General features: G+C 32.9%; 2 long non-coding RNA genes across 2 annotated transcripts in view; both read right to left on the reverse strand.

Annotated features, from left to right (window-relative positions):
• Nucleotides 1-19,576: 19,576 nt before the first annotated feature.
• Nucleotides 19,577-48,135, reverse strand: LOC145269343 (uncharacterized). Its single transcript, XR_013864994.1, has 2 exons — nucleotides 48,015-48,135; nucleotides 19,577-23,585 (listed from the first exon to the last, which is right to left on the reverse strand). It is a non-coding gene; the product is annotated as an uncharacterized LOC145269343 (long non-coding RNA).
• Nucleotides 48,136-69,789: 21,654 nt separating this feature from the next.
• LOC145269344 (uncharacterized) overlaps nucleotides 69,790-72,089 on the reverse strand; it is an 8,388-nt gene continuing 6,088 nt past the window's right edge. Inside the window, exon 2 of the long non-coding RNA XR_013864995.1 lies at nucleotides 69,790-72,089. This exon is cut by the window's right edge and continues 269 nt beyond it. This is a non-coding gene — a long non-coding RNA (uncharacterized LOC145269344).

Genomic DNA, 72,089 nt, shown 5'->3' on the forward strand with positions numbered 1-72,089 from the left:
AAATTTTACTCTTGCATAAAAATTATTATATTTGCAACTTGTGCACATATCCATGGTCGTGCTATCCATTTTTAAAACTTAATTTTTATTATTTTATCAATTAGTTTCGATTTCGGGGGCCATCATGCGCGAAAAAAAAAAAAAAAAGAGTAAAATTTAAATTTCCATTCCATTTTTAAAACAACCGTAAAACAGCGTTCTCTCGAATTTTACCCAATTTATGATTAATTTATTAAAAAAAATAATTAAATGAATGCATATTTTTTTTTTTACTACTGAAAAACATAACTTTAGTACGATTTTTTTTTGTTTTAATAAAATCATAAATTTACACAACGATTCAAATAAAAACAATGGTGCTAATGCATTTACTGGTCCGCGCTATTTTTTAAAATCGTATTTCCAAGTTTAATTAAAGTTTTATTATATGCTGTTTTATTCAATTGTAAGGTTAAAGTACAGAATAGGTACAACACTACAACACCCTCCCTTCCTCATGTTAAGAATGACTTTTTAAATAATAATGTTATTATTTCAGCACGGATCACTCTCTGCATGAGTACCAAAATAATGAGTTCAATATATTTTGTGATCATTATTTGATAAATAGTGAAAATTTCATTAAAACTGATTATTTTTTCATTAAAATTGATTAATTTTAATGTTCACGATACTCTTCTGTCGCGAAGACAAAAAATCGAAGAAGGCGGTGATTGAATGAAAATCGTTACCATGCTTAAAAGTTCCGACTTGTTTCTTTTCATGTAATATTTACGTTTATTGATGATATATTGAAAACAAATATGAGATAATTTTTTCCCTGAATTGTTTCTTTTTAGCGACTTCTTCTTTATCTACTTTATGTATATTGAAAATGCATACACTAGATCATTTTATTATTATATTTTTTTAATATTAATTTGTTCAGCATAATTTCCTGTGTGCACATGATTATTGCAAAGATGTTTATAGGCACCGCCGAAACTGCGGGGGGGGGGTAAGTATTTTTTGACGGACCGTCTTTTTAAAAATCTACCAAAAATCAGGTAATTATCCGATCAATACGAAATTTTCAGCGATTATTAAGAGAAGAATGAACTTTATAACAGTGTACTTATTTTTCATAAACGATATTTATATATATATATATATTTTTGCTTAACCCTCCCTTGTTTTGAGGGGGAACAATTATGCTTAAAATAATCATCTGAAACTGAACACAACATATTGTGTTGTTGTAAGGGACAGAATTATAGATTTAAAAAAAAAAAATTGTTTGCATACCTTATTTTGACGTCTGAATATCAGAACTTAAATTGTGTTTAATTATCCCGCTTTTGAGTTTTGAAGTGTGAAATTCGGTGAATATGTTAAGTAAAATAATTAATTTAAGTTAAACAAAACAAAAAAAAAATGTAATATTTATACGAAAAAAAGCCATTTTAAAATCTTTGATAAATAAATTAACAATTTTTTTTCAGCGAGCCGAATAATGCATGACCATTATTAAACAGGGCATGCTTTGAAGAATCGATACAAAAAAAAATTCGATAAATATTGTGGCCTTTGTGTTAAAAATAGCATCATTTTTTCGATCACGTTTGAAAACGTTTGCCGCCTTTCGACTACGGTGGACCAAACGCGCTGAAATATTTTTTCTTTTAGTCTACTTTAAATTGCCCCCCCCCATTTTGGGGAGCCTGGCCCCCACACACATACACATTAAAAACCAAACTCATACAAATGGTCACCCATCTGGTACTGGCCAGCCTCAGCGCTAATAATACATTGAAATTTTCGTCACTGAAAAATAAGTTTTTTGGACTGTTTGTTCTTCCATAGTTTCCTTTTTATCAAATACAAACGTAAACATTGTCGATCTAGAGTCTAGACTCTAGATCGACGGGAAGTAACTGGTTGCCTATATGAATAAGTGGAATTATTTGAAATCCAGGTACTTATATTATAATATTTTTGCATATTCTCATAGAAAATCATCCTAAATCAGAGTTAGACAACAAATAAATAAATTAATTATTTCAAAACCCTTTTTTTTTGTTTAACTATTTAAGTACGTTTTTTGTGCAAGACAAAAAATGTCAATTGTTAACTTTTTGGGAAAATTTAACATTTAAAATTAAATTAAAAATAGTAGAAAAAGTTTTACATTATTTTGTTTTCTATATGATAAAATTCAGGGTTTTATCTTTCTGGAAAAAGAAAAGTTACTCAGAAATAATGGATTTTAATAAATGTAATTTCGTTTTAAAAAACAACAACAACTTGATTTTTCGGCCATTTTTGACGGTGCCTATATTCATCAAATTGCGCACGTGTGTGTGTGTGTGTGTGTGTGTGTGTGTGTGTGTGTGTGTGTGTGTGTGTGCGTAAACATAAAATATAATAGGAAATTTTATCAATTGTGTGCTTCCATACCTAAATTGAGAGAGGTGGGTGCCAACTTCCTGTGTGTTTAAAAGTTAGTGTCTCCTTCCATGCACGATTTCCACCAAATAGCGTAGTGTTAAATATATTCTCCGACTCATGCCCGTTGTTGTGAATATGGATTATCTCCCTTGATAATCCAAGACTATAAAGCCTGTGCATTTCCGCTTTTTGAGTAGATAAGTAGTCGAATTGTTAATTGAATAATAAAGGTTACTAGACGGAAACTTCTGTTTTCATTACGATTTATTCAATTAAAGAATGGAACATTTTATACGACCGAAGCAATTTACAACAGATTCAGAAAGCAATTCAGCCGACAAGAAGTGCTGGAAACATTGGCGGGAGACCTTTACAAATTTTATCAAGGTTCTACATTCAGAAAGACTGGGACTTCCCATCAATAAGTGTGCCCTCCTAACCAACTCCTTGCCTCACACAGTCAACAAAATTATCTCGGATTGCATTACCTGCTGTTATGGAGTACGTAGCCGCGGCTACAACAAAGTATGTGGCTGTGACTACAACCTCCTGCGAAACTGAATATGAAAACACGACTAGCTTCACGAGCGAGGATTGATTCGGGCAATAAAGCTGCGGCATATTCTTAACTCAATATCGGCTTTGTGTTCTCTCTGCTTCTCACTACTTAACATGGTGTCAGAGGGATTTCTCTCTTCGGAATAACCCATATACACTCAGTGAACACTTCCAACACATGATCGGCAAACCCCACGCAGTATAATACTCTAAACTCTAGTCTTACATACACCCTCGTCTCTGTACAAAAGAGACATCTATCGAACCACGTGGATTCAAACAAGCTCGGAATTTTGACAAAGCCTATTCATCAATAAACATGGCGTATGCAATTCCACCACCAGAAAAAATGGAAATGGATGGCGATTTGTGAGAAAACTGGGCGCTTTTCAAACTAACACGGGAGAACTATGCAGCCGCAATGGAAATTGGGAAAAAAGCAGAAAATGTACAGGTAGGCACACTTCTTTCACTAATCAGCAAGGAATGTCTGCAAATATATAAAAACCTGCCAAAGTCGGCAGAGGAACAAGCAGATACAAAAAATTTTTTGGAAAGACTGACAAATTACTTTGAACCCAAACAGAACATTATATATCAACGGCATACATTTAATTCCTGTACACAGGAACAGGGCGAAAAATTTGACGTGAATTTGATCAAACTAAGACACTTAATCAAAACGTGCGACTACGGTACCCTTGAGGATGAGCTACTGCGTGACCGAATAGTAACAGGCACCAGTAATAATTATGTTCAGGCCAGGCTCCTCAGTGAATCTGGACTCACCCTAGACAGGGCGATAGATATTTACAGGAGCACTGAACAGGCTAAACAACAGCTCAGCAAACTGAACAACCCAACAGAAACTATCCACTACACCAAGGGAGATAAGAGAAAGCCACGAGAATTCATAAAGGACTGCAAATTCTGTGGACAGAGCCACGACAAAGAAAGTGTCAGGCTTATGGACTCACATGTGCTATCTGCTTAAAGCGCAACCGTATTGCCAGAGTATGCCAATCACAGGTGCAACCCACCCCATCACAATAGCAAAATAAATCCTCAACACAGCGAACTGCAAAGGTGCGCTTCATGGAAACAGAGGCAGTCAGCAGTGATGAAAGCATTTATGCCCTGAGAAGTCTCACAGATCGCAAACATTATCAGGCACACGTTTGCATATTCACCCCAGGAGACAGCACAAAAACCTTATGCAAATTCCAAATTGACACTGAGGCCAACTGCAGTACCTTGGCCTTTACTGACTACAAACGCATTACTACAACCGTCTCTCACAAAGTTGAAGCTGTATGACAACTCTATACTTCAACCTTTAGGCTCAATAACATTCCACTGTGAAGTGAAGGGAATAAAAGAAAAGGGTCACCTCCAAGTCGTGGATAGCAGCTCACCATGAAAATGAAGAACGCCAGACTCTTCTCAGTTGTAGATGCCAAAGACGGCTTCCTTCAGGTCGTTCTAGACGAGCCATCCTCATATTTAATGACATGCTGGACCCCCTTTGGCATAATATGGTGGCTTCGAATGCCATTTGGAATCAGCTCAGCCCCCGAAGAATGACAGTGACAACTTGACTCCTGTTTCGAAGGACTCCATAACATACAAGTGATGGCAGACGATACTATACTCTACGGGTCCGGTGATAGCGATGCAGAAGTTGAAAAAAACCATGATGCTGCCCTTGTGGCACTTCTAGAAAGGTGCCGCAAACAAGGAGTAAAACTCAACCCTAATAAGTTCAACTTCAAAAAAACCTCTGTTAGCTACATGGGACATACTTTCAGTGCACAAGGGTTGGCACCAGATTCGGATAAAGTCAAAGCAATATCAAAGATGCAATGCCCTACGGTTATCCAAGGCATTCAGCGATTACGAGGAGTCGTAAACTACCTCGCCAAGTTTGCACCCAAACTCAGTACAGAATGTGAACCACTGAGACGCTTACTGAACAAGGAATCTGTCTTTGACTGGCTGCCGCAACACGAAACAGCATTTATTCAGATTAAAAAGCTCATCACTGAAGCCCCTATTCTTCATTATTATGACCTCAATAAGGAGGTCTCACTTGAATGTGACAGCTTGGAAGTCGGTCTAGGGGCAGTCCTAACACAGGAAGGACATCCCATTACATATGCATCCCGAGCACTCAGAAAAACGGAGCGAAACTATGCCCAGATTGAGAAAGAGTGTCTTGCCATCGTATTCGTCACAGAACGTTTTGAACAATACATTCTCGGTAAAGAGAAAATCAAAGTATTCTCCGATCATAAACCACCGGAGACAATACTCGCAAAACCCATTCATGTGAGCCCAAAGAGACTCGAGCGGATGCGGCTAAGGCTTCACAAATACTCCTTAGATGTGAGATACAAGCCAGGACCCCAAATGTACATAAGCGATACCCTGTCTTGTGCCTCACTACCTACTCATGAAGTCACGACAGAAGATAACTGCACCATATTCCAACTGCAAGAACAGGGAACTCACAAGAGACTTGGAAAACATCAATATGGAAAACAGCCTCTTTGTTACAGACCATCGCATCTTACAGATTCGAGAAGAGACCAGTCATGACACAACACTCAAAAAAGGCCTGAAGAAAAAACGACACCCCACTAAACATTAGAGAATACTGGTCATACCACGACAAACTGTGTTCTGAAAATGGTCTAGCATACCGAGGCACATGGCTTATCATTCCAACCAGCAGCAATGATAACTGACAACACAACCAACTACACGAGCAGTGATTTCCGTAGATGTCTGGAATCATGGGACATTGAACACATAACTTCTAGTCCTCACCACCATCAACTGAATGGACGGGGCCGAAGCAGCAGTGAAATTGATGAAAGGCATTATAAAGAAATCGACAAAAGAAGGCACGGACATGTGGAAAGCTATACTAGAATGGCGCAATGCTACCCTGCAAAACCACAGATTACACACTGCAAGTGCAAGCAGAGGTACAAAATACCCTCATAAAAAAACGACAAACGGCAAAAACATATTATGACCGTCATACTAAGCCACTACCCAATCTCATCATAGGACAGCCTGTAAGGGTGAAATGCCACCCACATATCCCTAACAGCAACTGGGAATTGGGCACAGTCAGTTATGGAGTCGAAGTAAACGGAAGATGTGATAGAAGAAACAGAATCCACATCCGCCAACCAACCACTCTCCCAACGGATGTAGACTCCATACACAACATGCCTCCACACCACAGCATCTGAAACAAAGATTATCAGGCAAACCCAGGACTACAACGATCCCCAACACATGAGAAACAACTTTGTAGGTCTAAGCGGGTGATCAAACCCCCAGCACGATTGAGAAACTACACACTCTAACACACACACACGCACACACACTCTAACACACACACGCACACACACACACACACACACCAACTATAATACACCACACATCTCGTTCAGTCAAACCAAAACCAATGAGGAAGAAGAGTGATATCATGGAGTACGTAGCTGCGACTACAACCTCCTGCGAAACTGTGCATATGAAAACACAACTAGCTCCGCGCGTCACCATTGATTCGGGCAATAAGTCTGCGGCATATTCATAACTCAATATCGGCTTTGTGCTTTCTGCTTTTCGCTACTTAACACCTACGAAGAAGCAATCGATGTACTGGATGTTACATATATAAAACTCAAAAATAAAATATTTTCTAGATACCTACTTGCAACTCACTGACAAGAATCAGGCGAAACACTGGAGCCTAAAGAGCCTTCGGATACTGGGCAAAGATTGCAACTTCTACCCAATGACAGCATTAAAAACCCAAGAGTAACACATTTTGGACGCCTTCATTAATGGCTTACATAATGCTCAAGTAATGCAACATCTTTTTGAAAATAAAACTCTTACACTTAGAACAGCTTATGAGCAAGCCTATACCGTCAAATGTGCCATACAGCAGTCTACTTCTTATTTAAAGCCAGACACAATGGGCACTGCGCTAAACCCACCTGTTCCTACTGCCCCCCTCATGATGATAATCTGACAAAGTTTCAAGAACAGTCAGTCACTGTCACTTTAATAAAGGACATCTGCTGTTTTTGTGGCTTATCTAAACATCTACAAGTTTCATGCCCTGCTAGAAATACTCGTTGTCATAAATGTAAAAAAACGTGGCCATTGTTCAAAGATATACAAATCTTCTAAAATTTGATACAAAGTCACGATCAAAATATATCTACAACTTAAGCCACCACTCCAGACTGCCTTTAGAAACTTATTGTAAAAGTAAAAATTAACACAAGATCTGTGAATGCTTTGCTTGATACTGGAAGGTCGGAAAATTTTATTAAAGAAAGCTTGGTAAAAAACAAAAAATTGTATCTCGGCTCCAACTCCAGCAAAGTAACAATGACAAACGCTTCATTGTCTGCACAAGTAAGTAGTTATTGTTTAGTGGACTTATTATTTAATGACGTCTCCTGTAAAACCAGTAAATTATCTGTAATGAAATACCTTTGTTGCGATATAATACTGGGACACAATTTTTGAAACAACACTCACAAATTGAAATTCCATTTGGCAGTTCAATGCCCGTATTAAAAATTTGTGGATTGGTGACAGCAAAAATCCAGTACCTGTCACTTTTTGAAAACTGTAAACACATAGCAGTGAGAAGTAGACGTTTTTCTTATAATGATAAAAAAAATTATTAACATGGAGGGACTGAAAAAGATATTGCAAAATCAGCAATTACAACAATTACGGACACTTGGCCTTCGGGAAAAGATCAAAGTGTAGTATCTGTTCTTCAGATGCTGCACTTAAGATAATTTGTACCAGTCAATGGAGGGGAAACCCTCTATACTGGGACAATTATTATTTTTGGTAACCAGAGTGCCCCCTTTTTGCCTACTTTTAGGGGAGCTGGTTTTTACCTCACATTAAAAACGGCCTTGTGCCTAATTTGCTCGGTGGGGGAGCAAATAAATACCATCTGTTCTTCAGATGCTGCACTTCTATTTCTTGTTCTCTTTCGGTGGAGGAGAAATCCTTCACGACTGAGACAATTTTTATTTTTGTACGTTTTCTCCACGTTAAAAAACGACCCTGGTGTCTAACTCTGTCCCGTGGGGAGGCATTGTAAATAGGTACAACAATAGACCAGAATATTCCTCTTGTTGTTGAAATGGATGTGTCAGACTGTGATATTGCTGCTTCTTTGAGACAAGCTAATTGCCCTGTGGCTTTTTTTTTCAAGGACCCTCCCACGGGCTGAACCACAACATCCCGCAATTGAAAAGGAAGCCTACACCATAGTCGATGCATTAAGAAAAACTTATTACTGACCAAAAATCAGTTACTTTTATGTTTAACTCTAAGACTACAAACAAAATAAAAAATGAGAAAATAGCGAGGTGGAGAATTGAACATATTTCTCTTTCGACGTCAGCTACCGACCCGGCAGAGAGAACTTAACAGCTGATACACTGTTCAGAGTATGCTGTATGGCATCAAGTGAGGACGAACTCCACACACTACATAACAATCTCTGTAACCCGGGAATTACTCAAATGATTCATGCTGTGAGGAATAGAAACTCTCTTTTCTCAGTGAAGGAGGTGAAAGGAATTACAAATTCATGTCGAACGTATGCTGAAATAAAGCCTCGATTTTATAAACCCAAAACTGGCGTTTTAATAAAAGCAACACAACCGTTCAAAAGACTAAATCTTGATTTTAAAGGACCACTACCAAGTAAAACAAGGAACCGATATACGAGGGGCGTGCAATAAGTAATACCCCTGACCCATTTCCCATAGCAGTAGAGTAACGAAACTTGGCACAGTTATTAGTCTTTCTCTACATAGGAACCACCCAGAGTTATGCATTTCTCCCATCGTTTGAACGCAGCTCTGGAGATCGTTTTTGTAGAACATCCCAGGTTGGTCCTCCAACCACGACGTGACTTCAGAAATCAAGACTGCATCATCTGGGAAACGCTTTCCTTTCAAAAACAACTTCATGACTGAGAAGAGGTGAAAATCAGAGGTTGCAAGGTCAGGAGAGTAAGGAGGATTGGGTAGGATTTCATAACCACACGCCCATGCTTCTGATCTGGCGACATGCGAGTTGTGAACCGAAGTGTTGTCTTGCAGGAGGAGAGTAGCTTTGCTGATCTTGCCCCGCCTCTTGATTTTGATAACTTCCCTTAATTTCCTCAAAAGTGAAGCATAATAGGCTCCTGTAATTGTGGTACCCTTTGCCAGGAAATCTGTCATCACTACTCCGTCCTGGTCCCAGAAGACTGTGAGCATGACCTTGCCAACGGAGGGCTGCACCCTTGCCTTCTTTGGAGGTGGTGAGTCCAAGTGCTTCCACTGCATTGACTGGGCTTTGGTCTTTGGATCATAGTGATGGACCCAGGTTTCATCCTGTATAATCAGTCTTTTGAAAAACTTTGACTCATCTTCTTGGCACATCTCCAAATTCATCCTCGAGCACTCAACGCGTTCTCACTTCTGGAATGGGGTGAGCAACCTGGGAATCCATCTGGCAGACACCTTATGCATATGCAAATGGTCATGAATGATAGTTTCTACAGGCCCTGTACTAATCTTGACATCTTGGGCTATTTGGCGAATAGTAATGCGTCGATCTTCCAAAATGGCAGCCTCAACTTGACGGACAGGTGCCTAATCAATGGCAGAAGAGAGGGGGCGATCAGGTCTGGGAGCTGTTTCCACAGACTTCCGGCCATGTTTGAATTCATGATGCCAGCATTTTACAAGGTCATATGATGGGGCATTATCACTATAAGTTTCTTTCATTTCATCAAGTCTCCTGTGGTGTGCGTCCTTTCAAATACAAAAACCGGATCACTGCTCAACATTCAACAGGCTCCATTTCACACCTGACTCAGTTCAAACATCTGTAAAACAGAAACCAGAATTAGTTCAGAACTGTAATGTGCCACATACCCCGTAGAGATATAAATCATTGCACAGGCAAAATTTCAGCTAGATCAGACAACTGGAAGTGGGTCAGGGACATTACTTATTGCACGCCCCTGGTATATTAATTGTGGTCGAAGTTTCCTTATGCCTTCCCTTGTTCAGACATATCGGCTACTGCAATTATACAATGCGCCTGTTCATTATTCGCTGTCTTTGGAGTCTCTGCCTATATACGTTCAAACCGAGGGGCTTCTTTCATGTCAAAGCAGCTTCAACAATTTTTGCAGGAATGAGGAGTAGCTTTACTGTGGAGGCTGGGGTGATGGACTGGCCAAGCATATCTACAGACGTGAACTCAGTAGAACATATTTGGAGGATCCTCACACAGTAGATGGAGGCGTGCAAAGTCTCAAATATCCACCAGCTCCGCACCATGAAGAAGTAAAAAAGCATTCCAGGTTTAACCAATCACAAACCAGCTCTCAATCACGTGACCGAGTACATAAAAGGTGAAATCTCTCTAACTCCCTGGCTTCAGCTGACAGCAGACATTAGCTTGGGGCTTTGGCCTCAGGGCGAATGTAAATACAACAAGCTTACATGGTGACCTTCTAACTCCCATTTGTTTCCACATTCGGTTCCCAAACAAATTTGTTTATCATGCTAAAGAACTGCTTTCATCAATATACCGACACACGCACACGCATACTACAACACATAAACACACTGAATACCTTTTCCTTTCTTTCTTCTTTAACCAGCCTTCTTCGTCCTAACAACTACTGGATACGAACACGTGTAAACGGAACTATTCTCTCCTCCAACCAGCTAGCATGATATTAAATCTATCTTAACACTTCCACCTACTAATCTTTTTCTTTCTTGTATGCGCTACTAACGAAGATAACAAATAAAGTTGTTTATTAATATAGAATGAAAATCCATTTTGTTGTTTCTTATTCCATAGTTTCTTTTTCCTTTTTTTCTCTTTCAATTCGTTACCTAGGAAAACGGATTTTGATAACGACCCAAAATGCCATTATTTTAAGAAAAGGTAATTCAAACCATTCCAACGGTAAAGTTTTTGCAACAAATGTCCATCAGACAATCTTTGTTAATGAGTGTCGAGAAGAAAAGGCAAAACGTTTATGGTTATAGATTTTCATGTTGAGAGGGAACACATGTGGTTTCTGGAGGGAAAATTAAATCATTACTCACTTAAGTGACATGTGTGATGTGTGCGTGTTTGTGTTTGTGTGTGTGTGTATGCGTGTGTGTGTGCGTGTGTGTTTGTGTGTTTGCGTATGTGTGTGTTTGTGTGTGTGTGTTTGCGTATGTGTGTTTGTGTGTTTGCGTATGTGTGTGTGTTTGCATATGTGTGTGTGTGTGTGTGTTTGCGTATGTGTGTGTGTGTTTGTGTGTGTGTTTGCGTATGTGTGTGTGTGTGTGTGTGTTTGCGTATGTTCAATACATATGCAAACAGCAGTTCAAAATAACTTGTTGAAAAGAATTAATTCTAGTTCAATATGGTACTTTCTATGCTGAGAATTTAGCTGCATGATGCGTGCAAAGTCATGTTGATGATTTTATGCCCCACAAGACAGAGTCGAGCAGTTGTTGTTCGCAGAACTGTATCATACTGAACTGATTTGATTTACACACACAAGATCTTGTAACAGAGTTCTAGAATCTTCTGGACTATTTAGTGTATTATGGTGCACAAAGCGTAACAAATTATGACAATGTGTTTTTATGCATAGATGTGGGTTGAAAACCAGTGATTGCTATTAGAATGCCTCTACCAAAGATTTGTTCTGGCCATATATAGTGGTTGCTACAAATATATTGATTCGCTAAAAAAAATAGAATTCGAAATCTTACTGTCTAAATTACACTTATATGGAAAAAATTACAAAAAAAAAAATTATAATGTAATCTAAAAATTATAACGTATTCTAAAAATTACAAAAAAATTTGTTAACGTATTCTAAAAATTACAAAAAATTTATAACGTATTATAAAAATTATATAAATTGATCAATTAACTTAGTTTTTATAAAAATAAAAAAAAAATTAAAGCAAATTTCAATTTTTCCGATACCCATTCCCCATTTTTCTGTTTTTTTCTAAAATTCAATATTTTGGAGTTACTCCCTTGTCTCTACAAACTGTTTTCAAAATGGTGTCGCAAAATTGTTTTTCGACGTTTAGCCATAAGTTTTGATTTTCTTATTTAAAAATAAATTATTTAATCAATTTAGATGGTTTTCATGTACGATATCTAGAAGTGTAAGCCATGTTTAGTTTCAGAACAGTTTCCGATGGTTCGTTGTTCTACACAAGTCCTGGAGGTGACTGGTTTGCAGTAGACAGTTCTCGAGTTGGAAGTCACAGAACCAAAAGATTTGGTATTATTTTACTTTAAGGCCCATTTCACGTTCGTATATAACAAAATATATTTTATAGCCTAGCCTTCGTTTATGCTGCACGCGGGCATAAACGAAGGCTGTTAAATGTGCACTCATGTACCAAACTTCCTTGTCACAGTGTAGTATTGGCAAAAAATAAATATTACACAAAAACAAGTAGTTTTCCAAATATTAAACCATGTAATTCTATGTTATGACGGGTGGCCATTTTGTATGTGCTGATCAAAAATTTAAAACCACTTAAAAATTTTTTTAAAAGAAAGTTTTTTTTAAGGATAGATTTTAAACTCTTCCGATTTAAGGTTACCAATGCTACAATCGAAACGATTATGGAAACAAAAAGCTACATTTCAAAGATTTATTTTTAAAATTTACATTTTTATTAAAGTAGGCTTTTTACACATGATCAAAATTATAAAACCAGAGACAAAAATTCTATTAAATTGTACAAAAAGTGTAAAAAAGTGTATGAAAACATTCAACAATCAAACTTAATAATGAGTTCTACCTCCACTGCTTTTGATAACTTCAAAAATTCTTTGGGGCATGCTAGAAATAAGGGTTTCCATTAAGGTGCGGAGGATCCTACTCCAGTTTCCGAAGATGGCTTCATGAAGTTAATTTTTTGTTGAATATTGTTTGTCATTTCGATAAATCGCTCTTGTCATCCATCCTCAAACATTTTCAGTTGGTTTCAAGTCCGGTGAGCATGCAGAATGTCCCAAGAGATAGACTCCATTTTCTTGTAGAAAGCTCAAGGTCCGTCTTGCAGTGTGGATTGCAGCATTACTCTGTTGGAATAACCATCCATCCCCACACAAACGATTACCCTCCATCATCAAATATGCTTTTTGTAGCATGCTAACATAACCAGCACTGATGACCCTACACCACCTGGAGCGCCATCGTCCCTCTGTGAGAAAAGGCATCCCATACCATTACGGACCCTCCACCACTATGATGTGTGGAAAAACTCAAGGGGCATGTTATTGTCATGCCAATATCGCTGAAAGTCATCAGGACCATCTAAATTGAATTTTTTCTCATCAGAAAACAGGACTTTCTCCCAATTCTCAACGTCCAAGGTTTGGTATTCATGACCAAATCTTAAGCAGTCCACTTTGTGACATAGAAGCAATTAAGGAATTTGTTTACACTTTGTATTTACCATGCTTTTTTTGTTGTGTCGTCTGATGGTTATTGGACTGCAATTAGCATCTGTAACCGCCTTAATTTGACTAGAAGAAAGTCCTCTGTCATTCATAACAACACGTCTGATTCTCCTACTCAATGAAGAATAAATTGGGGGGGGGCTACCAAAGGATTTTGCTTTTCCATAATTCTCAGTGTCCTTTAGAAAGTTGCAAATAATAGTTTTACTGTGATTTACCTTAGCTGCTATCGCTCACTGTGACAAACCTTGCTTATGGAATCCTAGAATGCGAGAGCGCTCAACTTCGGTTAGTTTTCTTACTTTAGGCATGGTAACATCTTTGCACAGTGATTGCTAGAATTACCATAAATCTAACAATTTATACCCTTGGTCATAATAAGAAAGGAATTCTAAAGAAATGTTAAATGTATTCTACCATTTGTAAACGCATAAGGCAGGAAAAAATAAAAGCAAAATGTAGGGAAATTAATAGAAATGTCTTATGCCATTTGTAAACGCATAAGGTATGGACGAATAAAGGCAAAATGACGGAATTTTGGATTCGTCAACAAAATCCGTTTTTTAAGAGTAACAAATTTAAAACAAAAAAAATTTAAAAAAGAAAGCAAAAAGAAACAAGTAAAGCAAATTTTCCGGGAATGGGAAAGTAAAAAAAGAGCAAATGAAATACCGACCCGAAACGAGATTAAAATGATCCGAATTTATTTAAAAGAAAATAAAATGTTATGATTGCTTTCAATTTTCAAAGCTAAGGTTTTAAAAAGCCTTTAAGGTAACAAGAAAAAAAAACAAATATAAGAAAACAAATTTTACTTGAAATAAAGGTTGAAATAAAAAGCACATACAAAAAAAAAAAGAAAATACTTCTTTCAAGTCTTTAAATATTCAACAAAAAGGTTCTTTTTCAGGAAAGAAAACATGCAAGGCTGAGTTGCAAAGTTTCTAAGTTTCTTCTCCCGTCCTTTTTTTTGACAAATAAAACCTTCAAAAGTTTTTTTTTAAGATTTGTCTCTCTCTCTCTCTCTCTCTCTCTCTCTCTCTTTGTAGCATGGAGTGTCCAAATGGAAATCCTTTTCTCTGAAAAGGATTGACTTCTTCAATAAATAGTGTATTTTAAAACACCAATTTCAACCACTCAAAAAAAGGCTCTTTACCCGTAGTGAAGTCGTTGAATGTTTTTATGTCGGTCTCCACGACGGAGCCCGGAAATCAAGATTTTTTCTCTCAATAAATCTTTTCCGGAACTAATTTGAAAAAGTCGCAAGAAAAAGTGATTTTTGGGATTGTTCTCAGAACAGCCAATCATCATCAAGCAATGATGATGGAATACTACTAAGAAAATGGAAAGAGAGAGAGAGAAAGAAATGTCCACGAGGACTATATGATAAAAAAGGGCGGAAGAGAGAGAAAGAGAGAGAGAGAGAGAGAGAGTGACACTTGCACACACACATTCACCAGCTGCAAAGGCCTCTTTTTCCATATGACTACTTGACAGCGAGGTTCAAGATGAGAAGGGAAGGGGCTAAGATGAATGCTACAGGCTAACTGAAATGGCTGACCCCCTCACTTTCCTTTGCACTGTTGAAGGCGACGTCGATAAAAAAATAAAATTCTGACATCTTTTAATTCTATCATTCCATGCGCAACGTTTCTCAGGAAAAAGTAATGTTTTCTGGGTTGGAATCTGCAGAAATGATGACAAGGATTCACGTTGTAGCATTAAATAACAACCTTATTTGTTATCTTCATTAGTATGACTTGTATAGAGAAAAAGTTACTAGTGGAAAAAGTTCCTGTGTAGACGTTGACGAATGATTATACAGGCCTGTTGAAAGAGAAAGTGTTCATGTATGTGTGTGTCTAAGTTTGTAGTAGTGTCATGGAGGAGAATTGGTTCTTTTTCTCTGCCGGAATCATTTCACCCGGAATCATTTCACCCGGAAGCAAGAAGCTGTGATGGACGAGACCTGCTGCAGACGTCCAAATAGTCATCATAACCCTTTTTTTGGTGCATTTTTGGCTTTGGGAAGTGTTGTAGATCTTCTCCAGTATTCAACCAGTGCAACCACTGTACCAAACATCGCCAGTTGTCATAGAGGACCAACTTCTCATTATACGTCACAATCCGCTCGAGATATGGGCCGATTTTGTAACGCAGAAGGAGCATAGAAGACACATCAGAACAACAATGATTATCGTTCAATTTATATATCACCCATTTATCCAACTTTTTTGACTCCCCTATTTGCTTTATATGGCGAACAACTGTTAAGAGGTGGACCTCGAGTTTAACAACTTCACATGTGGTTTTGCAAGATTAAGGTTTTCAAATGTTTATCAACCGCAGTCAGCCAGTCGCCACTGTCTTTATCTTCACGGCTCTCATCGCCATTGCGGAATTTCTTTAACCACAGTTGTGCCACACGTTCATTATTGGTTTGTGGGCCAAATGCATCATTGATATCACGAGCTGTCTCAGTAGCTTTTCGGCCTAGTTTCAAGAAAATTGTGCAGATTTGAATTTTGCCCATGCTTTCAAAAAGCCTGCAAAAATGGATGGAGAGATAGAGAATGGTAACGAATAACACGATTCGATAGAGCGAAAAACGTGCTTCAAAATTATGTATAACATTACTATGTATGATTTCTGAATTAATTCATTGATATATATCAATGAATTAATTCAGAAATCATACATAAAAGTAACATATGTGAGAAAACGATATTGCTTTTGCAATAACCTAAAAGAAACGTGTGTCCATGTTTATGGACAGGTACAAAAGATTAGAGGCAGCGCTGTTGGATGAGAATTCATTTATGTATTGAAATTTAATTGCAATGCTGGATTATTTGTATCTCGTCTTAGTTGAACCCCAGGCCTGAGTTCCGTTGAATCCCAAGAGAGAAGTTGAGGACAAGTCCGTGAAACATTGACATGTGACTGAGAGCTGGCTTCTGATTTGATCAAAAAGGAAGTATATTCGAAACCTCGAACCCCAATAATTTGAACCTGCTTGTGTTCCTTGCAATCCCATTTCTTACAAATATGTCCATGTACCTTTTATCATTGGATAGTTTTCCCGTGCCTTGAAATTGCCTTTTTATTAGCTCATTATATCAAATGGCTTCATGCTTTGTCTGGTCGATTTCCATTAAAAATAAGTCTGTGCGAGACTAGCATGAGTATATAAGCGCTAAATCTAACATTAACATGATATGCAAACATGTTTCATTCGAACAAAATAGAATTACCGTTTTTATCGATAGTAAATTTGTTCATGTGTTTAAACCAATAGTAATCTTGTTTGTAAGTTGATATGGATAGATTTTACGCATATTAATATTGCCTATTTATGTCTCTCATATCTTTACTGCTTACTAATGGCCTACACTTCTCAAATAAAAAAAAAGTCACATAAATTATTTGTTTCCTATGATTTAATTCTAATCCCTCTCATATCGTCCCTATTTTCTAAGTACGTGCAAAATGAATAGCCAATGCTCAAAATGTATTTTGACCCCTCATTTTATTTAAAAAATCACCAAAAATCAGGAAATTAACCCATTTAACGAAATTATCAAATAATGATAATGCAATAAAATAAGCTCATCATTTTTAATTAAATCTTAGTGGAAATGTTTTATTTTGGTTAAATAAAAATACCTTTACTAAAGTTATCGTTTTCAATAGTAAAACAAATGAATTTATTTGGGTTTTTATGATAATAAATCATTATAAATTGTAACAATAAAAAAGGGAAAATTTATTTTTTCAGGAAAATTACGAAAAATAAAGCCCTTAAACTCTGTATTAATGAATTCGATATAACTCGAAGTAAAATTAATGTCTCAAACTACCAATATTGTTACCATACATTTTCATAAAAAAGGGGTGGAGGAATGTAAAAGAGCATCTCTCCCCCCCCTCTCTGGCTTTCTTACTCTTTCTATTTTCTCTCTCTGTGTCTCTATTAGAGAATAGAGAAAGAGAGAGGGAGGGAAAGAGAGAGAGGTGAATAACGTGGACAGTGGACACGTTTGCAGAAGAAGGGTCAGCTGACCAGATGACGTGGTGTCATGTGATGAGGTTAGCTGATTCTTTCTTGGCAGTTTGGTTTCGAGTGTTCAAGACAGACAGACGGCTTTTCAGCTGCCCCCCCCCTGGGCTGGGGAGGACGCTGACGTGTACCAAGCAAGCAAGCAAGGTTCACCTCTATTCTGTGTCGACCTCTGGAAGGTGAATAAAAACATAAAACCTTAATCTTGGAGTGAATTCTTCATCCAACAGGCCAACTCCCCTCCAAGAGACGATGAACACCAGAGGAACAACCGACGACACATGAATAAAGGTATGTTAAAAAATGCATGTACACAAACACACACCCACGAAGACATGAACAATAAGATTAGAAACTAGACGATCACGTACACGAATCTCCTTCTTGACACTATTCCCTTTATGATATAATCTCCTTTATGACACCCCACGATATAACAATATTATTATTAAATTAAGCATTGTTTATTTAATATATTCACAAAAAATATAATTGCAAAACAAAATATTTCTACTTTTTTTTAGTTTACATGTTATTTACATTCGTAAGATTGTAATATTTTCCTTGCTTGAATGAATGTTTAACTTTGTGCGTAACATAAATTTATTTTATCTTGAAAAATAATTAAAAAGCAGAAACACAGAAAAATTATTAAAGTAAAAACTGGTAAAGATTATATAAACGTTCACGATAGGAATGTACGGATGCACAGCCAGAAAAAAAAAAAAAAAAAGAAAACCAGCACTCCATACCTGCATCTAATTACCTGACAAAGAAATGTATTTTTCATAATTTCATAATGTAGATATGTTGTTTACTCTGCTTATTCAAATGTATTGATTGCATACAATTTATTTTATCAACACTCCTTTGTATATGGGGGATTGATTATTTAATTTATATGGTGAATATTGTTCTAGGAATAAAATTTGTCAATGATTGTGACTAGAACATGTAGTAGCCATACACTTTCCTTATTAGCCCTGTGTTTTATTTGTTAATAAGTATATATTTAATTATAATGTATTGTATATGCTAATAAATATATATTTAACTATAATATATTGTATATGCTAATAAATATGTATTTAACTATAATATATTTTATACGGTAATAAATATATATTTAACTATATTTTATATGCTAATAAAAATATATTTAACTATAATATATTTTATATGCTAATAAATATATATTTAACATATGCTAAATTTACATGCTAGTATATAAAATACTGATATGATTGTTTAACTAAATACAACATAGGTTTCTTATGCGGAGACTAACCCAGAGATTAAGAAAATATGTTATCCGTACTTGAAATTCAAACTGGACCATGGTAAAAGTGTTAAGGATCACGATAATGTCCATCTTTAAGCAAGTAATGGAGTCTCTATGTGAAAATCTATATTAAGGCAGACAAGTCTATTAAACTCATTTTCAAAATAAGTTCATAAATAAATTCAGAAACCTCTAAATTGACTGGATATACTCAAGAAAACTACACATATTTCCAACTTTTCATAATTGTAGTTTCTAAAATTATGCCGACGAAAAAAAATGCAAGAATTAACTTTTGTTTAAAGTGTTCATTACACCATCTGTAACAGAATGTTTATTACAGATTATGAGAAAGCTGACACTTAATACAGCAGATGCCATCAACTATGCCATTCATGTCATGGTTACATTTTTATATTGTATATTGTGAGTATTGGCCTATACAGCAACTGCGATAAAATTATTGTTGCATAAAGGCATTTATCACACTTATATCACTGCAGTAGATACAATTCAGGAAATTAACTAGTATGTCTAGAATGCGTTTAACAATATAAAATTTATCCATTGTTAAGTCAAGAGTGCACCAACCAAAGAAGCATCAGTAAGTTGTTTTAAAAACCCTTCAAATATGAAAAATGAGAAATCAGCTGTTATGTTTTGTAATACAGAAAACTCATATAGACATTTTTATTATATTTTATTTAAAGGATAATTACATGGGCTGAAAAAAACATTCTTACAAAAGTCGGATTAAGACGAGTTAAAAATATCTGTCGAACAAAAAAAAAAACAGTAGAGTGGCGTATTCCATGACAAAATATATCCTAAGACACCATATATTAAAAATGTACAACCTCATCCATTCGAACAATATTAAGACCAAGGAAGGCTTTATATTGACATGTCGAATTTAGTTTCCTATTGACTTGTGGTGCGGAAAAACACCACCAAATCTGCTACATCTGATAAAAGATTCATGAGGTTTAATTCAGCAAGGCAAATTGCATGTAAATTACCATAAAACGGTGTCATTTCAGCAAAACTATTGAATTGAAGTCAACTCATTGAAATGAGGTCAACTCAATGATATACATGTGATATGTTTAGGTCATAACCAAAGCATTTTTAAAATTATTCTTCAATTATTAGAACAATCTATATTAATCATTTACACAGACGCAAACCTAAGAAAGCTGTATCATGATACATATCCAGTATTCGAGCACGCAATGATTAACATTGATAACAATGCTTACATTATGATCAACAGTCAATCATGATTAACAATGATATTTTAATAAAAATACATGTATGAGGTTTTATCAGATGTTTCTGCATTACAGAAGAAAACGATGTATCGTTCACAGTACACTAAAGTTTTGATAAATAGGTTGGAGATTTCCTTCTAAATTTCGTCCATTGAATTTGTATTCTACATGTGTGACAATATAATACAATTACAATCCTGATGTGGTTTTATCAAGTATTGATGCATGTTTTTTTGGTTTTATCAAGTATTGATGCATGTTTTTTTTAAAATAAAATCTTTTTGCAAATGATGATTCACTAATCATGTTTTACTTTTTTTTTGCAACCGGATACAAAAAACATTCACTTGTCATTTCAGAGACTCAACTTTAAAATTTTTTGTAGGATTTTAATCCCATAATCAGTGCGTATCTGAATGGGTAGTTTTCTTGTGACTTTACTGAACATCATAAGTTTGTCCCTTTTTTTAGTTTTGCTCAGTAGGTTTTATGAAACCATGAGGACCATTTAAGATTTTATGTCTTCGTGATATTTACATCCGACTGTTCATGTAAGCATTGATTTCCCATGTAATAAAACTCAGATCAGCTTGTTTGTGCATTTAAATCGTCTATCAGCTTTGTGACTTCTGATTAAAAAAAAAATTCATCTGCTTACCAAGATATGACTGTATTTACATAAAAATTTTTTGGGTATCTTCCTATCGGAAAGAAATATATATGTTCGTGTGTGTGTGAGTGTACTTTGCTAAAACTGGCTTTTTTATCTACATATGTGCGTTTATGTTTATTTTTAATGTATTCACTTAGTTAGAGAATTTTAAATCGGATTTTCCTCTTTTCAGCCGAATAAAGTTTTGCTTGATCCTTGTATGAAACAAATAGGCATATCCTTCGATTATGAGCTTTTTGCCTGTCAAACATTTAATAAAGAAATCATGTCTTATGTCCGATATTAAGTCACTGCTTCTATTCAAAGCATACACAAAGGTCAAAAATATTTCATGTAAGCATTGTTTTCCCATATATATATATATATATATATATATATATATATATTTTCTTTATGTAAACAGTTATATTTTGCTATGATGAGCAGCCCATTTCGATCATATTAGATATCATATCAGGCAAGAAAAATTAAGGTGCAAAAACTGAAAAGTTCCAGACCTTTACAAATTTTTCAATTGCCTGATATCTAACATGATTGAAACAGTCTGCACATTGTAGCAAGATATGACTGTATTTATATAAAAAATAAAAATATATAATTTGCTCTCTTCGATTGAGCACTATCAACGACCCTTGTTGAAATTTAATTATTTTCAATTTTTGGGTATCTTCCTATCGGAAAGAAATATATATGTTCGTGTGTGTGTGTGTGAGTGTACTTTGCTAAAAACTGGCTTTTTTATCTACATCTGTGCGTTTATGTTTATTTTTAATGTATTCACTTGGGGAATTTTCAATCAGATTTTCCTCTTTTCAGCCGAATAAAGTTTTGCTTGATCCTTGTATGAAACAAATAGGCATATCCTTCGATTATGAGCTTTTTTGGCTGTCAAACATTTAAGAAAGAAATGAAAGCAAAAATTTTCCTCTCCAAAATTGATCAGGTAAATGTGACAGTATATATTTCTTGTCGTCTCATAGTCATACCAAATTTTAGAATAAAAATCTATCTTGAAGAAGCCATTCCTTATATAAAACAGTTCTATTTAAGTTACTTTAAATATTTCAAGGTTTGTATACAACAGAAATATTCTTATGTCTAAAAATATTTCTGTTGTATACAAACCTTGAAAGTTACAAAGAATACTTCAAAAGAATATTTCAAAATTTGAATATATCCTGATGTCTAAGAGCACTTACAATGTAGCCTTAAACACTCCCTTGTTTTTTTCTAGTGTGAGTCAACATGTGTTTCTTAACATCGGACTTGGCTGAAAATGTTGAGTCGCAAACTTCACAACCAAAAGGTTTTTCTCCAGTATGAGTACGTATATGTTTCGTTAACGTTGATCTCTCTGCAAAGGATGAGCCACATACTTGACAAGAATGAGGCTTTTCACCCGTGTGCATTCGCAGATGTCTTTTCAAATTGGATTTGCCTGAAAAGCTGGCGGCACACACTCCACAAGAGAAGGGTTTTTCACCAGTGTGTATTCGAACATGCTCTTGTAAATGAGATGTTCCTGAAAACGCTGATCCACACACATCGCAAGCATAAGGCTTTTCACCTGTGTGTGTTCGCCTGTGTTTTTTTAACGTGTATCTTTCTGTAAATGCTGCACCACACAAGTCACAATTATAAGGTTTTTCACCCGTGTGAATTCGCACGTGTTTCGTTAATTTTGATTTTGTTGAAAATGCTGAGCCACACACATCACAAACGCAAGGTTTTTCGCCAGTGTGTGTATATCTGTGTATTTTTAGTGTTGAGTTTAGTGAAAATGCTGAGCCACACACGTCACAAACATAAGGTTTCTCCCCTGTGTGGGTTCGCATATGTATTTTTAGTGTTGCCTTTTCTGCAAATGCTGAACCACACACATCACAAGTGTGTGGTTTTTCTCCAGTGTGTGTTCGCATGTGTAACTTTAAAGAAGATTTCAATGCAAATGCAGAATCACACACATCACAACCAAAAGGTTTCTCCCCCGTGTGTGTTCGCATGTGTCTTTTTAGATCAATTTTACCTGTAAATGCCGCACCACAAACTTCACAACAATGTGATCTTTCAATTTTTGGACCTATATGTGTTCGAATGTGTCTAGTTAGATTGGATTTTTTTGAAAATGTTGAGCCACAAAATCCACAAAAAATGGGGGTTTTTTCAGTGTGTATATACTTGTCCTCTGCTAAAAGTGAATTTGCTGAATATCTTGAGCCACACGACTTAGAAACATAAGATACTTCTGTAGTGTGTGCAGAGATATGTATTTTTGAATCTGATATTTTTGGAAATACTGAACTAGACATTTCAAAATTATTCAGGTCTTGTTTTCTAATGCTATTAAATTAAATTAAATTAAATTTAAAGTAAATTTATATCCATTAAAATGTAAAAACAATTCAATTTTTTACCAGTATATTAATATGTACATTTTTGTAATTATGAGTCAAATAAAATGTTTTTCTCAAGTATATGTTTGCATAAATAAAGATTTTTATGAAAATGCTTTGCTACACACTTCATAAGAAAAAGCATTCAGTAAAGTGTGTTTGCATACTGTTTCTTGAATTTCATTTCTGTGTCCGGATTTTGAAATAAAAATAATGAATCACTTCCACTGTGCTTTGTCGTGATTATGTTTATCATTTGTTCATATTTGTGTTCATTTTATTTCTCATTGTCTTCGAAAGAACAAACTTTGTATTCCATATATATATTTACAAAATTTATTTTGATCCACTGTCCCTGTGAATAATAAAATTATTTCAATTAATTATGAATAAAAAATATGTGATAATGCATGGAAAACAGATTACATCGTTTTACATTAAATATTTAAAACATCCATTATCATAAAGTCCATTTATGTATATATTAATACAATAGTGTGTGTTCTTTTATGTGTCACACTTACATCCGGGTCATTTAATTGTTATGTTCTTCTATGTCTTATCATAAATAATTTTACCAAGAATTCTTCATGAGTTTTGGTTTCGGTTTTGATTATAACTGATGGCACTCCAGTAATCTATTTTTTTTTATAAATAATTTTAGCAAAAATTCTTCATAAGTTTTGGTTTCGGTTTTGATTATAACTGATGGCACTCCAGTAATCTATTTTTTTTATAAATAATTTTACCAAGAATTCTTCATACGTTTTGGTTTCGGTTTTGATTATAACTGATGGCACTACAGTAATCTATTTTTTTATAAATAATTTTATCAAGACTTCTTCATAAGTTTTGGTTTCAGTTTCGATTATGGCTGAAGGAACTCAAGTTATTTTTTATTTCAGTTTCGATTCAAGCTGATGCACCCAGGTCGTATGGATATATTTTTTATTTTTGAAATCACAACTTAATAATATATAAAAATCGATAAAACATTAACTCTATAATAATATATACAAAATCTGCAAGAATTAAAATATTATATTTAAGCGTATTTTATGACTGGGCTTTACTGGGCGTTCGTGATAGCTTAGATAAATAATTTGAAGTCTGAACGAAAAAAAAAACACAATAATATCAGAGCGTCTCCATTTACATTGAACATCTACAGAATGACAACATTAATATATTACATATGAATGTATGCTCTGTGAAATTTTCACAGGTTCCTCTAGTTAATAATTATTTGATTATTATTATGTAATTTGATTAATTTATCACTTAATCTACATACATTTGTAGATTTATATGAGACTAAAAGAAAATCTCACATTTTGCTCTTTTATACATAAACTAAACCTAAAGTAAAACCTTTCAAATAAAAACACTTGTGCATATTATTTACCTGTTAGAATAAAAGTATAAAGCATACAAAGCATTAAATATGCGACGTTGGGATGCAATATCTTGGAAATTTGCCATCCAATTATCTCATTTTGGAATACTAAAAAACGAGTTCAATTTGGTCAAATTTATGATGAACCTTTCCAAAGATAAACTATATTTTAAGCTAATAATTCACAAAGTGACACTTTTGCTAAATCCATGGTTGATTGATATAAACATTATAGCAAACTCAAATATTTATCTGATCTGCATTTGCAAACCTTCGACATGATGATGCATTTAATATCTGAATCAGCATTGTACAAATAAATACTAATTTTTCTCAATTATTGTTAAAGGTCTCTAACATTCTATATAATCATAATTAATAATCCAAACTTATTCTCTCTTTAATCATTATTAATAATCCTAAATGTTTCACATCTTTCTAGATGTGAAAGTCCAATCCTGCCCAAGACACATGCATGGTTTTACTTTTCTATAATAGAGGTATAATTATTCAATCAATCTACCAAGATATGAACTTCATTTTCGCATTCCTTCCTTCCTCAATATTATTATTTATACTAGAATTATATTCTCTTAAGAAACTGCCTATCATTAAGGGTATCACCTAAGTTATATTATGATCCTTTTTAATGAGAAATTGCAAAATGTACCATTCTGCATTAATTCCAAAATGTTTGGTTAAAGAATGTACAAAGTTATAATTATATAGAGATGTAGCAGCGGTACAGTATCAAACTTAATTTTACCTTTCAGCTTTTTTACAATATTTTCCTCAAAAACATGGACTGTTAGTGTTATTTTTCAGATTATCTGATATAGCAAAATTAATGTTTCAACCAAATCTACACTTCTGCTGACTACTATGATATTGTCCCATTGACTACTGTACACGTTTAACCCTTATCTTTCAGTGGCTTCTGGGCCTTGATAAGTGGTGACTCGTTTGTAAAAAAGACACGTACCTAATGAATTGATATGCTTACTAAGGCTCTGCTTCAAAAAAATGAATAAAGGTGAACCTAGACGTTAAATAGTGCTATAAATGTAGTTGTACTAGATTCAGTGCCAAACATAAAAGTAGTTGATACCCAGGTGTGTAGCACTTAATGTATTTAGCTAGAAGAGTTTTCCCAGCAATCGTAACAACAACAGTCATGTGTGGATGTCATTAATAAGCAATTGTTATTCCTCAATGGGATCATCCGCTTTTAGCAGGTGCTGTTAACAGATAATAAGACTACCACAAGTAGAAAAAATTTTTAGGATGTTCACAGAGGAAAGAACATGAGCCTCAGATTTCTCTGTGAGTTTGAATTGAATGGTAATGGTTTAGCAGAGAAATGCCCATATACTGTCAAACAGATTTTGATTAGGATGTGGGGTTTTATTCAAAAAGTTGTATACTGGCACAATATGACTCCAGAAGAAAATAAATAACATTTGGATCCACAGTAGGCAAAGCAATTTACCATTATCATATGTGGGTAAAGCAATTTACCATTATCATATGTGGGTAAAGCAATTTACCATTATCATATAGGGGTAAAGCAACCTACCATTATCATATGTGGGTAAAACAACCTACCGTTATCATATGTGGGTAAAGCAATTTACCATTAAAATATGTGGGTAAAGCAATTTACCATTATCATATGTGTGTAAAGCAATTTACCATTATCATATGTGTGTAAAGCAATTTATCATTATCATATGTGGGTAAAGCAATTTACCATTATCATATGTGGGTAAAGCAATTTATAATTATTATATGTGGGTAAAGCAAACTACAATTATCATATGTGGGTAAAGCAATTTACCATTATCATATGTGGGTAAAGCAATTTACCATTATCATATGTGGGTAAAGCAATTTACCATTATAATATGTGGGTAAAGCAACCTACCATTATCATATGTGGGTAAAACAACCTACCGTTATCATATGTGGGTAAAGCAATTTACCATTAAAATATGTGGGTAAAGCAATTTACCATTATCATATGTGTGTAAAGCAATTTACCATTATCATATGTGTGTAAAGCAATTTACCATTATCATATGTGGGTAAAGCAATTTACCATTATCATATGTGGGTAAAGCAATTTACCATTATCATATGTGGGTAAAGCAATTTACCATTATCATATGTGGGTAAAGCAATTTAGCATTATAATATGTGGAAAAAGCAATTTACCATTATCATATGTATGTAAAGCAACCTACAATTATCATATGCGTGTAAAGCAACCTACCATTATCATATGTGGGTAAAACAATTTACCATTATCATATGTATGTAAAGCAACCTACAATTATCATATGTGTGTAAAGCAACCTACCATTATCATATGTGGGTAAAACAATTTACCATTATCATATGTATGTAAAGCAACCTACCATTATCATATGTGTGTAAAGCAACCTACCATTATCATATGTGGGTAAAGCAATTTACCATTATCATATGTGGGTAAAGCAATTTACCATTATCATATGTGGGTAAAGCAATTTACCATTATCATATGTGGGTAAAGCAATTTACCATTATCATATGTGGGTAAAGCAATTTACCATTATCATATGTGGGTAAAGCAATTTAGCATTATAATATGTGGAAAAAGCAATTTACCATTATCATATGTATGTAAAGCAACCTACAATTATCATATGCGTGTAAAGCAACTTACCATTATCATATGTGGGTAAAACAATTTACCATTATCATATGTATGTAAAGCAACCTACCATTATCATATGTGTGTAAAGAAACCTACCATTATCATATGTGGGTAAAACAATTTACCATTATCATGTGGGTAAAGAAATTTACCATTATCATATGTGGGTAAAGCAATTTACCATTATCATATGTGTGTAAAGCAATTTACCATTATCATATGTATGTGGGTAAAGCAACCTACCATTATAACATGTGGTTAAAGCTATTTTCCATTATCATATGTGGGTAAAGCAAATTATCATTATCATATTGTGTGAAAAGCAATTTACCATTATCATATGTGTGTAAAGCAATTTACCATTCTCATATGTGTGTAAAGCAATATACCCTTATCATATGTGGGTAAGGCAACCTACCATTATCACATGTGGGTAAAGCTATTTACCATTATCATATGTGGGTACAGCAAATTATCATTATATGTGTGTAAAGCTATTTACCATTATCATATGTGGGTGAAGCAAATTATCATTATCATATGTGGGTAAAGCAATTTACCATTATAATATGTGGGTAAAGCAATTTATCATTACCATATGTGGGTAAAGCAATTTATAATTATTATATGTGGGAAAAGCAATTTATCATTATCATATGCGGGTAAAGCAATTTACCATTATCATATGTTGGTAAAGCAATTTACCATTATCATATGTGTGTAAAGCAACCTTCCATTATCATATTTGCGTAAAGCAAACTACCATCATCATATGTGGGTAAAGCAATTTACCATTATCATATGTGGGTAAAGCAATTTATCATTATCATATCTGGGTAAAGCATTTTACCAATATCATATGTGTGTAAAGCAATTTACTATTATCATATGTGTGTAAAGCAATTTACCATTATCATATGTGGGTAAAGCAACCTACCATAATCATATGTGGTTAAAGCTATTTACCATTATCATATGTGGGTAAAGCAAATTATCATTATCATATGTGGGTAAAGCAATTTACCATTATCCTATGTGGGTAAAGCAATTTACCATTATCATATACGGGTAAAAGAAATTTACCATTATAATATGTGAGTAAAGCAATTTATCATTATCATATGTGGGTAAAGAAACCTACCATTATCATATGTGGGTAAAGTAAATTATCATTATCATATGTGGGTAAAGCAATTTACCATTATCATATATAGTTAAAGCAATGTATCATTATCATATGTGGGTAAAGCAATTTACCATTACCATATGTGTGTAAAGAAATTGATCATTATCATACATGGGTAAAGCAACCTATCCTTATCATATGTGGGTAAAGCAATTTACCCTTATAATATGTTGGTAAAGAAACCTACCATTCTCACATGTGGTTAAAGCTATTTACCCTTATCATATGTGTGTAAAGCAATTGACCATTATCATATGTGGGTAAAGCAATTTTTCATTATCATAGGTGTGTAAAGCAATTTACCATTATCATATGTGGGTAAATCAATTCATCATTATCATATGTGGGTAACGCAATTTACCATTATCATATGTGGGTAAAGCAACCTACCATTATCATATGTGGGTAAAGCAACCTACCATTATCATATGTGTGTAAAGCAACCTACCATTATCATATGAGGTAAAGCAATTAACTATTATCATATATGGGTAAAGTAATTTATTATTATCCTATATGGGTAAAGCAATTTACCATTATCATATGTGGGTAAAGCAATTTACCATTATCATATGTGGGTAAAGCAATTTATCATTATAATATGTGTGTAAAGCAATTAACCATTATCATATGTGTGTAAAGCAATTTACCATTATCATATGTGGATAAAGCAATTTACCATTATCATATGTGGGTAAAGCAATTTAGCATTATCATATGTGGGTAAAGCAAACGACCATTATCATATGTTGGTAAAGCAATTTACCATTACATATGTGGATAAAGCAATTTACCATTATCATATAGGGGTAAAGCAATTTAGCATTATCATATGTGTGTAAAGCAATTTGTCATTATCATATGTGTGTAAAGCAATTTACCATTATCATATGTGGGTAAAGCAATTTAACATTATCATATGTGGGTAAAGCAATTTATCATTATCATATGTGGGTAAAACAATTTATCATTATCATATGTGTGTAAAGCAATTTACCATTATCATATGTAGGTAAAGCAATTTTCCATTATCATATGTGGGTAAAGCAATTTACCATTATCATATGTGGGTAAAGCAATTTACCATTATCATATGTGGGTAAAGCAATTTACCATTATCATATGTGGGTAAAGCAATTTAGCATTATAATATGTGGAAAAAGCAATTTACCATTATCATATGTATGTAAAGCAACCTACAATTATCATATGCGTGTAAAGCAACCTACCATTATCATATGTGGGTAAAACAATTTACCATTATCATATGTATGTAAAGCAACCTACAATTATCATATGTGTGTAAAGCAACCTACCATTATCATATGTGGGTAAAACAATTTACCATTATCATATGTATGTAAAGCAACCTACCATTATCATATATGTGTAAAGCAACCTACCATTATCATATGTGGGTAAAGCAATTTACCATTATCATATGTGGGTAAAGCAATTTACCATTATAATATGTGGGTAAAGCAATTTACCATTATCATATGTGGGTAAAGCAATTTACCATTATCATATGTGGGTAAAGCAATTTACCATTATCATATGTGGGTAAAGCAATTTAGCATTATAATATGTGGAAAAAGCAATTTACCATTATCATATGTATGTAAAGCAACCTACAATTATCATATGTGTGTAAAGCAACCTACAATTATCATATGTGGGTAAAACAATTTACCATTATCATATGTATGTAAAGCAACCTACCATTATCATATGTGTGTAAAGCAACCTACCATTATCATATGTGGGTAAAACAATTTACCATTATCATGTGGGTAAAGAAATTTACCATTATCATATGTGGGTAAAGCAATTTACCATTATCATATGTGTGTAAAGCAATTTACCATTATCATATGTATGTGGGTAAAGCAACCTACCATTATAACATGTGGTTAAAGCTATTTTCCATTATCATATGTGGGTAAAGCAAATTATCATTATCATATTGTGTGAAAAGCAATTTACCATTATCATATGTGTGTAAAGCAATTTACCATTCTCATATGTGTGTAAAGCAATATACCCTTATCATATGTGGGTAAGGCAACCTACCATTATCACATGTGGGTAAAGCTATTTACCATTATCATATGTGGGTACAGCAAATTATCATTATATGTGTGTAAAGCTATTTACCATTATCATATGTGGGTGAAGCAAATTATCATTATCATATGTGGGTAAAGCAATTTACCATTATAATATGTGGGTAAAGCAATTTATCATTATCATATGTGGGTAAAGCAATTTATAATTATTATATGTGGGAAAAGCAATTTATCATTATCATATGCGGGTAAAGCAATTTACCATTATCATATGTTGGTAAAGCAATTTACCATTATCATATGTGTGTAAAGCAACCTTCCATTATCATATTTGCGTAAAGCAAACTACCATCATCATATGTGGGTAAAGCAATTTACCATTATCATATGTGGGTAAAGCAATTTATCATTATCATATCTGGGTAAAGCATTTTACCAATATCATATGTGTGTAAAGCAATTTACTATTATCATATGTGTGTAAAGCAATTTACCATTATCATATGTGGGTAAAGCAACCTACCATAATCACATGTGGTTAAAGCTATTTACCATTATCATATGTGGGTAAAGCAAATTATCATTATCATATGTGGGTAAAGCAATTTACCATTATCCTATGTGGGTAAAGCAATTTACCATTATCATATGCGGGTAAAAGAAATTTACCATTATAATATGTGAGTAAAGCAATTTATCATTATCATATGTGGGTAAAGAAACCTACCATTATCATATGTGGGTAAAGTAAATTATCATTATCATATGTGGGTAAAGCAATTTACCATTATCATATATAGTTAAAGCAATGTATCATTATCATATGTGGGTAAAGCAATTTACCATTACCATATGTGTGTAAAGAAATTGATCATTATCATACATGGGTAAAGCAACCTACCCTTATCATATGTGGGTAAAGCAATTTACCCTTATAATATGTTGGTAAAGAAACCTACCATTCTCACATGTGGTTAAAGCTATTTACCCTTATCATATGTGTGTAAAGCAATTGACCATTATCATATGTGGGTAAAGCAATTTTTCATTATCATAGGTGTGTAAAGCAATTTACCATTATCATATGTGGGTAAATCAATTCATCATTATCATATGTGGGTAACGCAATTTACCATTATCATATGTGGGTAAAGCAACCTACCATTATCATATGTGGGTAAAGCAACCTACCATTATCATATGTGTGTAAAGCAACCTACCATTATCATATGAGGTAAAGCAATTAACCATTACAATATATGGGTAAAGTAATTTATTATTATCCTATATGGGTAAAGCAATTTACCATTATCATATGTGGGTAAAGCAATTTACCATTATCATATGTGGGTAAAGCAATTTATCATTATAATATGTGTGTAAAGCAATTAACCATTATCATATGTGTGTAAAGTAATTTACCATTATCATATGTGGATAAAGCAATTTACCATTATCATATGTGGGTAAAGCAATTTAGCATTATCATATGTGGGTAAAGCAAACTACCATTATCATATGTTGGTAAAGCAATTTACCATTACATATGTGGATAAAGCAATTTACCATTATCATATAGGGGTAAAGCAATTTAGCATTATCATATGTGTGTAAAGCAATTTATCATTATCATATGTGTGTAAAGCAATTTACCATTATCATATGTGGGTAAAGCAATTTAACATTATCATATGTGGGTAAAGCAATTTATCATTATCATATGTGGGTAAAACAATTTATCATTATCATATGTGTGTAAAGCAATTTACCATTATCATATGTAGGTAAAGCAATTTACCATTATCATATGTGGGTAAAGCAATTTACCATTATCATATGTGGGTAAAGCTATTTACCATTATCATATGTGGGTAAAGCAATTTACCATTATCATATGTGGGTAAAGCAATTAAGCATTATAATATGTGTAAAAAGCAATTTACCATTATCATATGTATGTAAAGCAACCTACAATTATCATATGCGTGTAAAGCAACCTACCATTATCATATGTGGGTAAAACAATTTACCATTATCATATGTATGTAAAGCAACCTACCATTATCATATGTGTGTAAAGCAACCTACCATTATCATATGTGGGTAAAACAATTTACCATTATCATATGTATGTAAAGCAACCTACCATTATCATATGTGTGTAAAGCAACCTACCATTATCATATGTGGGTAAAACAATTTAACATTATCATGTGGGTAAAGAAATTTACCATTATCATATGTGGGTAAAGCAATTTACCATTATCATATGTGTGTATAGCAATTTACCATTATCATATGTATGTGGGTAAAGCAACCTACCATTATAACATGTGGTTAAAGCTATTTTCCATTATCATATGTGGGTAAAGCAAATTATCATTATCATATTGTGTGAAAAGCAATTTACCATTATCATATGTGTGTAAAGCAATTTACCATTCTCATATGTGTGTAAAGCAATATACCCTTATCATATGTGGGTAAAGCAACCTACCATTATCAAAAGTGGGTAAAGCTATTTACCATTATCATATGTGGGTACAGCAAATTATCATTATATGTGTGTAAAGCTATTTACCATTATCATATGTGGGTGAAGCAAATTATCATTATCATATGTGGGTAAAGCAATTTACCATTATAATATGTGGGTAAAGCAATTTATCATTATCATATGTGGGTAAAGCAATTTATAATTATTATATGTGGGAAAAGCAATTTATCATTATCATATGCGGGTAAAGCAATTTACCATTATCATATGTGGGTAAAGACACCTACCAATATCATATGTGGGTAAAGCAATTTACCGCTATCATATGTTGGTAAAGCAATTTACCATTATCATATGTGTGTAAAGCAACCTACCATTATCATATTTGCGTAAAGCAAACTACCATCATCATATGTGGGTAAAGCAATTTACCATTATCATATGTGGGTAAAGCAATTTATCATTATCATATCTGGGTAAAGCAATTTACCAATATCATATGTGTGTAAAGCAATTTACTATTATCATATGTGTGTAAAGCAATTTACCATTATAATATGTGGGTAAAGCAACCTACCATAATCACATGTGGTTAAAGCTATTTACCATTATCATATGTGGGTAAAGCAAATTATCATTATCATATGTGGGTAAAGCAATTTACCATTACTCTATGTGGGTAAAGCAATTTACCATTATCATATGCGGGTAAAAGAAATTTACCATTATAATATGTGAGTAAAGCAATTTACCATTATCATATGTGGGTAAAGAAACCTACCATTATCATATGTGGGTAAAGTAAATTATCATTATCATATGTGGGTAAAGCAATTTACCATTATCATATATAGTTAAAGCAATGTATCATTATCATATGTGGGTAAAGCAATTTACCATTACCATATGTGTGTAAAGAAATTGATCATTATCATACATGGGTAAAGCAACCTACCCTTATCATATGTGGGTAAAGCAATTTACCCTTATAATATGTTGGTAAAGAAACCTACCATTCTCACATGTGGTTAAAGCTATTTACCCTTATCATATGTGTGTAAAGCAATTGACCATTATCATATGTGGGTAAAGCAATTTTTCATTATCATAGGTGTGTAAAGCAATTTACCATTATCATATGTGGGTAAATCAATTCATCATTATCATATGTGGGTAACGCAATTTACCATTATCATATGTGGGTAAAGCAACTTACAATTATCATATGTGTGTAAAGCAACCTACCATTATCATATGAGGTAAAGCAATTAACCATTATCATATATGGGTAAAGTAATTTATTATTATCCTATATGGGTAAAGCAATTTACCATTATCATATGTGGGTAAAGCAATTTACCATTATCATATGTGGGTAAAGCAATTTATCATTATAATATGTGTGTAAAGCAATTAACCATTATCATATGTGTGTAAAGCAATTTACCATTATCATATGTGGATAAAGCAATTTACCATTATCATATGTGGGTAAAGCAATTTAGCATTATCATATGTGGGTAAAGCAATTTACCATTATCATATGTGGATAAAGCAATTTACCATGATCATATAGGGGTAAAGCAATTTAGCATTATCATATGTGTGTAAAGCAATTTATCATTATCATATGTGTGTAAAGCAATTTATCATTATCATATGTGTGTAAAGCAATTTACCATTATCATATGTGGGTAAAGCAATTTACCATTATCATATGTGGGTAAAGCAATTTATCATTATCATATGTGGGTAAAACAATTTATCATTATCATATGTGTGTAAAGCAATTTACCATTATCATATGTAGGTAAAGCAATTTACCATTATCATATGTGGGTAAAGCAATTTACCATTATCATATGTGGGTAAAGCAATTCACCATTATCATATGTGTGTAAAGCAATTTACCATTATAATATTTGTGTAAAGCAATTTACCATTATCATATGTGTGTGGAGCAATTTACCATTATCATATGTGGGTAAAGCAATTTACCATTATCATATGTGGGTAAAGCAATTTACCATTATCATATGTGGGTAAAGCAATTTACCATTATCATATGTGGGTAAAGCAATTTACCATTATCATATGTGTGTAAAGCAATTTATCATTATCATACATGGGTAAAGCAATTTATCATTATCATATGTGGGTAAAGCAATTTACCATTATCATATTTGTGTAAAGCAATTTACCATTATCATATGTGGGTAAAGCAATTTAACATTATCATATGTGGGTAAAGCAATTTATCATTATCATATGTGGGTAAAACAATTTATCATTATCATATGTGTGTGAAGCAATTTACCATTATCATATGTAGGTAAAGCAATTTACCATTATCATATGTGGGTAAAGCAATTTACCATTATCATATGTGGGTAAAGCTATTTACCATTATCATATGTGGGTAAAGCAATTTACCATTATCATATGTGGGTAAAGCAATTTAGCATTATAATATGTGTAAAAAGCAATTTACCATTATCATATGTATGTAAAGCAACCTACAATTATCATATGCGTGTAAAGCAACCTACCATTATCATATGTGGGTAAAACAATTTACCATTATCATATGTATGTAAAGCAACCTACCATTATCATATGTGTGTAAAGCAACCTACCATTATCATATGTGGGTAAAACAATTTACCATTATCATATGTATGTAAAGCAACCTACCATTATCATATGTGTGTAAAGCAACCTACCATTATCATATGTGGGTAAAACAATTTAACATTATCATGTGGGTAAAGAAATTTACCATTATCATATGTGGGTAAAGCAATTTACCATTATCATATGTGTGTATAGCAATTTACCATTATCATATGTATGTGGGTAAAGCAACCTACCATTATAACATGTGGTTAAAGCTATTTTCCATTATCATATGTGGGTAAAGCAAATTATCATTATCATATTGTGTGAAAAGCAATTTACCATTATCATATGTGTGTAAAGCAATTTACCATTCTCATATGTGTGTAAAGCAATATACCCTTATCATATGTGGGTAAAGCAACCTACCATTATCACAAGTGGGTAAAGCTATTTACCATTATCATATGTGGGTACAGCAAATTATCATTATATGTGTGTAAAGCTATTTACCATTATCATATGTGGGTGAAGCAAATTATCATTATCATATGTGGGTAAAGCAATTTACCATTATAATATGTGGGTAAAGCAATTTATCATTATCATATGTGGGTAAAGCAATTTATAATTATTATATGTGGGAAAAGCAATTTATCATTATCATATGCGGGTAAAGCAATTTACCATTATCATATGTGGGTAAAGACACCTACCAATATCATATGTGGGTAAAGCAATTTACCGCTATCATATGTTGGTAAAGCAATTTACCATTATCATATGTGTGTAAAGCAACCTACCATTATCATATTTGCGTAAAGCAAACTACCATCATCATATGTGGGTAAAGCAATTTACCATTATCATATGTGGGTAAAGCAATTTATCATTATCATATCTGGGTAAAGCAATTTACCAATATCATATGTGTGTAAAGCAATTTACTATTATCATATGTGTGTAAAGCAATTTACCATTATCATATGTGGGTAAAGCAACCTACCATAATCACATGTGGTTAAAGCTATTTACCATTATCATATGTGGGTAAAGCAAATTATCATTATCATATGTGGGTAAAGCAATTTACCATTATCCTATGTGGGTAAAGCAATTTACCATTATCATATGCGGGTAAAAGAAATTTACCATTATAATATGTGAGTAAAGCAATTTACCATTATCATATGTGGGTAAAGAAACCTACCATTATCATATGTGGGTAAAGTAAATTATCATTATCATATGTGGGTAAAGCAATTTACCATTATCATATATAGTTAAAGCAATGTATCATTATCATATGTGGGTAAAGCAATTTACCATTACCATATGTGTGTAAAGAAATTGATCATTATCATACATGGGTAAAGCAACCTACCCTTATCATATGTGGGTAAAGCAATTTACCCTTATAATATGTTGGTAAAGAAACCTACCATTCTCACATGTGGTTAAAGCTATTTACCCTTATCATATGTGTGTAAAGCAATTGACCATTATCATATGTGGGTAAAGCAATTTTTCATTATCATAGGTGTGTAAAGCAATTTACCATTATCATATGTGGGTAAATCAATTCATCATTATCATATGTGGGTAACGCAATTTACCATTATCATATGTGGGTAAAGCAACCTACCATTATCATATGTGGGTAAAGCAACTTACAATTATCATATGTGTGTAAAGCAACCTACCATTATCATATGAGGTAAAGCAATTAACCATTATCATATATGGGTAAAGTAATTTATTATTATCCTATATGGGTAAAGCAATTTACCATTATCATATGTGGGTAAAGCAATTTACCATTATCATATGTGGGTAAAGCAATTTATCATTATAATATGTGTGTAAAGCAATTAACCATTATCATATGTGTGTAAAGCAATTTACCATTATCATATGTGGATAAAGCAATTTACCATTATCATATGTGGGTAAAGCAATTTAGCATTATCATATGTGGGTAAAGCAATTTACCATTATCATATGTGGATAAAGCAATTTACCATTATCATATAGGGGTAAAGCAATTTAGCATTATCATATGTGTGTAAAGCAATTTATCATTATCATATGTGTGTAAAGCAATTTATCATTATCATATGTGTGTAAAGCAATTTACCATTATCATATGTGGGTAAAGCAATTTACCATTATCATATGTGGGTAAAGCAATTTATCATTATCATATGTGGGTAAAACAATTTATCATTATCATATGTGTGTAAAGCAATTTACCATTATCATATGTAGGTAAAGCAATTTACCATTATCATATGTGGGTAAAGCAATTTACCATTATCATATGTGGGTAAAGCAATTCACCATTATCATATGTGTGTAAAGCAATTTACCATTATAATATTTGTGTAAAGCAATTTACCATTATCATATGTGTGTGGAGCAATTTACCATTATCATATGTGGGTAAAGCAATTTACCATTATCATATGTGGGTAAAGCAATTTACCATTATCATATGTGGGTAAAGCAATTTACCATTATCATATGTGGGTAAAGCAATTTACCATTATCATATGTGTGTAAAGCAATTTATCATTATCATACATGGGTAAAGCAATTTATCATTATCATATGTGGGTAAAGCAATTTACCATTATAATATTTGTGTAAAGCAATTTACCATTATCATATGTGTGTGGAGCAATTTACCATTATATTATGTGGGTAAAGCAATTTACCATTATCATATGTGGGTAAAGCAATTTACCATTATCATATGTGGGTAAAGCAATTTACCATTATCATATGTGGGTAAAGCAATTTACCATTATCATATGTGTGTAAAGCAATTTATCATTATCATACATGGGTAAAGCAATTTATCATTATCATACATGGGTAAAGCAATTTATCATTATCATATGAGGGTAAAGCAATTTACCATTATCATATGTGGGTAAAGCAATTTACCATTATCATATGTGGGTAAAGCAATTTATTATTATCATATGTGGGTAAAACAATTTACCATTATATTATGTGGGTAAAGCAATTTACCATTATCATATGTGGGAAAAGCCAACTACCATTATCATATGTGGGTAAAGCAATTTACCATTATCATATGTGTGTAAAGCAATTTTCCATTATCATATGTGGGAAAAGCAATTTACCAATATCATATATGGGTAAAGCAAACTACCATTATCATATGTGGGTAAAGCAATTTACCATTATCATATGTGGGTAAAGAAATTTACCATTATCATATGTGGGTAAAGAAATTTACCATTATCATATGTGGGTAAAGCAATTTACCATTATCATATGTGTGTAAAGCAATTAACCATTATCATATGTGTGTAAAGCAATTTACGATTATCATATGTGTGTAAAGCAATTTATCATCATCATACATGGGTAAAGCAATTTATCATTATCATATGTGTGTAAAGCAATTTACCATTATCATATGTATGTAAAGCGATTCACCATTATCATATGTGTGTAAAGCAATTCATCATATGGGTAAAGCAATTCACCATTATCATATGTGGGTAAAGCAATTGATCATTATCATATGTGGGTAAAGCAATTTACCATTATAATATTTGTGTAAAGTAATTTACCATTATCATATGTGTGTGGAGCAATTTACCATCATCATATGTGGGTAAAGCAATTTACCATTATCATATGTGGGTAAAGCAATTTACCATTATCATATGTGGGTAAAGCAATTTACCATTATCATATGTGGGTAAAGCAATTTACCATTATCATATGTGTGTAAAGCAATTTATCATCATCATACATGGGTAAACCAATTTATCATTATCATATGAGTGTAAAGCAATCTACCATTATCATATGTGGGTAAAGCAATTTATTATTATCATATGTGGGTAAAACAATTTACCATTATCATATGTGGGTAAAGCAATTTACCATTATAATATGTGGGAAAAGCCAACTACCATTATCATATGTGGGTAAAGCAATTTACCATTATCATATGTGTGTAAAGCAATTTTCCATTATCATATGTGGGAAAAGCAATTTACCATTATCATATATGGGTAAAGCAAACTACCATTATCATATGTGGGTAAAGCAAACTACCATTATCATATATGCGTAAAGCAATTTACCATTATCATATGATGGTAAAACAATTTATCATTATCATATGTGAGTAAAGCAATTTACCATTATCATGTGTGGGTAAAGCAATTTTCCATTATCATATGTGGGTAAAGTAATTTATCATTATCATATGTGGGTAACGCAATTTACAATTATCATATGTGGGTAAAGCAATTTTCCATTATCATATGTGGGTAAAGCAATTTACCATTATAATTTGCGGGTAAAGCAATTTACCATTATCATATGTGGGTAAAGAAACCTACCATTTTCACATGTGGTTAAAGCTATTTAACCTTATCATATGTGTGTAAAGCAATTTACCATTATCATATGTGTGTAAAGCAATTTATCATCATCATACATGGGTAAAGCAATTTATCATTATCATATGTGTGTAAAGCAATCTACCATTATCATATGTGGGTAAAGACATTTATTATTATCATAAGTGGGTAAAGCAATTTACCATTATCATATGTGTGTAAAGCAATTTACCATTATCATATGTGGAAAAAAGCGATTTACCATTATCATATGTGGGTAAAGCAAACTACCATTATGATATGTGGGTAAAGCAAAGTACCATTATCATATATGGGTAAAGCAATTTACCATTATCATATGATGGTAAAACAATTTATCATTATCATATGTGAGTAAAGAAATTTACCATTATCATATGTGGGTAAAGCAATTTACCATTATCATATTTGGGTAAAGTAATTTATCATTATCATATGTGGGTAACGCAATTTACAATTATCATATGTGGGTAAAGCAACTTACCATTATCATTTGCGGGTAAAGCAATTTACCATTATCATATGTGGTTAAAGAAACCTACCATTATCATATGTGAGTAAAGCAATTTACCATTATCATATGTGGGTAAAGCAAACTACCATTATCATATGTGGGTAAAGCAATTTACCATTATCATATGTGTGTAAAGCAATTTATCATTATCATATGTGGATAAAGCAATTTACCATTATCATATGTGGGTAAGGCAATTTAACATTATCATATGTGTGTAAAGCAAGTTATCATTATCATACATGGGTAAAGCGATTCACCATTATCATATGTGTGTAAAGCAATTTATCATTATCATACATGGGTAAAGCAATTTACCATTATCATGTGCGTAACGCAATTCACTATTATCATATGTGTGTAAAGCAATTTATCATTATCATATGTGGGTAAAGCAAACTACCATTATCATATGTGGTTAAAGCAATTTACCATTATCATATGTGTGTAAAGCAATTATCCATTATTATATGTGTGTAAAGCAATTGATCATTATCATACAAGGTAAAGCAATTTGCCATTATCATATGTGGGTAAAGCAATTTATCATTATCATACATGGGTAAAGCAATTTACCATTATCATATGTGTGTAAAGCAATTTATCATTATCATATGTGTGTAAAGCAATTTATCATTATCATACATGGGTAAAGCAATTTACCATTATCATATGTGTGTAAAGCAATTTACCATTATCATATGTGTGTAAAGCAAATTATCATTATCATACATGGGTAAAGCAATTTATCATAATCATATGTGTGTAAAGCAATTTATCATTATCATATGTGTGTGAAGCAATTTACCATGATCATATGTGTGTAAAGCAATTGATCATTATCATATGTGTGTAAAGCAATTTATCATTATCATATGTGTTTAAAGCAATTTACCATTTTCATATGTGTGTAAAGCAATTTACCATTATCATATGTGGGTAAAGCAATTTCCCATTATCATATGTGTGTAAAACAAACTACCATTATCATATGTGTGTAAAGCAATTTATCGTTATCATATGTGTGTAAAGCAATGTATCATTATCATATGTGTGTAAAGCAATTTACTATTATCATACATCGGTAAAGCAATTTACCATTATCATATGTGGGTAAAGCAATTCACCATTATCATATGTGGGTAAAGCGATTTACCATTATCATATGTGGGTAAAGCAATTTACCATTATCATATGTGTGTAAAGCAATTTACCATTATCATATGTGGGTAAAGCAATTTCCCATTATCATATGTGTGTAAAGCAAACTACCATTATCATATGTGTGTAAAGCAAACTACCGTTATCATATGTGTGTAAAGCAATTTATCATTATCATATGTGGGTAAAGCAATTTACCATTATCATATGTGTGTAAAGCAATTTACTATTATCATACATCGGTAAAGCAATTTACTATTATCATACATCGGTAAAGCAATTTACCATTATCATATGTGGGTAAAGCAATTTACCATTATCATATGTGGGTAAAGCAATTTACCATTATCATATGTGGGTAAAGCAATTTACCATTATCATATGTGGGTAAAGCAATTTACCATTATCATATGTGGGTAAAGCAATTTACCATTATCATATGTGGGTAAAGCAATTTATCATTATCATATGTGGGTAAAGCAAACTATCATTATCATATGTGGGTAAAGCAATTTATAATTATTATATGTGGGTAAAGCAATTTACCATTATCATACATGCGTAAAGCAATTTACTATTATCATACATGGGTAAAGCAATTTACCATTATCATATGTGTGTAAAGCAATTTACCATTTTCATATGTCGGTAAAGCAATTTACCATTATCATATGTGGGTAAAGCAATTCACCATTATCATATGTGGGTAAAGCAATTTACCATTATCATACATGGGTAAAGCAATTTACCATTATCATGTGTGTAAAGCAATTTACCATTTTCATATGTGCGTAAAGCAATCTATCATTATCATATGTGGGTAAAGCAGGTTGATGTCATGTTACCATCAGCTGTTATACACAACCTTTACCAGGTGTGTTTTTTCTTATTTTACCAGGTGTGTTTTTTTAATCACGTTCACCTCTAACAAGGCACACATCACCACTTGAATGTAAGGGGCTACTATTTAGGACCATGCCTTGGGAAGATGGCTGGCATTCTATTTGTCTGAAGGTTCACACTACCAAATAATTAAATTGCTACAAATATTACTGTTGGCTTTATTGAAATATTTTGCCAGTGCAGAAATAATGTATCAATAAAAATCAATAATCCAGCAAAGAAGCAAACAAACTCAGAGATCGTCTCTTTGTATTCTCGATTACTTGCAATTACTTGATTAAGGTAAAACTAAAATATTTTAATGGAATCAAATTTTATAATATAAAATTAATACATATTACACTAAAGTGAACAGTAAACAGCTCATTAAACTAGTATTTTTATTTGGCTATTTTGACCTAGAGCGTTTGAAAAAAAAAATGGCTGAAATCTCATGGTAAATCAAAATTGCAAAATACGAAACGAAACACGTCTTCCGTCTATTGAAAGTGAATTGTTTATTTTATCTGAATTTGAATAAAAACAATGAAATAAACAAATAAAATCCATTTTTTTTGGTGTTGTAAATTTTTTCCATCTTCTCTTTTCAGACTATGTATTATGTACAAAGGAGTGGTAAGAAAAAAGCAAACATAAAAAAGCAAATAAATGTTATCAATTAGCATATAAAATATCAAAGGCCAAATAAGTTACTCTTCTACCTATCTGAATAAGTTTTTAGTGATTTTACTCACTTTATGCCCAACAAATGGCCGCAACTGAACACTTAAATGTTTTTGTTTATTTACCTAAATCTTTATTTTTCCAAATAAAATAAATAAATAAAATCAACTGTTGTTTCTTTTACCGAAATATTTGGCATTTAATGAGGCGTTGAGTAAAATAAATAAAATATTGCAAACAAAAAGTTATGATTAAATTCTTTCGTTTGTTTAATTTTAATTCTTGTAAAATAATATTTTTTTAATTATAAGTTCTTTTAGTTTTGCTATGGATAATATTAGCTACCTCCAACGTGCGCCACAGCTTTAACCGCCCCCCCATGTATATAACATGATGTAACTGTAACTTAATTCAATATTATTATCCTAACTTTTTAACCATTTAAAAGAAGCTTCAAATAAACCTAATATTTTAAAAAAATTTTTTACAACATACAAAAATAATAAAAATGCGAGACAGAAATTGTGTTTACATTATCAACGCTTTAAAATATTCCTATGTAATAACGTTTATGAAGCCATAGACACACCCATGTTTTAAAAATCTAGCAAAAATCAAATAAGTCATATTTCCCTGAAATTTTCGATATTTATTCATTATTAAATAAATTTACATAATAAAATTAGGTTTTGTTAAATATATAAGAGGAAATATATTTTTTTAGGTGTTCTACCCCCCCCCATATTTCATATTATGAAAATTAAACAAAATAAATATAGGTCGATAAAAATTTCAACATTTTTTAAAGCTGAAAAGATTAAATAATTAAAACACTAGTTATATATATATATATAGTAAAACTGGTAATTAGTAAAAACCTGAATAGAGTGCTCAGTACTATTGCAGAGCAAATATATGTTTTATTTTTTTATTACTGTTTTATCTATTTGGTTACATATGTTTCGGATGTTGGACCATGTTTACGATCCAAGAAAAAAAAAACATATATATATACATATATATATATATATATATATATGTATATAATCCCGTCATTTTTTTTCACCTATCTTAAAGTTGTAAATAAAATTGGACATAAAATCAATATTATTCTGTTAAAAAAAAAATGAAATAAACAATTTTTCTTGATTTTTTTTTTGTCGGTAATATAATTATTTTAATTACAATTAAAAAAAAAACAATTCTAAAAAATAATTATTTTTAAAAGGCTTTAAATGATATTAAATTCAAATATCATGTGATATGAAGTTTAAACAGATTTTTTTTCGAATAATAAAAAATATATTCATATAATAGAATATATGAGATAATAAAAATTACAAAAGCAACATCGACTAAAAAAATTTGTTTGGATTTGATTATTTAAAATGACAAAGGTAATAATCAAAATTTGTGCTCTTTTTTTTTCAAAAAAGTACGGAGGTCTGTAGCAACATCATCTTTGGATACATGTATCACCAAAATAGCTTTAAATTAATTTTATCGTCTGTGTAGTTCGTTATTAAAAATCTGTTTTATAAAAGGTAAGTCTTATATTGTTTTTCATCCATTTTTTTATTGTACATTTTATTTATTCATAAATTTCTGCATGACTATAGTAAACACACGAAATGATGACGTCACTACTTAATATGTATAATGATGACGTGCTACACAATGGTTTCGCGGTACCTAGATAACATTTTTTTTAAAAGTAGTTTCACATTTACAATTGCAAAAAAAAAGTCGATTTTATTTATTTACTTCATTATTTTTATTCAAATTCCCGTTAAATGAACGATTCTCTTTCAACAGCCGGAATGTGTGTTTCGTTTCATTTACCCATTTCATATTTCGTAATTTTGATTCACCAGGTGATTTTATTTTATTTATTTATTTATTTTAATGCTTTCGGTCAAAATAGCCTTTTATTTTTATTATAAAGTCATTTTATTTATGCAACGTTCTCTACATTTTTTTGATATTCAAATTAAAAAAATATGGGGTTTGTATTACTATACACATAGATTAAAAAAAGTTGTCAAAAAACAAATATATAACAAATAAATGTTATCAAAGGCAAGATAAGTTACTTTTCTACCAAAGTGGATATATTTTTTGTGTTTTTGTTCAATATAACATGTTTATTCAGCTCGAAAAACATGGTGTTTACCGATGTATTGGAAAAGTCAAAATGGCGTCCTACTCTCATTTTAACACGGTAAGTTTTTTTGTTTTTTTTTACACAGTGATCACCACTTATCAAGGCCCGGAAGCCACTCAGGGATAAGGATTATTGCAAGTACATTACGTTAGTGTGGAGATTTGATGAAGTGTTTACTTAAGGGGCGGTTCATTAGGAATTTGTTAACGTTGGACTTGAACACATCCAAGTTGTAGTCCGGTGGGAAGCAGGCAGACGGAACAGAGTTCCACAGGCGTGCAGTTCTAAGAAAGAAGCTTTGTTCATGGAATCCGCGTTTTGATTTAGGCACAGATATAGAGTGGGGGAAATTTTTCACAGTGGATTCAGCTAGATGGGTGTTTTTCGTGAAAGATTGGCGAGGGGGGACCAGAGATTGGAGTTCAGACGAGCACGATAAAACAAGGATAGGCTCGCAACATCTCTTCTGTGGGAGAGACGTTGCAGGGTAGAGAAAAGGGCATTCCCCACTAAGCCATGAAGTCTATTTTGTACTCTGTCAAGGCAGGATAGGCTGTTTTTAGCAGCTCCTGCCCAGATATGGCAACAGTATTCCATCCTTGGACGTACTTGGCTTTTATATAGATAGAGAATTGCATCAGTAGTGAGATATCTTCTGGTGCGGTAGAAGGATCTCACCATCTTTCTAGCAACTTTGGCAACAGACTTGATGTACGTGTTCCATTTCAGATCAGGAGTAAAGGTCAAACCCAGAAGCTTGTCAAAACACGGAGCCTCATCCAGACAAGAGCCATCCATCACAATTGATGCCAGATGGGGATCAGAGCGTTGATGATGTAAGGATAGGAGTTTGGTTTTGGATGCATTAAAGGTAACCAGCCACATCTTCCCCCACTGACCCACGCGCTCGAGATCAGAGGAGAGAGAATCAGAGAGAACTTTGTCATTTACAGCCTTTAATGTGTTGCCGTAGATGATTGTGTCATCAGCGTAGATGTCAATGAATGATTTAAGTGTGTGTTTAGGGAGGTCATTGATGTAGATCAGGAAGAGAGTTGGGCCCAGGATTGACCCCTGAGGGACTCCAGCATTTATATTGCAGGCCTCCGATTTTTGTCCACCTACCACTACTCTTATGAGCCTATCAGAGAGAAATGATTTAATGATTGAGAAAACATTTCCAGTTATACCGTAGTTGGAATTCTTGTGAAGTAGACCCTTATGCCATACCTTGTCGAAGGCCTTTGATATGTCAAGAGCAATTGCCCTAGAAAGGAAGCCTTTGTCAAGAGATTCACTAATCCTGTGGGATATAACCGTCATCACATCTGCGGTAGATCTTGCAGAGCGAAAACCATATTGTGTGTCACTAAGAAGGTTATTCCTGCTTGGGAAAAGGTATTATAAATAATAAACTAGACAAAATACTATTAAAAAACCATCGAATATATGTCAGCCTATGTCACGGTAATATATATTGAACGAGTTTTTAACAGTATTTTGTCTAGTTTATTATTTATAACACCTTTCCCCGAACTTACCGTGTTAAAGAGAGAGTAGGACGCCATTTTGAATTTTCCATTACATCGGTAAACACTGTATGCTTTTCGAGCTGAATAAACATGTGACATTGAATAAAAACACAAAAAATATATTCAGTTTGGTAGAAAAGTAACTTATCTTGCCTTTGATAACATTTATTTGTTATATATTTGTTTTTTGACAACTTTTTCGAATCTATGTGTACAGTAATACAAACCCAAAATATGTTGTATATATGGAAATAAACTTATGTTATTATATAAAAAAAATTCTCGCAATTAAATTATTTTTAGTTTTTAAATGTTTATGCTCGATTTAAATATTACACAAATTTATTTGATTTTATCTAGTGACCCAATATGGCGGATAAGGCATTTGTAAAAAGAAAAACAAAACAAACAATATTTGTAATTTTAACTGATTCAGAAAAAATTGAAGGCAAATGTTTTTTTAATTTCGTATTAAACTTTGTTGTTATGAACGAAAACATTTCTTTTTTTTTTTAATATTTCACGTTTTGCTAATAGTTATCTGCGCATTGCTTAATTCTTTAGAAATCGTTTCAAAACGTTAATAGAATAAATATCAGATTATCCTCTGACCAATTGAATCTAAAATTAATTTTCAATGTTTTTATCGTTCTAAAACAATTGTGTGTAATAATTATGACTTTCTCTCATGAAAGGTTTGACGAAAATTACATGTAAAACTTGGAAAGGGTTTATGAATTTTTGGAATTATTAATTTTGGAAATCATTTAGTAATTTCATCTATAATTAAATCTTGAGAATGGATTTCATACATTATAAATCGAGTTTCAAATGTTTATGTTTATCTGAACTGACAAATTTCCTCCGAACAGCGATTAAAGAATAAAATGTTAATTTTTTTCAGAAAACTAATAAAACCATATTTTATAAAAAATGTAAGTAACAATATACTTACTTTTACCGAATCTTCTTTTTTTAAAAAATTAAAACGAGTTAAAAATTTACGAATTTAATGATGTGATGATTTAAACGAACCCCGCAGTCAAAACTTAAAATGGTGACCTCGAAAAGCAGCTTCGCAGAAAATAATGAAAACTTTTGACAACTGTACAAATATGTTTGGAGATTAAAAACTATTTTAATTGACTTAATATTTTACTATTTTATTTTATTCAAATTGAATTTCCGTAGTAAGTTTACTGTTTCATTTTTAGGTTTATTTTGGAATTTGTGTATTTTTCTTACTGAAGAAGAAGAAGAAGAAGAAGAAGAAGAAGAAGAAGAAGAAGAAGAAGAAGAATCCCCTCGAAACAGGGGGAGACAATTTTTTAGTTTTTCCAATATACTTCTGGGTAAATTCTCTAATAAACTTTGATCGAGTAGAATTTTTCAAAGAGGAAAAAAAATATGGTGCTTATGATTGGCACTTATGGCGGCATTTAAAATTACAGAAAATACAGAAATATCCGTATGATGTACGTAACAGTCACGGGACGAAGATGAAAAATTCCAAAAATCACGTAATTTGATCAAGTAGTTTTTTTTTATTCAAGAAATTCCAATCTTATTCTGTTTTGATGAGGGTGAAAAAAGTATCTGACAAATCGGTGGACAAGAGCAGACAACTCTAATGCAGTGAAAACTGTCAAAATAATCCCTGATTATCTCCCCTTTCTCTAGTAAAAGATGGCCTCATCTGTCACTTATCGGTAAAAACAGCAACTTTGTTTTTTGTGATTTTTTGGAATATGAAATTTTCATTCCCTGATAAGTAGGTACAAATATAAAAGCACTAAAATATTCTCGACGCCTAAAACGCACAATAATAAGCCTTTTCTTAAATATACGAATTATGGGTTACAGCAAGCCGATAGTCATACCTTCTAGTTTTCTGCGGAGCGCTACCGGAAGCAGTGAGAAAGCAAATCAGTTCCATCATTTTTATTGTTCTTTAGTATGTTTTATTGTGGACAGATTTATTGAAATAAAATATAGGAAAATGGAATTACTGACAAGTACACAATAAAAATTAAAAATATACAGATAAAAAAATAACACTTTTGATCACAAAATTAAAAAAAAATAAAGTCGTTATTTTGTTTGAAATTTTATAAGAAATATATTTATGAAATTATAAAAAAAAGTTTTTCATTTGAATTTATATAATAAATATATGTTTATGAAATTATAAAAAAAAGTTTTTTATTTGAATTTATATAATAAATATATGTTTATGAAAGTATAAAACTAAAATTATTGAAATGAAATCAAAATAAACGAAATTATTGAAATCAAAATAGCAACATTTCAAACATCATAAAAATGTATCGGATGGTGGCCGGAAAACTTGTCCCGGGAAAACTCGTCTCCGGAAAACCCGTACCTGGAAAACTCGTACCCCCCCCCCCGTCCTTTGCTAGGTAGGAAAACTGGTCCCTTATTGAATAAATATCGATTTTATTGCCGTTCTTGAAGGAGATATTGTTTTTAAAAGAGACTATGCAATCCCATAATATTAAAAAAAAAGTATTTTTAACTCTTGCTTAAAAAAATAAACTTTATCACGGAGTCAAGATACAAAAAACGAAACCAAATATTTATTTAAAAAAATACTCTAGTTTTAACACTTTTTGTGCCATTGCGAAACAAAAATAAAGGAAGGAAACACGTATTATCAAAGAAAGCAATTATTTTATTTAGAAGAATTAATTCAGTTTAAATAATTCTTGTGTTATTACAAAACAACAAAAAAGAAAACACGGTCTTATGTAATTTTGGGGATTTAGGAAAACTCGTTCCCGGAAAACTCGTCCCTGGAAAACTCGTCCCCTTTTGCTAGGTAGGAAAACTGGTCCCTTATTGAATAAATACGATTGAAAACACATTTTATGACCGTTCTTGAAGAAGATATTGTCTTTAAAATCACATCCTATAATATTTTTTTAAATATTTTAAATTGTTTACTGTTGTTTAAAAAAAATTAAATTAATTTTTCCAAGTTTTCGTTTTCTACCTAGCTTTGAAAGTTTTTGGTGTTTCAACTTATTTTAAAGAGTTTATTTAGTTTTAAAAAAAAAAGTAATGTCGAGTGTTACTTATGAACAACAAATGTTCGTTGCAGGACTGGTGTTGTAGCAAGAAAAGGAAATGTGTGTTCATCTCAAGTTTGGGTCACTATTGTTTGTTTGCGCGTGGGAAGAGAAATGAGGGTTGTAGTGGAAATGAGAATGATAGTCCAGCGTGTAGACAAAGAAGAGGATATGAGAGTTGACATCAGTTAGTAGTCAGCAACGCGAAGATGTTCTCAAGGACCAGTAGTAGATAGAGAGAGAAAGAGTGTGAATGTGTACGTACGGTCTGTTAGCTCCTGCCCCATACATAGTAGTAAGTGGGCGTGACGCACGCGGTCGGTCCAAAGACCGACCGGCTTGAAAGCTCGGCCTAAAAAAAGGAGGAGCCGCTTGTCTTTTGCGCATGCGTATATTTCCCTAGAAAGCGGAAGTGATGTCGTCCATGTGTTCGTTCGTGTGCACGTGTGTGAGTACATGTGTATACGTTAGCGTGTGTCTATATACACATGAATGTGAGTGTATGTATGCGAACGTGAATATATGTACGTGTGTGGACGTGGGCGCGTATGTTTGTGTGCATATGTATATGACATAGCTTGAAAAGTGAACGTGTGTTTTTGTGCGAGACTAGAAAAGGCTCGCACAATACTCCCCTTCCTAGGAAAAAAAAATATATACGCAGTGTATATATATTTATATATATATATTTTTGTGAGTAATGTTTTCGGCAATTGATTTTTCATCCTGTTTTTTTTGTGTGTGTGCTGTTGGTGTGGTTGTTTGAAAAACATCAAAAGGAACGGAATGTCAAAAATGGAGTGTGTTCGTAAAAAAAGGTATTTACTTACGCGTGGAAAATGCATTTACTGTTTTTTTTTGGGGGGGCTGACATTTGTTTGTTTGTTTTTTTTGTTGTTGTTGTGTGCTGACATGTGCAAAGAGTTACTTGGACAGAGAAGTGAATTGTTCGTTTGGAAGGAAAATTTTTGTTTCGTGTTGACGGTGTGTGTGCCCAGTGGATGGTATCTTCGCAAGTGAGTTGCGGTAATGTGTGCATCGCTTGGACTGGCGCTAGTTGCGCATTCGTTCTTGTTGAACAGGGTTTGGTTGCCTGCTGTCACCGAAACTTCCAAGTTTTGAGTTTATCAGCGTGCGTGGTGCATCTTAACTCGTATTATTAATTCAACTTCTTCTTATGTGTTGATAGGGGTGTCCTGTTTCTTTGTTGTTGCGTCTGCTGTGTGGGAGGGAATTGCATAGGCCTATGTGATTTTGCTCCTCGTGTTTGTTGCAGGGTAATGTCAGGAAACCGTGAAAATGTTTGTCGAGCTTGAATTTTTTTTTTTATTCGCGGTAAAGTCAACAGCTCCATGTTTATTTTTCTGCCGAGTCTGACGAGTGGTTTCGTCATTGTAGTTCGTTGAGGTCCTTGTCGGTAGCAGTTTTCTTGTTGAAAAGTTCATTTTTTTCTTTATCGAATAAAACGGGCATCTCACTCAAAACAATTAATTTCAAAAAAGGTAGGGTCGCCATGCTTGTTCGTTTTAGCGTCAGTTGGGCGCCAGTTTGTTGTGGACTTGTGGCATAGGAGGCAATGGTTGTTCCTCGCGCATTCGGTTGTCACCATTTTGTGGTGGTGGTGCGAAATATGGAAAATGAATTGTCTCGACGTGTTAAATTGAATTAAACAAACAGGAATTTCTTTTGTGAAAGAAACAAATGAAAGAAAAGCGTACCACACGTGGTTAGTTTGTCGTGCGTCTCTCGTTGTTTACTGGTGAAGAGGAAGGTCTAAAGTTTCGCGTGCGTCTCTCGTTGTTAGCTGGTGAGAAAAGTGTATTGTTTCGTGTGCGTCTCTTGCTGCTGGCTGGTGAGGAAAGTCTATATTTTGCCATGCGTCTCTCGTTGTTAGCTGGTTTATTTTTGTAGAGAGAGAGTCTGTGTGTGTATGAGTGCTTCGTTCAAAATCATCCATCTCATTTTAAAAATAACGGGGTCGCCATGAAATGTAGATAGAATGGACTGTATGGAAATAAAGACTCCAGTGTTGGATAGAATGAATGTTTTAGTTATAACATGTGTTCATGTCCGCGCATGTGTAACCAATGTTCGTTGTGGGACTGGTGTTGCAGCAAGAAAAGGAAATGTGTGTTCATCTCAAGTTCGGGTCACTATAGTTTGTTCGTGCGTGGGAAGAGAAATAAGTGCTATAGTGGAAATGAGAATGATAGTCCAGCGTGTAGACAAAGAAGAGGATATGAGAGTTAACATCAGTTAGTAGTCAGCCACGCGAAGGTGTTCTCAGGGACCAGTAGTAGATAGAGGGAGAAAGAGTGTGAATGTGTATATACGGTCTGTTAGCTCGTGCCCCATACATAGTAGTAAGTGGGCGTGACGCACGCGGTCGGTCCGAAGACCGACCGGCTTGAAAGCTCGGCCAAAAAAAAGGAGGAGCCGCTTGTTGCTCTCTCTTTTATACTCGCTTCCGGTGGTCTTTTGCGCATGCGTATATTTCCCTAGAAAGCGGAAGTGACGTCGTCCATGTGTGCGTTTGTGTGCGCGTGTGTGAGTATATGTGTATACGTTAGCATGTGTGTATATACACGTGAATGTGAGTGTATGTACGCAAACGCGAATATATGTACGTGTGTGGACGTGGGCGCATATGTTTGTGTGTGCGTATGTATATGACATAGCTTGAAATGTGAATGTGTTTTTGTGTGAGACTAGAAAAGGCTCGCACAATCTACCTCAGTATTTTTCTTTAATTTTTTTCGGACGTTTTTTGTTAAAAATTATTTTCTAAGTAATGTCGAGTGCGATATTACTTGTTATTTCTTTTTAATTAAATAAACTCTTTAAAATAAGTTTAAACACCAAAAACTTACAAAGCTAGGTAGAAAACGAAAACTTAGAAAAAGCAATTTAATTTGTTTTAAACAATAAACATGTAAAAATATTTGTAAAAATATGATGGGATGTGCATTATTACCTAAAAATATATAAATTTTTTTTTCTTTTGGAGGTGGGGGGGTCGTTTTAAAACTATATCTACCTTAATATTTTCTTTAATTTTCTATTTTTGAGCAATTATCCTCCTAAAACGTGATCCTCTTATGTCGGACATTTTTTGTTCATAAGTAACACTCGACATTACTTTTTTTTTTTAACTAAATAAACTCTTTAAAATAAGTTGAAAGACCAAAAGCTTTCAAAGCTAGGTAGAAAACGAAAAATTAGAAAAATAAATTTAATTTGTTTTAAACAACGTTTTCTACTTAGCTTTGAAAGTTTTTGGTCTTTCAACTTATTTTAAAGTAAAAATATTTTTTCAACTTATTTTAAAGTAAAAATATTTTTTTAAAATATTATGGGATGTGTATTCTCTTTTAAAGACTATATATTCTTCAAGAACGGTCATAAAATGTGTTTTGAATCGATATTTATTCAATAAGGGATCAGTTTTCCTACCTAGCAAAAGGGGACGAGTTTCCCGGGGTCGAGTTTTCCGGGTACGAGTTTTCCGAAGACGAGTTTTTCGGAGACAAGTTTTCCGGGGACGAGTTTTCCTAAATTCATAAGGATATATACCTGTAATGCCCACGTCTGGGGATGCTTGAAAGAAGTGTTATTTTACTAAAAATTACACAGGGACAAGCCACTATGAGTACTGCAGTTGATTTAAAGAAAGAAAGAAAGAATGAATGAATGAATGAATGAATGAAAGAAAGCTCAAAGGAAGTTACTCACTTCCGGAGAGCATGGTTTGTTCCTTAGAGAGGGGAAACTTGGCAATGTTGGTTAGGAGATGTAATTTCTAAGAAGAATTTGATATCTAGCTCATCCAAGATGAAGAAAGTCTTGAGGGGCAGGCAAATCCATCCTCTGAGCTGGTAAGAGTCTGGTTTTACCGAACCTTTGCTTATAGCAATGGTTTTCAACCTTCTTTTAATCATGACTTTCTTTTCTTCCTAATGTATTTTGGTAAACCCTTAAAGCTGATTTTATTTTTCAGTAATGTAAAGAAACCCAAAGAACATATATCAACAGTTTATCTTGAAGGTAGACTGAACCGATATTAACGTTACATGTACCATGGGGGTCCACATGGACGCGGTTGAGAACCATTGACTTATAGTATACCCAAGTAAGTCTACAGAAGCAGGAGAGTAGAAACATTTGCTTTCATTCAGTGTAAGTTCATACTTTGCCATAGCCTTTTAAAAATAATATCATGTTTAGCCTGACTTTCTCCACAAACTGTAACATTGTCGATGTAGGCGAAGATTCCTCAGAGGTCTTCTCATTTGATGATATCATCGATGACCTATTTGGAAGCTTTCTACTCGGTTGGTTACTCCCAACGAAATCCAATGAAACTGGAAGAGGGATCCAGAAGCTTCAACAGCTGTTTATTTTTGTTCTTCCAGTTTAATCGCAACTTTATGATAAGCACTGATCAAGAGTGCTAAACACTTGGTAGGTGGCCATCTCATTTTCCATGTCCTTCATTCGACAAAGAGGATATGTGATTCTGAAAAGACATTACCAGCGTTTAGGCTCGCCATCGAGACTGAGAGGGCTATATAATACCTTCCTTTAATAAACAAATTATTTTTTATTTAAGAAATTCAGCATCAAGTATGGTACACACCTGGATTTAACTGCTATTGGGCGACAGTCTGAGACTAGGTTTGTAAAGAGTAAGGGACATTTTAATCGTGATCAGTCTAAAAATACTGAGAGGTGGAAGGAGTCCTCCGAAATGTATTTCTACTGTAGTGATGGGCTGGCTAAAATCGCTCATCATGTAATCAGAGGAATTTATTCGGATGGAATTTATTAGTTTAAGGAACAATTTAATTTTGTTACCCTTTGCTCACACAATTAAGCACATAGAATTATGGTTGTGATGCGACCTTTTTGCACACAAATCCATGAGACTAACTTTTTGTCTATTTGTGGATGTAGGCAGTAAACAGACTAGAACATTCCAGAAAATTAATATAAAAGTCTTGACGCACCAAAGTGTTTCTACAAGTGATTTCGCCATTGTCCGTGGTATTCACACGTGTTTGACTTTGTCCGAAAGACAAAACTGCATCACTAAGAATACCATGCTCAACCACAACGAATAAATTACTCATTTGCGGTGTTTCTTTATAAAATACGCTGACAATAACAATTTCCTGGAATGAGAGTTATTTTCTAAAGTTGGCATAATTCATCTTTTTGATTATTTCATAGTAAGTCTATGCCACAATCCAAGGGAAATTAGTCCGCATGCTGATACCGATACTTGTTTGACATATTTATAGCAAACTCTTCCATGGAACAACTCTTGCGAAACATATAGCTTATGTTGAAATGTTTGCGACGTCACAACCAATGAACTGTCCCTGCATAAATTAGAATTATTTCAGAATACCTAATAGAGGAAAACAATTGACTGAATTCTTCTCTTGTATGACAGCAAATCTACAGGGTAGAAGGATTAAATTGACGCCATGATTCGATTTCCGTTTGATGAAAACCGGGTTTCTGTTTTTTGTTGCAGACCATCTTCTAGTTGACCAGTTGTTTACAGATCCCAAGAGCGATAGGAACTGTCTATCATGTCTGAAAGTGACACAATGTTAAAAAAGCAAGATCAGAGATGCACAGCTGTACAACTCATGCTCTCTACCGACCCAAGTTATGACAACAGGACCATTGCCAGCACCCTCAAAATGCAAATCTGAGAGGTTTAACGCTTCAGGGAACAACTTAATGAACTTTCTGGCCACGGTTATGGTGTTTGGTGTGGTTTCAAGTAAGGGCTACATCATACCATCTCACATCTTCGAAGTCAGCTTGAAAGTCAACACCAAAGTGTACCTGGATATGCTGAATAGTGTGGTGATCCCCTGGTGCCATCAGATAGCCGCCAGAAGACCCTAGCTGTGACAGCAGGATTCGGCAACGGCCCATGTCTAAAGAGACCCATGGCTTCGGCAGAAGTGCTACACCTTTGTACCCTTCTCTCATTGGCCCCCCTCCACGACTTGAATCTGCTGAATTACATCGTTTGATCATACGTCAAGAACATTACAAACATGACCCCCACAACACCAATGCCAGCCTGATTTCTGCCATCAACCGAGTATTCGCCGAGCTCCTGCCAGAGCTTGTGGAAAAGGCATGCTCCCAGTTTTGTTGTGTTTCGACCTGACACTTTGCACTCACACGAAAAAGAAACACGAATACAAGTTGGAGAACAATAACAGTGTATTTAATACAAACGTAAAATATGTAGGTTGCAAAACAATTGTGTTTGCGGCTTTTTTTAAGTTCAAAAAAGTTCTTTTAACGTCTTGAGTGATGGTTCCTTTCAAGTTAAGAAGTAGAGAAATGGAATAATATGTCTTTTCTCCACTGATGTTCGTACGAAAGAGGGCGTTAAAAAGAGTCTTTAGTCCCGCTTAATAAATAGATCGCAGTGATTGGTCGATGAGCGGCACCTTTGGCCAATGAAACAGGGCCTTATTTAAATTGTAAGGAAAGGAAAAGGATGAAAAGGGGGGTAACTCTAGTTTTTTATATTCTCCCAACAAAAAAAAATGCGACGAATGAATTCGTTGCATGTCCCTTTAGGACTTAATATTTAAACATAAATGCTTAACAAGAGCTAATAGCTTGCTTAAATACAAGTTCAGGCATTATTATGGCCCGATTACAAGAATGTATATGTAGTTTTTAATAAAACTTTTTTTTTCAGGCATTATTATGGCCTGATTACAAGAATGTATACACAGTTTTAATACAGAATTTTTTCCTTTTTTTTTTAATGATACAGATATTCTGGATTAGACGTTGGTTTCTTGATTCTCTTAGATTTGTAAGTAACAAATTCTTCTGAAGCATCTGCTGGTCCCATGTTAGGATTCTTACAAACTTCAATAGAAGAGGGTACGCCTTCATCGGATTCCTCTTCAGCTGGAGTGTCAGGGAAATAGTTATGAGTTAAAGACAACTCAAATGTAAACAAATGCTTGAGGCTATGTGTTTCCACTGCACCATCGTCTCTTTTTATTCGAGCGGAACGAACTTTGCCATCGGTTCCACTAAACAGTTCAATAACTGTCCAGTTTCCAGAAAAGTCTAGGCTTGGCAGGATTCTTTATAAGAATCACATCATTTACATTGATTTTATTGTGGAACTCAATTTCATGCAAATCCTTGGAACTTTCCCTTAGACTCAGCAATATTTCTCATGCCACAGGTCTTTGAATTTAGAAGTCAATTCTTCTGTTTTCCAAGGTACTTACAAGTAGAGATCTTGTGGCTGGTTCTGTTTCAACTAAACTGGGGTTGTCAGCTTGAAAGGAAAGTTCAGAGTTTATGTTAGGATGAATAAAACAGTTGGGTGTTAAAGAGAGTAATTCAACATCAGTAGAAAATCTGTAGGTCAGAGGCCTGGAGTTCACTGCCCTTTGGACGTCTGATAGAAGGGTTAAGAGTTTAAAATAAATGATTTTGGATCGACCTAATGTTTTAAACAAGCATGATTTTATTACCCTGATCATTCTCTCCCAAGTACTAGAAATCAAAGGGGATTAAAGAGGTATTTTTATGTGCATGATAGCAGAGCTGGTCCCGTATTCGGATTCTTACAAACTTTACTTAAAAGCATTATTGAATTCATTGTTGTTGATGCGATGTCTAATTACGTCGCCACCTAAAGCAGCATTAAAGGAACGTGAATTATCACTGTATATATGAGTTGGTACGCCATAAATATTAGAAAAACGAATTAATGTGAGAATGAAAGCTTGAGTGCTCAAATCCGGCACAAGCTCAATGTGAATAGCTCTCACATTCATGCATGTGAAAATCAACAGATAAATTTTGTAGACTTTCCTTCTCTCTGTACCAAGATGTGACCTGTGTAATCAATACTGGTATGTTGAAAGGGATTTATTAGCCTAACTCTGTGTTTCGGCAGATTTGTTAACTTGAGGTATTTAAAAGCCAAGCTGTTGAATTTTTTACAGGTATAGCAGCTTGAGATTACAGACTTCACCGACTGCCTTGCTTGGGGAAGCCAATATCCAGACAACCTTAATTTTGTTATTGTCGTGCCTATGACCAAATGTCTGCACCGATGATGGCTATCCAAAATTATTAATTTGGTTAGTGGATGTTGCTTGGCAATAAAAATTGGAAAGACCAAATTATAGTCATATCTTGAATTGGCAATTCTGCCATCCACTCCTAAGATCCCGATGGAGTCGAGAAAGATGTTAAGATTCTTAACCAGTGAGGGAATCTTCTTATCACGGGGGTCCTTCAGATACGCAATCTCGACATCAATGGCTTGTGATTTAAATCAAGTAAATTTTGGCAGTCTGTTTTGGATTAGACTGTTTCTTCACTCGTTTACAATTCACAAATTTGAATATGAAGGCAGTGGCACAGTATAACTTGTCCAAACTCGAGAACCTGTCAAAGGGAATTCGTGGTTTACAAATAGTTCCACCTATTGTACTATGAAAAACATTTTCTACATGTCGCTGGTTTTCCGGACTCAGGCAGCTCAAGGTACTTGTAGGCCAATTCTCTGGTTCATGAACTATCCATGCAGATCCAGAAGTCCAGTTTCTATTTAAATTTTTCAGGCTGGCACCACGAGAAAGCAGATCTGCCGGGTTTTCCGCAGAGGAGACATATTTGTAGTGAATGTCAACTCCAAATTCTTTGGTAAAATTCTCTTTCATATCATGAATGTCTCTTATTCTATTCCTGGTATATAGGCTTTTTGCCTTCACATTGTCTGAGAGAAGCCATGACAAAACAACTTGCGCATCCACAAAAACAATAATGCTCTCAATTTTGATATTAGAGTATGTTCTCAACAACATGATCAATGCTTGGAATGCAATGTATGCAGCAAGCAATTCCATCATTGGCAAAGTTTTAGCTTTCATTGGTGCTACTTTCACTTTAGAAAATATTATATGGGATTTCCCATTTTGCACCCCATAAATAACAAACCCATATGCCTGTGGTGAAGCATCACAGAAGATATACAACTTCAGTGGGCCGTCACTGTCTACAGCCTGTCGTGAGAAGGACAGATTCTTCAAACCAAAGAGATCCTCAGCTAAATTTGACTAGATTGTCATGTCTGTTGTTATCTTTTGATCCCAACTCAATTTGAGCAACCATAATTTTCTGAGAAGGATTTTCGCTTTAACTGTTACAGGAGCACAGAGTGATAAAGGATAAAATATTTTTGCTGTCTGTGCCAAAATATCCCTTTTAGAGAGTCTATTTTCCTGAACTGAAGTGTCAGAGATGCTGGTAGTATCTGATTCAGGGTGGTATTTATACCCAAGAACATTTTTATACTCACAGTTATGTTGCACAATTCTACCATCCTCAATCATGATTTCTCGTAGGTCTCTATAATTGGAATTACACGACCTCAGCTGGAAATTTCCCTTTTGCAGTCGAGGCACTGCATTTTCATAAAGGCTGATTATCTTCTCCAAAGACTTGCTTGTCATACATAGGTTGTCAACATAAAATCGACTTTTCAACATCTTAGTACATGTGTCATTTGGGAAGTTACTCACGTGATGCTGCAGGACATAATTTAATATAAAAGGGCTGGCATTGAAGTCAAATATCAATGTGCAATAACGATAACAAATCAACTTGTTTTCATCTTTCACAAAAAAAAAAAATGTATTTTTATCTTCACCAGACTTGAGTCTGATCAAAAGAAAAGCTTTTCTTATGTCACCTAGCAGAACATATTTATCAGTGATAAATAAAAGTAAAAGTTCAAGCATATTACTCAAGATATTAACATCCGGGTAACATGACTCATTAAGAGAATAACCACCTCCAGCCTTTAAAGAACAATTAAAAACAGGTCTTATTTTGGCAGTTACCTGTTGATCAAATTTGAAAACTGGTCTATGGGGTATCCATATATATTTGTGAAAATCCTGTGAGTCAACTTCAATTCTCTCGATAATTCCTCCAGTCATTTGTTGACGAAAAATATCAGTATAGGCCTCAACCATTTTTTTTCTTTTCCAAGGAAAGCAAAGTTCTGTCAAGTACCTTCAGAGCGACTTGCTAGTTGGAAGGCACAGAATTGATTTTATCTTTATGCCAGGGTAAATCCACATAATATGAGTTGTTTTTAAATGCAATAGACTTCTTAAAGCTATCGATTTTATTTCGATCATAATCCGCGATTGATTCTTTATCAAAGGAAGTACCATTAGTTTCCACAGCAAACATACATTCTAAATTACTGTCCACATTTGAAGATTCAAATATATCTGAGAATGGATCCTCGTAGGTTAATTTGGGTTTCAATATAGTGTTCAATTAGCGCTCTGGGCAATGGGCATGTTCCGATATTGTAGTATGATAATTAGCACAATGATTGGATCTTTCAGTTCCTACAGAAAAGATTTGATCGGCATATAAAAAATGCTGAACATTACCAAATGGAGCAATCCCTTGAGGTAAATCCCAAGCATGTCCATTCATGCATTTAATAATTTTGGAGTTAGTCATAAATTGAAAAATATCTACACCTCAATTTTTATAGCATTGCTATGTTTTTCACTAGAAAATGCCAACCTGTATTTTAATTTATTTAAGTTGGACTTTACTTGACAGAAATTATCAAACTGGAATTTAATACCAAATTGGTCATCTATTAAAACCGGAATGGGGAGTTGTCTCCCTTTACCAATATTAATATTCACAACAACTTGACCCTTTACCGTAACACCTGCATAGGTTTTCATCTGGTAATCGGTAAGATTCGAATCTCCATCAGGATATCTTAGTTCCTTTAATTTTATGTTTTTGGAAAAATAAGATCGCTGACTTCCAGTGTCTAAAAGGCAGTTAACCGTAGTTTTCTTTGTTCCATTATTTAATGAAATAGCTATAACAGGTAATATTATGTTGTTTTCCTCTACATGGGAAAATAGTGAAATTATTTTTTGGAGGATTATCACATAAAGGTGTAATATGTGTCTTAGATCGATACGGTTTGCAGGAGAGAGAATTGTTCTGGCACCCAGGGCAATCTTCGCTTTTGTGTTTATAACTTGAACATTCGATACACAATTTCAACTGTTTACACCTCTCAACTCTTGCTTTATAAGTAGAGAATTTGCTGCACTTCAACATGGAGTGGCCATGTACTGAGCAAAGTTTGCAGTATGTACCGGCATAATTAGTAGAAAAACCCTGTAAGGCAGCATCTCTTTTCCCCTTTCATGATTTTTAACATATGTTCCATCGCCTTTAGAATTAATTTCTGTTGATCGCAAATATTTCTTATTCCTCGACAGAGCACGAACGGCTTCATTATAATTGTCAAATATTTGAGTCAAAGACGGATAATTCGTGGCCACTCTGTGACTAATTTCCCTTCTCAAGACCACAGATAACTTTTCAAACATAATGTGACTGATCAACAAAAACCCAGGGGACTTATTCTAAAAACAAATCGATCTGATATGACGTTTTCAGTTCAGACAAATCCGCTTTCACTTCCGCAAGGTATTGTTTCACAAAAACAAATTCAGGGTCAATTGAGGTGATGCAGAAATTATCTGCTTAAAAATTCGTTAATAATAAAGGGGATATCTAAAAATCCCTTTGTCAGTAGATCGACAGCAACATTAAAATTTTCATCTTCCAATGTTAGATGAGAAACCAATTGTAAAGAATAATCGCTTAAATAACCTTTCAATAAAGCTAATTTAGACTTACCGGATTTAACAGAGTCTTTACAGTTTTTGAATTGTGAAATAAAATTATTGAATTCGAATTTGGATGGATTAATTCCACTGAAGGTTGCACATTGTAACTTGAGCATGGATAACAGAGGTACAGAGCCAACTTCAGATTTCTTCGATGTGTTGAGTTCTTCAAATGGGTTTTCGATGTCGGCAAGACAATCATTAACATTAGATTGAAACTCAATTTCTTTCTTCTGTTCGTCAACGAAACGACAGTTTTTCAAATCAAACTCTGCTTTGATGCATATTGCTTTAATTTTTTCATTCAAGGAACGAACTTCAACTCGCATCTCCTTGATAATATCTTCCTCTTTCTGGAAAGTCCTTTTTCTTAGTCTTTCACGTTGTTCCAGCATTTCGATGGTGAGTGTAATATCATCCTTTAAGATGTCCCGGGCAACTTCTAGAGCCCTTACACCCTTCAATGTCTTAAAATTCTCCATTTTAGAATTCACTCTTGTTTATTTTAAAGCAAACGTGAATCCAGTTTCTTCTTTTCTCGAAGAGCGACAAACATTTCGCAAAAGAGTCTCGCTGGAGAATCGCAGCTTTGAAACACGTGTAGAGACCCAAGTAATGTTTCTATTTTCTTGTCTCCTCACGAGAGCAGAGTTTAGCTCAAGAATAGTAAAATATATATATATATATATTTTTTTTTTATCGGGGTGGGGAGATAAGCAATAAATAAGCTTTGCTTTAAAAGTTTGTTTTTTTTTTGTCATAAGACAAATAATGAAGAATTTTTTTATTCTTTTTTTTCTTTTCAACAAATATTTCCCAGTCCGCATGAGATCACAACCCGTTTGCTGGAATTTTAAACGTTATTTTCGTTTTCAACATCCTCAAAAACTTATAAATGTCTTAATTTTCCAAGTTTTTTTTTCTATAGTGTGGAAAGTCGATTGTCTGCCCCCTTGCCGGTCTTATATTCCCAGCATTCCCAATAGGTGTCGCTAGCAGTGTATCATTCAAAAACAAGATGGTGGGAAGTTTTTCTTCGATAAAATGTCTCATAATATTTGATTTTCTTAAATTAAAAAAAAAAACTACTTGATCGGTTTACGTGAATTTTGGAATATGACATTTTCATGCAGTGACAAATACGTACATTATAAAGATTTTTTCAGATTTTTGTAGTAAAAAAGATTACTAGTGGACTTGCACCGAAATTTATATTGCGACAATCAAATAGTCATTAAATTGATATCCTTCATATTTAGCAATAAAACATTAAAATAATTCAAATAATTCAAAATATTTTCAAAGTTAATACATTTATTTGGAATTAAGTTGGAAATTACTTAATAATAGAATGGTAAACGAAATTAGATGCAAAACCAACGAGTCCTACTTAAAATCAATATACTTGAGCCAAAATGAATATTTAGATATTATATGAGGGGAAATAACAGAATCTTAAACACTAAATAAATTAGTAAATAATTTCTTTTAAAATACTTTTGTTTGCAAACAAAAAGTATCAACACTAAAGAGTAAAAACAAGGGAGATAAATCTCGTGTACCCGTTTCTTATTTTTATTTTCCCATAAAATCTCAAGTGTGCTTTCATAAATTCACATTTGATTGTTTTAGTTACTATGAATCGAATATTCATTGAAGTTCAAAATAAAATTACAGAAAACTAAACTTATTTAAATCCTTAATAATGAAAATGTAAAGTATTTTATTTTGAATACACTGTAATATTTTTCTTGAATCATTAAAAATGTTAGTTTTTCATTTTAAAATATTTAGCTGAAAAGTAATTTCTGAGAAAAGGAGAAAACATTGAGTAAGTCCATTAAACTTTAATGAAGTCTGTTTAGTTCATATCATTAGACATAAGACATGTTGCGGGAATGTGAGTATTGATGTTAGCCGGGTAATGCTTTTTGGCACGCCAGGATGCCAGCTCGTCAAAAAGTATGCCACGCGCCAAATTTCATTCCGCCATAAAAACAACTTTCTACAGAAAAAAACTTATTTTTACATTTTTATCTCGCAAATAAACATAATATTAAAAATTATATATTAAAAACCGCATTTACTTTTTTTTTTTTTTTAATCAAACAACGGAGTTGAAGTCAATGTTTTCGATTGTAAAACAAAACTATATTTTTTTATAAATCTCAGTTTGGCCTACTCATGAATTATTTTTTCTAAAGAATAAAATTGAATAAAGTTTATTTTTACAAGAATGTTTAAACATTTACCGAGCGAATAAGCATAAAAATATATAGGGAAACCCGCGTTTATTATTTTTTTAAAACCATAATTAAACACCGGGTATGAAGTTGCCTTTTTTTTTTCTTAAACGAAACTGACTTAATACCCGGTGTATAATTTTGATTTTTTAAAAATAATAAACGCTGTTTTTCCTATATATTTTTATGCTTATTTCCTAGGTAAATGTTTAAACATTCTTGTAAAAATAAACTTTATTCAATTTTATTCTTTACGAAAAAAAACAAAAAAAAACAAGTACGCCAAACAATTTTATCAAGCAAAGTCACTTTCGTTTAAGAAAAAAAAAAGGAAGCCAACTTCATACCCGGTGTATAATTTGAATTTAAAAAAAATAATGAACGTGGTTTTTCATATATATTTTATGCTTATTTGCTAGACAAATGTCTAAACATTATCGTAAAAATAAACTTTATTCAATTTTACTCTTAAAAAAAAAATAAATCATGAGTACGCCTAACAAAGATTTATCAAAACAATCAGTTTTGTTTAAAAATCGAAAACATTGACTTCAACTCCGTTGTTGGATATTAAAAATAATAAACGCGGTTTTTAATATATTATTTTATGTTTATTCACGAGATAAAAATGTAAAAATAAGTTTGTTTTTTTTTTTCTGTAGAAAGTTGTTTTTATGAAGGAATGAAATTTGGCCCGTGGCGTACTTTTTGGCGAGCTGGTATCCTGGCGTGCCAACAAAGAATTGCCGATGTTAAACCGTAAACTCAAAAAAATAAAATGATAAAAAATAAAAATAAAAATGTAAAATGGAGTTGAACGACCAAAACAAAGATGACCGAGGCGGATGATAAATTTTATACAAAATTTATTTCCTCGTAATTGAAAAATAAATGGAAACAGAAAAACCGTAAAGTTTCCCCTTAATTGAGAGTCTCTTCCTGCCACTGAGGTAACAAAATGTTCTTTATGAACTGACGTAGAAAAAGTTAAAATTCTATGTAGAAAATAACTAAACATAAAATTCAAATGCATACTTAAAAAAAAATCAGGTAAAAAAAATCAGCATGTTGTTCACAGCATGTTGTTGTTACAGCATGTTGTTGTTACAGCATGTTGTTGTTACAGCATGTTGGGCTGCGTTTGAACGACTCTTTTTTTTTGGCGTGCGACTACTGGCTCCTAAAGACAGTCAAAAAATATTTACAAAAATGCGTTTATTTTCGAACAATGATTGGACGAAAAGTCAAGGCCTGTGTCACGTGGGTTGCTTACAAATACATTCGTGCAAAAAGACAGAATCGTAGTTTTTATGCCCGTAGAATTTGCGTGGGTGTAGAAAGGCGAATGTGCACGTACCTGAAACGTTCTTTATACAGCCCCGCCCCGCGCGCAACTGGGTTTTATGTTTGGGGAGCAAACACGCACTGGTTTAGTCGACCTCATCGTTGTTTGCAAGGGCGATGGCGAAGCTACAATAGTCATATAACATTGATTTCCGATTAAAAACTTGGAAACAAATTTAATTAAATTAACTGAAAAAGTTGAACTTTTCATTCATAAATTGTAATTTTGTAATTGTTTCAAAAAATAATCAATCATGCAGAATTAGATTTATTTATGATTTACAGATGATCAAAATCGATGCATAATTTTTGGTCAAAAAGGAATTCTTAGTGTTGTGATGTGGCCCGTACCATATGACTTATGGCCACCAGAAGTTGCGTAGATCACGCAGCAGCAGAGTATTGTTCCTGTTGCACTACTTAAAAGTTATGTACATTTTCTTTGTTTATCTTTTTGTGCCATACGACATCATACGACTTATTAGCGATAGAAAGATTCCAATTTATAATAACAATCAACAAATAAAAAGAACTAAACAAGATTAATATTTAAAAAAAATGTATGATGGAATTTTTAAACAAAAGAAATTACACCAGGATGGGAAAGTTGGAGAAATACCGTCTACAAGGTTTGAACCGCCTTGAAGAAAATATTGAACGACATGGAAAAATATCCCAAGAAAATATCGAACAACAGGAAAGTAAGATTTGGGAAACTGCTAAATCAGTTTCTCAAAAAAGGAAATAATTCAACCAACTGAAATACTTTTTTTTCACAATAGTAGATTACAAATTCAGTTAACAATTTTATTTACAAATCAGAGGAAGAAGTTACGTTTGAATGAGACTTCCACAGGTACCAATAATATTTTGACAAGCCATTGTAAAGCATAAGTTGTCAATAATAAAATAAGATATGCAGACTCTAATCTACTTAAAATGCTTTCTGGGCATTTTAAGTATTTTGTCATGTGATGTTTTTAATAAAATACTTATATGATGTTTTTAATAAAATATTTAGATGATGTTTCTCATAAAAAACGAAAATCTTGAAACAAAATTGAAGTGTTCAAAAGATAAATGAATTTCGTTTTAAACTGAAAAAAAATGAAATTTTTTCCTGCAATTTTTTTTAATTGATAAAAACGATAACCATAGCTACATAACGAATATTACTACAATAACAGATAGTATTTACTACAATAACGAATAGTATTTACTACAATAGCTACATAACGAATATTACTTACTACAATGAAAAATAGTATTTACTACAATAACGAATAGTACTTACTACAATAGCTACATAACGAATATTACTTACTACAATAACAAATACTACAATAACGAATAGTACTTACTACAATAGCTTCATAACGAATAGTATTTACTACAATAACGAAAAGTATTTACTACAATAGCTACATAACGAATATTACTTACTACAATGACAAATAGTATTTACTACAATAACGAATAGTACTTACTACGATAGCTTCATAACGAATATTACTTACTACAATAACGAATAGTACTTACTACAATAGCTACATAACGAATATTACTTACTACAATAACAAATACTACAATAACGAATAATATTTACTACAATAGCTACATAACGAATATTACTTACTACAATGACGAATAGTACTTACTACAATAGCTACATAAGGAGTATCTTAATTTTAAACCCGTTAAAATGTATTCATTATACTGAACACTGCATCAATGTCAAACCTTGTGTTAATGCATTATTACACTAATAAACAAAATATGTGGAAAATCATGAAGGTAATTTTGTCTTTGGTTACACAAATACAAGAACAGTAAACTAAAACCAATGTAACATGTTTTAAAGACGCTACTCCTGTTGAAAAAAAATATTTGCAAAGAAATAAAGGAGAATTATCCATATTTGTGGAGGACAGGGTGACCTGTTTATGTTATAGACGATCCCATCCTCACGTAGTTAATAAATAGTAGTGATTGAAAAGCAAAGGTCGCATGATAAAGACGAAATGATAATGAAAGAATGTAGATTTATTTACATAAAAATACATGTGAGGAAATGAATATAGAGATAGTAAGAATAAGAGTTTGTTGATGAGAAGAAAGGATTAAGTAACGTTGCGTTTGGTATTTTGATGAGAGGCTGGTTAGTCAGGAGGGATGTTTGGCTGGCCAGGCCAACCAGAGCGTGTTTCGTCATATGTTGACTGGTTGAGGATCAAACAAAAAGAGATAGAAATATACAGAACAGGAAGTGACGTGGCTGTGTCGATCTCTGGTTACCAAAGTGTGATAATCCAGTTTGCCTAGGAATTTAAATTCCCACATATTTGCAAAAAAAATTCCATAAATACAAGGTGGTCGCTAGAAAAACGGGAAATTTGTCAAACAACGATTTATTTTTACAAAGAATAATTTTTGCAAAGTTTTTCAAAGACAAATGTTATATTATACTCATAGATACTAAAAATGTCGTCTGCGCACTTCACTGCAGCGTCTTAACCTAGAAAACCAACAAAAGAACCAATCAAAAATAGCAATCACGCATTTTATTCATGATCTGAGTTGACTTTCAAATTTCCCGCTTTTCTAGCGACCACCTTGTACTTGCACAATAGAGAATTTATATTGCAAACAAATCATCAACCATTTTAACAATATTCAGTTCAAATAAGACAATACCAACACACACTGTGAATCATTTACAGAGATTAGCAATGATGTTGCTAAAATATTTTTGTCAAAAATAATTTTTATCCTCAAATCAGACTGCATAAGTGGACGGTTTTTTTTCTGGATTAATAGCAAAAACTAGTGAATCACTAGAGAAGACGACCATTGCTTTAAGCTCTGATATGGACATAAAATTTGTTCTATATAATACAGTAAACCTATGGACATAAACGATTTTAAAACTGGATATCCTGTACTTTGCAGAATTAAAGCACTGTTCGGTATACTAGCCAAGAATGGGTACGGATATTGAAAATATCATGAAAACGTGTAAATCTGCACGCCTGTAACAGCGACAAAAATCAAGCCATTTAAGACAGTCGAACCACACATTGATTATACACGATCGATGAAAGAAACATTTAGTAGAGTTTAATTAAATTGCCAGTTTTCAAATGCAAAAAGTCAAGTATAAACAATAAAAATCTCACAAGAAATGTTTGCAAGATTTGGCATAATGGAAACTATTGTATTTTATACATAATTTTATTACGGAAACTATTGTATTTTATACATAATTTTATTACGGAAACTATTGTATTTTATAAGGATACATAATTTTATTACGGAAACTATTGTATTTTATACATAATTTTATTACGGAAACTATTGTATTTTATACATAATTTTATTACGGAAACTATTGTATTTTATACATAATTTTATTACGGAAACTATTGTATTTTATACATAATTTTATTACGGAAACTATTGTATTTTATAAGGATACATAATTTTATTACGGAAACTATTGTATTTTATACATAATTTTATTACGGAAACTATTGTATTTTATACATAATTTTATTACGGAAACTATTGTATTTTATACATAATTTTATTACGGAAACTATTGTATTTTATAAGGATACATAATTTTATTACGGAAACTATTGTATTTTATACATAATTTTATTACGGAAACTATTGTATTTTATACATAATTTTATTACGGAAACTATTGTATTTTATAAGGATACATAATTTTATTACGGAAACTATTGTATTTTATACATAATTTTATTACGGAAACTATTGTATTTTATAAGGATACATAATTTTATTACGGAAACTATTGTATTTTATACATAATTTTATTACGGAAACTATTGTATTTTATAAGGATACATAATTTTATTACGGAAACTATTGTATTTTATACATAATTTTATTACGGAAACTATTGTATTTTATAAGGATACATAATTTGGCATGACGGAAACTATTGTATTTTATAAGGATACATAATTTTATTACGGAAACTATTGTATTTTATAAGGATACATAATTTTATTACGGAAACTATTGTATTTTATAAGGATACATAATTTTATTACGGAAACTATTGTATTTTATAAGGATACATAATTTTATTACGGAAACTATTGTATTTTATAAGGATACATAATTTTATTACGGAAACTATTGTATTTTATAAGGATACATAATTTTATTACGGAAACTATTGTATTTTATACATAATTTTAGCTGAAAGAATTCGAAAATATTTGTAAAATACTTTTGATACCTCAACAAACTCAAACTTGTTGATTTATTTATGTATTCAGAAAGGCGATCATACAGGCAAGAAATAGGGAAAAAAATGTTAAATTCTTGTTTATCAAATAACACCAAATGTGAACAGGGACTTCAGATTAAATGTTTGCTAGGAATGTACTTTCAGATTCTTATAAAATATTCCTTTCACAGATGGAAACCAATGAAAGAAATAATACCTTAATTCAAAACAGCCAAGGCGAAAATAAAAACCATATTATTATTTAAGAAAAGAAACGTGGAGAGACAAAATCATTTATTGAATTGATTGCCAACTGTATTTCGTTACAGCTTAAGCTTCCAGATTTAAAGATTTTTTTGGTATTAAGACAGTTACTTTCATCATAACTGGTATAATAGCTATCTTTCAGAGGCCATGTCCTTTTTAAATACTTTTTAGGCCCTGACATTTTGTTTCTTTTCCCACGTGCAGCTCTTTTAAAGTCATAATCATTTAGAATGGTTACATCAATGAGCACAGTTCTTTTAGGCTGATTCCATATTACAATGTCTGGCTTAATGGCTTTGTTAGTGTGATCGCATATGTCGAACTAATGTTGATTTCCAGCTAAATGAAAATCCACAAACATTACAAGAATATGGCTTTTCTCCACTGTGTATTCTCATATGTGCAACTAACGTTGATGATCTATTAAAAGATGAAGCACAAACCTTACATGAAAATGGTTTTTCTCCAGTGTGTATTCGCATATGTGTAACTAAATTTCCTTTCTCAGTAAATGAAGCATCACAGACAGTACAAGAAAATGGCTTATGTCCAGTATGTGTTTGCATATGATTAAATAATGTTGATTTCCGGTTAAACGAAGAGCCACAAACATTACAAGAATATGGTGTCTCTCCAGTGTGTGTTCGCATATGTTCAACTAAGTTGTCCTTAAGACTAAAAGACGAATCACACACTGTACACGAATATGGTTTTTCTCCAGTGTGTGTACGTGCATGTTTTACTAAATTTCCTTTCTGACTAAAAGACAAATCACAAACTGTGCAAGAATATGGTTTTAAACCTGTGTGCGTTCGTTCATGTCTCAATAAAGTTGCTTTCTGATTAAAAGAGGAATCACAAACTTCACAAGAATATGGTTTCTCTCCAGTGTGTATTCGCATGTGTTTACCTAAATTTCCTTTCTCACTAAAAGAAGCAGCACAGACTGTACAAGAAAATGACTTTTGCCCAGTATGTGCTTGCATGTCTGCTTATTGATGTGCACTATTCCTTGCATAAGTCAATGTGTAGCTATATCACGGCACACTTTTTGGGCATTAAATACTGTTACGTTTTAATATTTGGTCAGAGTTTACTTATAAAGGGAAGTATCCTCATTCCAAGTTTCTCTGAAGAGTAGTGTCTAATTATCATTTAAATTTTTCTCCAGTGTGTATGTGTGTATATGCCAAAATGAATTTGCTTTGTCCTATTTAGAAGCATGTGAAAATGTTAAAGCAAACTTTTCATAAGAATGGGATTTATATTGTGTATATTGATGTTCAAGATGTTTGATATTTTAAAACGAGATGAATGAGTTGTTCATAAAGATATGTAAGGAAAATGAATAAAAATAAAATGAGTAAACTTCTTCATTAAAATATGTTCCAGAAACCCATAATTTTGTACAAAAATATGCTTTGCTTCCAGCATATATTTTCTCTATGAAATCAAGTGATATGTTGTTTGGGTGTTTTGTTTTATGCTGGATAAACAGTTTTTGGTTTATTTAATGCAAAATTCAGTAATTGTTTTTACAAGTTTTTATGCTTAAAGTTCTTTATATCGTAATTTATTCATAGTTTTTTTTTTGGTTTCCTTGTTTTATTTTACAGCATGTCAAAGTTTTCAGAATGTTGAATTCAAAATTTTTATGCTTCTTTTTCAATATTTATTTTTTCTTTTTCAATATTTTTTTTTTCAATATTTATTTATAAAATTTGGTTTTCTTCTTTTTTTGTTGACATGTATGGCATAATCACGCTAACACACCGGTTCTCACCAGATCACCGAAGTTAAGCAACGTTGAGCCTGGCCAATACCAGATGTGTGACCATTTGGGAAGGCTAGGCACTGTATGCACCTTCTGGGAAGGTTGGGGGTGGGACCAACATCCTCATCCTGTTAAAAGAACTCCTTGCTACAAAAGCATCTACAAAAATTGTAGATGGCCTATGCCCCTCCAGAGATTCAAGGGCTATAGATGGATTTTGTTGACGAAAATTGTAGTTTTTCTTTTTTTTACTTTGAAGAATATAATTGAGTTTTGCACAAAGA

This window comes from Euprymna scolopes, chromosome 45 (genome assembly GCF_053919585.1).
Source record: "Euprymna scolopes isolate OS-2025 chromosome 45, ASM5391958v1, whole genome shotgun sequence".
Classification (NCBI taxonomy): Eukaryota; Metazoa; Mollusca; class Cephalopoda; order Sepiida; family Sepiolidae; genus Euprymna; species Euprymna scolopes.